Genomic DNA, 72089 nt, shown 5'->3' with positions numbered 1-72089 from the left:
ATGAACAATCTGGAGGGCTGGCGGGCCAGGAGGGTAAGGACGGAATTTTGAACGCACAAGTGCCCATTCCATTCAGTGCAGAGCACATGGCATTTCCAATGTGCAGCATATGACTCGAGATATCCAGCACCTGAGTCAGGGCACGTGCCAGATGGTCGCTCACACTGGAGTTTGTGTCTATGATGGCCGGCAAGTGGAGTGGTGGACTCATGAGGACATGGAAGTCTTCCCCGGCTGGGGTTTGTGAGCTGCACCAAACAGCAAGCTTTCCTTCTGTGGGACAGGGGGAGTCGATTTTGATGGCATCAGGGTCCCCCATATGGAAAGACGTGTAGCAGAAGTAACTGCATGGATGCCTGAAAAGCCCAGCTTCGCTTACCATTCCAGCCCAGGAACAAGGCCGTATTAATCTGGTGGCTCTGGGGCAAAATGCCCATGGGGCTGAGATGACAGGGATTCTCATTCTGATGGGTCACAATGCTGGCTTGTGTCCAGGGAGACCTTAGAATGTGGCAGGGGCTCAGGCGCCATGCAGGATTCTCTTCTCCTGAGGTTTGGATGAAGCTCCCAAGAGCCAGGTTGCCTTCTGGGACACGAGGTGTTCTGTTTTATGGATCAGGGATCAAGTCTTGGACCATATGTAGGTATTCCAGAATTTGCATCTGTAGGCAGATGCCTACAAACCTAAGTGAGGGTTCCGTTCAGGCCATAGGGGTATGTCCGGTTCCATCTTCTGACTCAGGGCCATTAACCTGGGTCTCTGCCTGTGGATAGGTGTCTGGCATATATCCGAATGCACCTTTTTTCCAAGTCGGCCAACGAATTTGGGGTGGGCTCAGGGGCATTGCCGTAGTCTCCCAATCTGAAGGGATTGTGCAAATGTGACGGGCAGAGTTTCCTTCAGATGGGCCACGGAGTCCTGCGCTGCAGCTCCAGAGGCAACATCCTGGTGTGCCTGTCGGCCAGGGCTTCCGGGACAAAAGTCTGAAAACACAAACTCGGGATAGGGCTAGTGGCAAGGTGATGGTAGGCCCAATCTGCGGACAGTGAGGGCAGTGCCATGGGATCTGAAATGAGGGTGATGGGGTGGTGTTAGCACAGACTTTGCTGTCTGGGTTGTTTGTCTCGGTTGGCTACAGAATATTGTGGTAGCCTCATGGGCCATGGGAGATTCTGCCTCTGTGAAGATTCTGCATGGCTCCCAAGGGTTTGTTGTCTTTCACGGAGAAGGGAAGAGGGCTGTTTTCCTTCTCAGAGGTTAAGCCATTTCAGGGATTCCGAGTTAGCACATGGGTCCCGGCTCCAGGAGAACCTGCCCGAGGGTGAGGATTTGTGCCTAGTGGCATGTCACACCCAATATGCAGGCTCCTGGTCCAGCTACTGAGGGGGCTGTTTTGAAAGCCTGGTCAGAATGAGGCTCACAATGCCTGTTTTTGTCCAGGGCCGCCGTCTGTGGTGGGCTTGCTGTCATGGTCATGCAGGTGGCTCCCACTCTGAGGGCTAGACACCCATCCCCACAGCAAGCTTTTCCCGTCATGGGGAAGGAGGAATGCTCTTTGATGCTTAAGGTTCCCCCATAGGCCAGGATTTGTGCTATGGTCTGGGCACAGACGCCTGAGTACCCAGATGGAGTAGAGATGACAGTCTCTGGCCTTGGCATGTCTCACCTGCAGGATATGGGGCCTGCTACCTTCTGGGCTGATAGGAGGTCTTGTCCCAGGCTGTGTCAGACAGAGCACTAGTGATTAAGGCATCCTAGAACATTGTGGGACCGTCGAGGTCTGTGCAGTTTGATCCTCACGTGGGGATTCTGAGCAGACCCCTAGGGCCCTTCTTCTTTCTGGAGGGCAGCTAGAAGACTGCAGTGTGGCTCCCGAATGAACAATCTAGAGGACTGGCGGGCCAAGTGAGTGAGGATGGAATTCTGAACGCACAAGCGATGGTTCATTTCAGTGCCGAGCAGATGTCATTTCCAACGTGCAGCGTCTGAGTTGAGATCTCCAGCATCTGAGTCAGGGCACGTGTCAGATCATTGCTCACGCTGGAGTTTGTGTCCATGATGGCCGATGGGTGGAGGGGTGGTCTCATGATGCCATGGAGGTCTTCCCAGCCTGGGGCTTGTGATCTGCTCTAAACAGCAAGCTTACCTTCTGCGGGACAGGGGGAGTCACTTTGGATGGCACCAGGGTCCCCCATATGGAAAGATGTCCTAGCAGAAGTCACCACATGGATGCCTGGAAAGCACAGCTTCATTTAGATTCTTGGCCAGTAAAAAAGGCAGTTTTGATCTGGTGGCTCTGAGGCAAAGTGCCCAGGGGGCAGTGGTGACCGGGAGCCTCATTCTGATGGGTCAAATGCTGGCTTTTGTCTAGGGAGACGTTAGAATATGGTGGGGCTCAGGCTCATTGCAGGATTCTCCTCCCCTGAGTATTGGACGCAGATCTCAAGAGCCAGGTTGCCTTCTGGGGACAGGAGATGTTCCATTTTGTGGCTCAGGGATCAAGTGTTGGACCATATGTAGGTATCCCCGAGTTTGCCTCTGGAGGCAGATGCCTGCAAACTGAAGTGAGGGTTCCGTTCAGGTTCTAGGGGTATGTCAGCTTCCATCTTCTGACTCAGGGCCATTGACCTGGGTGTCTGCCTGCAGGTAGGTGTCTGGCATGGGTCCGGATGTGCCTTTTTTCTAAGGTCTCCAACAAATTTGGGGTGGGATCAGGGGCATTGCACTTGTCTCCCAATCTGGAGGGTTTGTGCAAATGTGACGGGCAGAGTTTCCTTTGTGTAGGCAGGCAGAATCCTGTGCTGTGGCTCCAGAGGCCCCATCCTGGAAGGCCTGTCAGCCAGGGCTTTGGGGACAAAATCTGCAAACATAAACTTGGGATAGGGTTCTGGGAGAGGAGATGGCTGGCCTGATCACTGGACCAAAAGGGCAGTGCTCTGCGATCTGAAATTAGGGTGACGGGGAGGCGGGAGTGCAGGCTTTTCTGTCTGGGTTGTGTGTCTCGGTTGGCCACGGAGTGTAGTGGTAACCTCATGGGGCCGTGGGAGATTCTGCCTTGTAAGAATTCTGCATGACTCCCAAAGTTTTGTTGTCTTTTGAGGGGAATGGAAGAGTGCTGTTTTCCGTCTCTGGGGTCCCACCATAGCAGGGATTCCAGAGTTGGCTTCCGGGTCCGGACTCCTGGAGAACCCGACCGAGGGTGAGGATTTAGGCCTAGGGGCATTTCAGGCCCGATATGTGGGCTCCTGTTCCAGCTGGTGAGGGTGATGGCTTGAAAGCAGGCTCAGGCTGAGGGTCACAATACCTTTCTGTGGCAGAGCAGCCCTCCTGAGTGGGCATGGTCTCATGGGCCTTGCAGGTGGCTCCCACTCTGAGCTTTAGAGTCCCATCCCCACAGCAAACTTTTCCCGTCACGGTGAAGGAGGAGTGTTGTTTTATGCTTGAGGTTGCCCCCATAGGCCGGGATTTGAGCTATGCTCTGGGCACAGACACTTGAATACACAGGTTGGGTAAAGATGAGGGTCTCTGGCCATGGCAGGTCCCATCTGCAGGATATGGGGCCATTACTTGGGGGGCTGATGGGATGTCAGGGCCCAGGCTGTGTCAGACAGAGCCTTAGTGCACACTGTGACCTAGGTTATTGGGGTGCCATTGAGTTCCAGGCAGGTTGATCCTTGCGTGGGGATTCTGGGCTGTCCCCTAGGGCCCTTCTTCTTTCTGGAAGTCGGGCAAAAGACTGTGTTGTGGCTCCAGAATGAACAATCTGGAGAGGTTGCAGCACAGGGAGGTGAGTACAGAAGTATGGATGCAGAAGCGCTAGTTCAGTTCAGTGCCGAGCACATGACCGTTTCAATGTGCAGCATCTGACTCGAGATCTCCAGCACCTGAGTCAGGGCAGAGTGTCGTATGGTTGTTCACGCTGGAGTGTGTCCATGATGTCCGATGAATGGAGGGGTAGCCTGATGAGGCCATGCAGGTTTTCCCAGGCTGGGGCTTGTGAGCTGGTCTGAACAGCAAACTTTCCTTCTGCAGGACAGGGGGAGTCCATTTTGATGGCTCCAGTGTCCCCCATATGGAAAGACATGGTAGCAGAGCTCACTGCATAGATGTCTGTAAAGCCCAGCTCAGCTTATCCTTCATCCCAGGAACAAGGCTGTTTTGATCTGGTGGCTCTGGGGCAAGTGCCCAGGAGGCTGGTCGACAGGGAGCCTCCTGCAGATGAGTCACAATGCTGCCTTTTGTCCAGGGATACCTTAGAATGTGGCAGGGGCTCAGGCGCCATGCAGGATTCTCCTCCCCTGAGGGTTGGTCACAGCTCCCAAGAGCCAGGAAGCCTTCTGGGGACAGGAGGTGTTCTGTTTTGTGCTCAGGGATCAAGTGTTGGACCATATGTAGGTATTCCAGAAATTTCCTCTGGGAACAGATGCCTGCAAACCTAAGCTAGGGTTCCGTGGAGGTCCTAGGGGCATGTCAGTTTCCTTCTTCTGACTCAGGGCCATTGACCTGGGTGTCTGCCTGGAGGTAGGTGTCTCCCATGTGTCAGACTGCACTTCCATGTCCAGAGTGGCCACATAAATTGGGTGGGCTCAGGGGCCTTGCAAGTGTCTCCCAATCTGGAGGGTTTGTGTAAATGTGACAGGCAGAGAATCCTTCGGGTAGGCAGGCAGAGTCCTGTGTTGTGGCTCCAGAGGCCCCATTCTGGACAGCTTGTTGGCCAGGGCTTTGGGGCCAAAAGTTTGCAAACACATACTGGGTTTAGGGTGAGGGTTGATGTGATGGCAGGCCCGATCTGCAGACCATGGGGGCAGTGCCTTGGGATCTGAAATTAGGGTGATGGGGAGCGGGAGCACAGGCATTTCTGTCTGGTTTGTGTCTCGGTTTGCATGGAATGGATGGGTGACCTCATTGGTCCATGGGAGATTCTGCCTCAGTGGGAATTTTGCACAGCTCCCAAGGTTTTGGTGTCTTTCTGGATGAAGGGAAGAGAGCTGTTTTCCTTCTCAGGGGTCCCGCCATAGCAGGGATTCCAGAGACAGATTCTGGGTATGGGTGCCTGGAGAACCTGACCAAGGGTGAGGATTTGAGCCTATGGGCATGGCAGGACCGATGCGGGCTCCTGGTCCGGCTACTGAGGGGTCTTCCTTGAAAGCAGCTCAGACTGATAGTCACAATGCATGTATTTTTGCCCACGGTGGACCTCCTGGTTGGGTGTGGTCTCAAGGGCCATGCAACTGGCTGCCCCTCAGAGGGTTTGACACCCATCTCCACAGCGAACATTTCTGGCAATGGGGAAGAAGGAGTGCTCTTTTGTGCTTGAGGTTTCCCAAGAGGACGTGATTTGAGCTATGGTCAGGGCACAGATGCCTGAACACCCAGGTTGGATAGAGATGACAGCCTGGGGCCATGGCGGGTCACACCTGCAGGTGATGGCTCCTGCTACCTGGAGGACTGACTGCAGGTCGTGCCTCAGACTGTGTCACACAGAGCATTAGTGCACAGTGCTGCCTGGATATTGTGGTTCTGACTAGGGCCGTGCAGGTTGATACTCACATGGGGATTCTCGGCCGACCCTTATGGCCCTCCTTCTTTCTGAAGGCTGGGCAGTAGGATGTGTTTTGGCTCCAGAATTCCCAATCTGGTGGACTTTCGGGCCAGACAGGTGAGGATGGAAATCTGAACACAGAAGCACTGGTTCAGTTCAGATCCGAGCACATGGCAGTTCCAATGTACAGCGTCTGACTCAAGATCTCCAGCACCTGAGTCAGGGTGAGTGCTGGATCATTGCTCATGCTGGAGTTTGTGTCCATGATGCCAAATGAATTGAGGGGGGGGCCTCATGAAGCCATGAAGATTTTCCCAGGCTGGGGCTTTTGAGCTGCTCTGAACAGCAAGCTTTTGTTCTGTGGGACAGGGTGAATCCATTTTAATGGATCCAGTGTGCTCCATATGGAAAAACATACTAGCAGAGCTCATCGCATAGATTCTGGAAAGCCAAGCTCAGCTTATCCATTTAGCCCAGGAACAAGACAGATTCGATCTGGTGGCTCTGGGGCAAGTGCCCAGGAGGATGAGTTGACAGGGAGCCGCATGCTATAGGGTCAAAATCCTGGCTTGTGTCCAGGGAGACCTTAGAATGTGGAGGGGGCTCAGTCAACATGCATGATTCTCCGCCCCTGAGGGTTGGACGCAGCTCGCAAGAGCTAGGTTGACTTTTGGGGACAGGAGGTGTTCTGCTTTGTGGCTCAGGGAACAAGCATTGGATCATATGTAGGTACTCCGGAGCCTGCCTCTGGTGACAGTTGCCTGCAAACCTAAGCTTGGGTTCCGTTGAGGTCCTAGGGGCATGTCAGTTTAAATCTTATGACTCAGGGCCATTGACCTGGGTGTCTTCCTGGATGTCAGATCTGGCATGTATCAGACTGTGCATTTCTGTCCAGAGTGGCCAACGAATTTGGGGTGGGCTCAGGGGCATTGCAGTTGTCTCCAAATCTGGAGGGTTTGTGCTAATGTGATGGGCAGAGTTTCCTTCGGGTGGGCAGGCAGAGTCCTGTGCTGTGGCTTCAAAGGCCCCATCCTGGAGGGCTGAAGGCCAGGGCTTTGGGGACAAAAGTCTGTGCAAGGTGATGTCAGGCCAGAACTGCAGACCGTGAGGGCATTGCCTCAGGATCTGAAATTCGGGCAATTTCGAGGCCAGAGCGCAGGCTTTTCTCTCTGGGTTGTCTGTCTCTGTTTGCCACGGAATGCCTCATGTGTCAATGGAGATTCTGCCTCTGGGAGGATTTGGCACAGCTCCCAAGGCTTTGTAGTCTTTCTGGATGAAGGAAAGAGAGCTGTTTTCCGTCTCAGGGGACTCGCCATAGCAGCGATTCCAGAGTCGGCTTCTGGGTCCAGGCGCTTGGAGAACCAGACCGAGGGTTAGGATTTGGGCCAAGGGGCATGTCAGGCCCGATATGTGGGCTCCTGGTACAGCTGTGAGGGGTCTTGTCTGAAAGAAGGCTCAGCTTAATGGTCACAATACCTGTTTGTGTCCAGGGCGAAGCTCCTGGGTGGACGTGGTATCATGGGCCATGCACCTGTCTCCCACTCTGAAGGTTTGATTTCCATCCCCACAGCAAGCTTTTCAGGCCATGGGGAAGGAGGAGTGCTCTATTGTGCTTCAGGTTCCACCTTAGGCTGTGATTTAAGCTATGATCTGGGCACAGATGGCTGAACACCCACGTTGGGTAGACATGACAGACTAAGGCCCTGGCCGGTCCCACCTGATGGAGATGGGACCCGGTACCTGAGGGGCTGACTGGAGCTTGGGGCTCAGGCTGTGTCACACAGAGCATTAGTGCACAGTGCGGCCTGGATACTGGGGTTCCGTCTAGGGCCGTGCAGGTTGATCCTCACCTGGGGATTCTGGGCAGACCCATAGGACTCTTCATCTTTCCGGAGGGCAGTCAGAAGGCTGCGTTTTGTGACACTAGAATTCCCAATCTGGAGGGCTAGCGGGCGAGATGGGTGAGGACATAAGTGTAAACGAACAAGCGCCTGTTCAGTTCATCGCCGAGCACATGGCAGTTACAATGTGCAGCGTCTAATTGGAGATCCCCAGCACCTCAGGCAGGGAGAGTGTCGGATGTTTGCTCACGCTGGAGTTTTGTCCATGATGCCCAATGAATGGAGGGGTGGCCACATGAGGCCATGGAAGTTTCCCAGGCTAGGGCTTGTGAGATGCTCTGAACAGCAAGCTTTCCTTCTGTGGGACAGGTGGAGTCCGTTTGGATGGCACAATGGTCCCCCATATGGAAATCGTCATAGCAGAAGTCACTGCATGGATCCCTATAAAGCTCAGCTCTACTTAGTCTTCCAGCCCAGGAACAATTCCGTTTTGATCTGGTGTCTCTGTGGCAAAGGGCCCAGGTTGCTGAGGTGACAGGGATCCTCATTCTGATGGGTCACAAGGCTGGCTTTTGTCCAGGGAGACCTTAGAACGTGGCGGTGACTTGGGCACCATGCAGGATTCTCCTTCCCTGAGGGTTGGACGCAGCTCCTAAAAGCCAGGTTGCCTTCTGGGGACAGGAGGTGTTCTGTTTTGTGGCTCAGGATTCAAGTGTTGGAACATACGTAGTTATTCCAGAGTTTGCCTCTGGTGGCAGATGCGTGAAAACTTATGCTAGGGTTCCGTTGAGGTCCTAGGAGTAATTTAGGTTCCATCTCTGACTCAGGGCCATGGACTTGGGTGTCTTCCTGGACATAGGTGTCTGGCCTGTGTCCAAAGGCGTCTTTTTTCCAAGGCAGCCAACGAATTTGGGGTTGGCTCACGGGCATTGTAGGGGTCTCCCAATCTAGAGGGTTTTTACAAATGTGATGGGCAGAGCTTCCTTCGAGTGTGCAGGCAGAGTCCTGCATGTGGCTCCAGAAGCCCCATCATGGAGGGCCTGTCAGCCAGGGCTTTGGGGACAAAAGTCTGCAAATACCAACTAGGCTAAGGATTAGGGGTGAGGTGATGGCAGGGATGATATGCGGACCATGAGGGCAGTAACCCAGTACCTAAAATGGGGGCGACGGGGAGGCGGGAGTGCAGGCTTTTCTGTCTTGTTTGTGTGTCTTGGTTGGCCACGGAAGAATTGGTAGCCTCATGGGGCCATGGGAGATTCTGTTTCTGTGAGGATTCTGCCCTGCTCCCAAGGGTTTGGTGTCTTTCAGTTGAAGGGAAGAATGCTTTTTCTGTCTCAGGGTTCCCTCCATTGCAGGGATTCCAGAGTCAGCTTCTGGGTACAGGCACCTGGAGAACCTGACCGAGGGTGAGGATTTGGGGCTAGGGGCATGTCAGGCCCGATATGTGGGCTCCTGGTCCAGCTAGCTAGGAGACTGGTTCGAAAGAGGGCTCAGGATGTGGGTTGCAATGCCTGTTTGTGGCCAGGGCGGGCCCCCTGAGTGGTCATGGTCTAATGGGCCATGCAGCTGACTCCCACTCTGAGGGTTAGAACCCATCCCCACAGCAAGCTTTTACCATCGTGGGGAAAGAGGAGTGCTCTTTGATGTTTGAGGTTCCCCATAGGCTGGGATTTGAGCTATGGTCTGGGCATAGAGCCCTGAAAATCCAAGTTGGTTAGAGATGAAAGTCTCTGGACTTGGAATATCCCATGTGCTGTATATAGTGCCCACTATCTAGGAGCCTGATGGGAGGTCGGGGATCACACTGTGTCAGACAGAGCATTATTGCACAGGGTGACATGGATATTAGGGTGCCGTCGAGGTCCGTGCAGGTTGATCCTCACGTGGGGATTCTGTGAAGACACCTAGGGCCCTTCTTCTTTCTGAAGGGCAGGAAGATGCCTGCGTTGGAGGCATGAACAATCTGGAGGGCTGGCGGGCCAGGAGGGTGAGGACCGAATTCTGAATGCACAAGCACCGGCTCCGTTCAGTGCCGAGCACATGACATTTCAAATGTGCAGCGTCTGAAGTGAGATCTCCCGCACGTGAGTCAGGGCATGTGTCAGATGGTAACTACCCTGGAGTTTTTGTCCATGATGGCCGTCGAATGGAGGGGAGGCCTCATGAGGCCATGGAGGTCTTCCTGGGCTGTAGCTTGTGAGCTGATCCGAACAGCAAGATTTCCTTCTGTGGGACAGGGGGAGGTCGTTTTGATGGCACCAGGGTTCCCCATAGGGAAAGACGTGGTAGTATAAGTCACCACATGGATGCATGGAAAGCCCAGTTCTGCTTCACTTTCCAGCCCAGGAACAAGTCCGTTTCAATCTGGTGATTCTGGGGTATAGTGCCCAGGGAGCTGAGGTGACAGGGAGCCTCATTCTGATGGGTCACAGTGGTGGCTTGTGTCCAGGGAGAACTTAGAATGTGGTGGGGGCTCAGGAGCCATGCAGTATTCTCCACCCCTGAGGGTTGGACGCATCTCCCAAGAGCCAGGTTGCCTTATGGGGACATTAGGTGTTCTGTTTTGTTCCTCAGGGAACAAGTGTTAGACCATATGTAGGTATTCGAGAGATTGCCTCTGCAGACAGATGCCGGGAAACCTCAGCTAGGGTTCCCTTGTGGTCCCAGGGGTATGTCCGGTTCCATCTTCTGACTGAAGGCCATTGTCTGAGTGTCTGCCTGGATTTAGGTGTCTGCATGTGTCCGAATGAGCCTTTTTTTCCAAGGAGGCCAACGAATTTGCGGTGGGCTCAGGGGCATTGCAGGTGTCTCGCAATCTGGAGGGTTTGTGCAATGTGACAGGCAGAGCTTCCTATGTGTGGGCAGACAGAGTACTGCACTGTGGCTCCAGAGGCACCATCCTGGAGGCCCTTTCGGCCAGGGCTTTGGGGACAAAGTCTGCAAATACAAACTCAGGATATGTTTGAGGGTGAGGTGATGGCAGGCCCAATCTGCAGATCATGAGGGCAGTGCCTCTGTATCTGAACTTAGGGCAACAGGTAGGCGGTAGCACAGGCTATTCTGTCTGGGTTGTTTGTCCTGGTTTGCCATGGAATGGAGGGTTGGCCTGATGGGTCCATGGGAGATTCTGCCTCTGTGGGGATTTTGCATGGCTCCCAAGGTTTTGATGTATTTCTGGATGAAGGGAAGAGAACTGTTTTCTGTCTCAGGGTTCCCACCATAGCAGGGATTCCAGAGTCGGCTTCTGTGTCTGGCCTCCTGGAGAACCTGCCTGAGGGTGTGATTTTGGGCCTAGGGGCATGGCAGGCCCGATATGTGGGCTCCTGGCCCAGCTCTGGAGGGGGCTTGTTTGAAAGCAGCCTCAGGCTGATGGTCACAATGCCTGGTTGTGCCCAGAGCGGAGCTCCTGGTTAGACGTGTTCTCATGGACCATGCAGCTGGCTCCCACTCTGAGGATTTGACCCCCATACTCACAGCAAGCTTTTCTAGCCATGGGAAAGAGGAGTGATATATTGTGTTTGAGGTTCCCCCATAGACCGGGATTTGAGCTATGGTCGAGGCACAGATGCCTGAACACCCAGACTGGGTAGAGATGACAGCATCAGGCCATGGCTGGTGCCACCTGCAGGAGATGGCATCCGCTACCGGGGGGCTGACTGGAGGTGAGAGCTCAGGCTGTGTCAGAGATAGCATTTCTGCACAGTGCATCCTGGATATTTGTGTTCCGTGTAGGGCTGTGCAAGTTGATCCTCACATGGGGATTCTGGGCAGACGCAAAGGGCACCTCGTCTTTCTGGACGGAAGGCAGAAGGCTGTGTTTATGGCTCCAGAATTTCCAATTTGGAGGGCTTGCAGCCCAAGAGGTTGAGGACGGAAGTCTGAACGCCCAAGCTCTGGTTCACTACAGTGTTGAGCACATGGCATTTCCAATATGAAGCGTCTGACTCGAGATCTCCAACACCTGAGTCAGGGCAAGTGTTGGATGATCATTCATGCTGGAGTTTGTGTCCATGATGCCCGAAGAAGGGAGGATTGGGCTCATGAGGCCATGGAGTTTCTCCCAGGCTGGGGCTTCTGAGATGCTCTGAACGGCAAGCTTTCCTTCTCTGGGACAGGGTGTGTCTGATTGGATTGCTCCAGGGTCCCCCATATTGATAGATATGGTAGCAGAGCTCACCACATGATGTCTGGAAAGCCCAACTCAGCTTCTCTTTCAGCCCAGGAACAAGGCAGTTTCGATCTGGTGTCTCTGGGGCAAGTGCCCAGGGGCCTGAGTTGACAGGGAGCCTCATGCTGTTGGGTCACAATACTGGATTGTGTCCAGGAAGACCTTAGAATGTGGTTGGGGCCCAGGATCCATGCAGGATTCTCCTCCCCTGAGGGTTAGACCACCTCCCAAGAGGCAGGTTACCTTCTGGGGACAGGAAATATTCTATTTTTTGCCTCAGGGACCTAGTGTTGGTCCATATGTAGGTATTCCAGAACCTGCCTCTGGGGACAGATGCCTGCCAACCTCAGCTAGGTTTCCGTTGACTTCCTAGGGACATGTAAGTTTCCATCTTCTGACTCAGGGCCCTTGATCTGGGTGTCTGCCTGGAGGTAGGTGTCTGGCATGTGTCAGACTGTGCATATCTGTCCAGAGTGGCTAATGAAATTGGGTGGGCTCAGGGGCATTGCACGTGTCTCCCAATCTGGAGGCGTTGTGCAACTGTGTCGGGCAGAGTTTCCTTTGGGAGTCCAGGCAGAATCCTGCACTGTTGCACCAGATGCCACATCTTGGAGGGCCTGTGGGCCAGGGCTTTGGGGACAAAAGTCTGCAAACACAAACTCAGGATAGGGTGAGGGACGATGTGATGGAAGGCCCCATATCAGGCTGTGATGGCAGTGTCTCAGGTTCTAAAATTAGGGTGACGGGGAGGCTGGAGTGCAGGCTTTTCTGTCTGGGTTGTGTGTCTCAGTACACCACGGAATCGAGTGGTGGCCTCATGGTCCATGGGAGATTCTGCCTCTGTGGGGATTTTGCATGGCTCCCAAGGTTTTGGTGTCTTACTGGATGAAGGGAAGAGAGGTGTTTTCCTTCTCAGGCGTCCCACCATAGCAGGGATTCCAGAGTCAGCTTCTGGGTTCAGGCGCCTGGTGAAACCGACCGAGGGTGAGGATTTGGGCCTAGGGGCATGGAAGGCCTGAAATGCGGGCCCTGGTCCAGCTATCAAGGGGACTTCTTTGAAAGCAGGTTCAGGCTGATGGTCACAATGCCTGTTTGTACCCAGGGGGGACATCCAGGGTGGGCATGTTCTCATGGGCCATGCAACTGGCTCCCACTATGCGGGTGTGACCCTCATCTCCACAGAAAGCTTTTCCATCCATTGGGGTGGATGAGTGCTCCTTTGTGCTTGAGCTTTCCCATAGGCTGGGATTTGAGATATGGTCTGGGCACAGATGACTGAACACCCAGGTTGGGTAGACATGACAGACTAGGGCCATGGCCTGTTCCACCTGCAGGAGATGGCACCCGCTACCTGGGGGGCTGAATGGAGGTCAGGGCTCAGGCTGTGTCACACAGAACATAAGTGCACAGTCGGCCTGGATATTGGGGTTCCGTCTAAGGACATGCAGGTAGATCCTCACATGGGGATTCTGGGCTGACCCATAGGATACTTCTTCTTTTTGGAGGGCAGGCCGAAGGCTGAATTGTGACTCTAGAATTCCCAATCTGGAGGACTTGTTGGCCAGGAGGGTGAGGACGGAAATCTGCACGCACAAGCACTGTTTCTGTTCAGTGCAGAACACATGGTATTCCCAATGTGCAGCGTATGACACGAGATCTCCAGCACCTGAGTCAGGGCGAGTGTCAGATTATCACTCATGCTGGAGTTTGTTTGCATGATGCTAGATGAATGGAAAGGTGGCATCATGAGGCCATGTATGTTTTCCCAGGCTGGGGCTTGTCCGCAGCTCCGAACAGAAAGCTTTTCGTCTGCGGGATGGGGGAGTCCATTTTGATGGCTCCATTGTCCCCCATATGGAAAGACATGGTAGCAGAGCTCACCACATAGATGTCTAGAAAGCCCAGCTCAGCTTATCCTCTCAGCTCAGGAACAAGGCAGTTTCGATCTGATGGCTCTTGGGCAAGTGCCCAGGGGGCAGAGTTGACAGGAAGCCTCATGCTGATGGGTAACCATGCTGGCTTGTGTCCAGGGATACCTTAGAATGTGGCGGGAGCTCAGGTGCCATGCAGGATTCTCCTCCACTGAGGGTTGGATGCAGCTCTCAAGAGACAGGTTGCCTTCTGGGGACAGGAGCTGTTCTGTTTTTAGATCAGGTACCCAGCATTGGAAGATATGTAGGTACTAATATAGGGGCCTGGTCAGCCAGAGGAACTTACTTGTAAACCCTGGATATTGGTGCAGGCCTGGCCAGATTGCCTTATCCAATCAGTGGGGCGTGCATATATTAAATGTGGTTAATTGAAATCTCATTGGTCATCTGTGTGTGGGCCGGGCTCAACCACCTCTTAAAGCTTAGTCTGTGAGGCTTGGGGGGTGGGGGGAGGATAAGTAGGAGGAGTTAGAATAGCCATTAGAGAATAGGACCAGTTAGAATTGCCATTAGAGAAGTAGAAGGAATTAGAATAGCCATTAGAGTAGTAGAAGGAGTTAGAGTAGCCATTAGAATAGCCATTGGGAGCTTTTAGGGTAGTTGTAGGAGTGATAGCTTTGGGTTCGTCGGGAGCATCAGAGCTTCAGGATCATAGGGAGCATTGAGAGTGGTATTGCTGGGAGCTGGACTACCACGAGCCGCCTCGCCTCCCCGAGCAGAAGTGCCGCCCGCGACTGGCCTCGCCGCGACCCGGTTCCCTTCCCAGAGCTGTGGCCTCGCCAGAGTGGTGTCATTCGGGGGAGTGGCCTAGTCGGTGTGTGACCTCGTTGGAGAGCGGCCTGGTCCGGAGTGGCCCCTTCATCATCAGTTGCAGCCTTCGTTCAGCGTGTGGCCTCATCCACAGTGGCCTCGTCTGGGGACATGCCTTGTTGGAGTGGAGTCATGGGGAGCAGAGTCTGTGTCTCAGGGTTGTCGTCCTAGTCATCCTCGTCTCTTTGTCTTCGGGAGCAGCGTCCTCAAGGTCGTCGCCTTTACACAAGAAATGGTCCTGAAATGTCGGTTTCATTTTCGATGCTTGGGCTGAAATTAAGCTTTGCTTAATTTTAGCTTTGTCAGTCTCGTTCCTTTGATCATGGACCCTAACACCGGGGGCTCGCCCGGGATCAAACAACAAGAACGGAGCCAGCATCAGAATTTATGGGTTTTGGGATCTTGTTCGTCTGTCTGGTTGGAGCTCCTGGGTATGGCCCACCGGGGAGAAGATGGACACAGCTATGCTGTGTCTATTAAGGGCTATAACTGGAGCCAACGTGGTTGAGCCAACTTGGGAGAGAGACGTTAAGGAATATTCCCAAGAAGCTGCCGAAACTCCCTTTGTTTCGAGGAATTCCTTGCCTTCTCTGGCCCAACGTGGACTGCCTAGCCCCTCCCCCCTGGCTGGCGGGAAAGCATGGCGTCTGAACTGGAATGGGCCCAGGTGGAACATGAAATCTGTTAGCAAAGAGATGACTGAACTGATGGTTAATTGTCTGTCTCAGGGTTTTAATGGGTAATTGTGAAAGTAGCTTTCACAGTCTTTGGTAACCTAAAGCTTTAAAGTTTTGCTTGGATGACAAATGGATGAAGTGCTAGGGCGCTAGTTGCTGGAACTAGGTTTGTGCTTTTGAAATCTGTTGGTAAACATGTATTGTGCTTAACTGCTATGGCAACAGTTCACAATTGGTTAATATTTAGTCTTCACTTGAGATTTAGATGTTTCTAAGAAAATGTAAATGGTTTTCTTTGCCCACCCAGAATTGTAAATGAGATCTCTTTGACTCATAGGGCTCTTCACTGATATGGTAAATTACTCAGGTAGTACTGCTAAATCAATGATAAACCTTGGGTTACATTTGGGTAAATGCTGTAACTACTCCAGAGGTTCTATACATTTTCTAAAGTTTTAATGTTTTGATAAGGGTCATCATTTAATATTTAACCATATCTATTCTGAGTTTTTTGTCATTTGTAATTGTTTTAATTCTATTATAAGATGAATTCTGCCTTAAGGAAATTCATATAGGAGACTTCCAGAAAAAAATAGGGTTCTTTGATATGTTGAAATCCTGGAACTGCATTTCCAGAAGTAAAAATTGCAATTACACTAAAGCAGAATTAGTACGGAGACTCAAGGTAAGAATGAGTGTCCAGGAACTTTCCTAGAAAGGCTCATTGAAACCTATAAAATGTATAACCCAATCAACCCTGAGGCACCCAAAAATCATGGGGTATTGAATCTTGCTTTTGCCAGTCAGTCAGCCCCGGATATAAGGATGAAACTTCAGGAAATTGAAGGATTTGAAGGGAAGAATCTGATTGAGCTTTTGGGAATAGCAGAAAAAGTGTTTAAGAACAGGGATGCACAGGAGGATGAAAAACAGACAAAAAGCTGGTTAATGTTTTGGCATGACATGAGATAGGTAGGGGATAGTAAATGGAAGGAAAAGCCTAAGCACAGAGAAGGCAGGTGGAAAGACATAGATTCAGATCAGTGTGCTTACTGTAAGCAAAAAGGACACTGGGCCAGGCAGTGTCCCAAAAGGAAGACGGCAATCCTGGCCACCAGAGCAAAAATTGAAGTGGAGGGGAAATTGATTGATTTTTTTGGTGGACACGGGAGCCCAATTTTCATCATTACTTAAACCTATGGAAAAACTATTGAGAGGAAGCTTGGGTACAAGGAGCAAATGGCACAGCGAGACATAAATGGACAACAGAGAGGACTTTAAATTTGGCCTCAGGAGTAGTGAAACATAGATTTTTGGTCCTCCCTAATGCCCCATATAACTTGATGGGAAGAGATCTCCTACACAAGTTAGGACCTGGCATTCAGTTCTTGAAGTAGACATGACTGTAACCTTGAGACAAACAACTGTACAGGTGCTTATGGCAGCAATAGATGAATACCTCCTTTATGAGCCAGTCTCAAAACCTGAGGAGACAAAGGCTTGGAGCCTCCTCCAAATCCTACAGGTCGAGTTTCCCGAGATCTGGGCAGAAGGGAAACCCCCTGGCTTGGCCAGGAGACAAACTCCAGTGGTGGTACAATTAAAGGTAATGGCTACGGCTGTTCACATTTGGCAGCAGCCCCTTCCCTGGGAAGCAAAGGAAGAGATCAGAAAACACATAAACCACCTCTGAGGAGACGTGATCCTAGTTCCTTGCAAATCTCCATGGAACACACCTTTGCTGCCCATCAAAAAGGCTGAGACTGGGGAGTACCAAACTGTTCAGGATTTGCGGGAAGTTAATAAACCGGTTGAAATATCCACCTGACGGTGCCTAACCCCTATACCCTACTCTCCCTCCTGGGCCCCAGAAAACTGTGTATACCATCTTAGATCTCAAGGATGCATTTTTCTGCATATCTTTAGCAAGGGAATCTCAACCCCTTTTTGCCTTTGAGTGGTCCAACCCACAGGAAGGATTCCAAGGCCAGCTCACCTGTACAAGACTTCCCCAAGGATTCAATAATTAACCCACTGTTATTTTTTGACAAGGCACTACATGAAGATTTGCTTGAGTACAGTACCTCCAACCTAGTAGTGACTCTGCTACAGTATGTTGATGACTTGCTAGTATTCGCTGAGGACTATAAGTCATGGATGTGGCGGATGAGAGCTCTCTAACAGACTCTGCAGAAAAAAGGGTATAGGGTGTCAGCAAAGAAAGCATGGCTCTGCAGAGCCATGCCACATATCTAAGTTTGATCTCCACAAGGGAGTGCATTCACTGGTCCAGAAAACAGGTGATCACCCAATACCCCCACCCCACCACATCCCGATAAGTCAGGGAGTTTCTAGGATGGTGGACTTCTTGAGGCTGTGGATACTGCCGTTTGAGGAGATTGCCCAACCTTCTTACTAATTAGCAAAAGGCGGGGCTCACAATGATAGAGTGGACAGCTGAGGAAGAAGGAGCATTTTGGAAATTACAAACAGCTGTACTGAGTGCATTGACCATCCCAGATGTTATCAAGCCCTTCCACTTGTATGTGGATAAAAAATGCAGTGGTAGCCAAAGGTGTTTTGACTCAGAATCTGGTGCCTTGGCAAAGGCCAATAGCCTACCTTAGCAAGAAACTAGATACAGTAGTGGCTGGATTCCCCTCTTACATCTGCATAATTGCTGCCACGGCCCTCCTGGTCAAGGATGCAAGTAAATTGAATTTGGGTCAAAATCTCATCTAGACCACCACCCATGCTATTAAGGGCCTTCTCTGGACTCCACCAGACCGATTGATGGCAATAACATGAGTGACCAGGTATCAGGTAATCCTCCTCAATGAACCAAGAGTGACCTTCCGGTTCCTGGCAGTGCCACATCCATCCACGCCCTGCCAGAGGAGCTAGCTGACCACCCACATGACTGGGGGAGCTCCTATCCCAAGTTGCAGGAACAAGACCATATCTGAGACATTCCCCTCCCAGATTCTGAGATGACTCTGTTCACAGATGGGAGTTGCCACATGGTCAATGGATAGAGGTATGCGGGGGCTGCAGTAGTTTCTCCTGAGCAGAATCTCTGGACAGAAGCCCTGCCATATGGACCTTTGGCACAAAAAGCGGAACTGATTGCACTCACTAAGGCACTGCAGATGGCCAAAGGTAAAACCACCAATACCTATACGGGCAGCAGGTATGCCTTTGTAACATTCCATATACATGGGGCTATTTATAAAGAAAGGGGTCTATTAACAGCAGAAGGAAAAGGAATTAAAATCAGAGGAGAAATATTGGCTCTCCTCCTGGCTATTTGGGACCCAAAATAGGTGGCTCTTATGCATTGCCTGGGACACCAAATGGGGACTGCTCTGATTTCAAAAGGAAACCTATCAGCAGATCAAGCTGCAAAGCAAGCAGCCCAAGAAACAGTGCAAGAACTGGTTACAGTCCCGACTCCACCCCTACCAGAAAAACTGAACACTTCAGAAGAAGATTTAAAGTATTTACAGAAAAGGATTAAATTGAACTATGAAGGGGACTGGGCTAAGACTGAAGCAGGACAGACAATTCTTCCTCTAAGACTAGGCAAAAAGTTAGTAGACCAGATACTTCAGGGTACTCATTTGGGGATACACAAACGCAAGGAGCTTATAGGAAAGCAGTTCCAGGGTTCTAAATTAGGGTGTATGGTTCAGGATGTAGTTGATAGATGTGCTCAATGCCAGGCAGTTAATGTGGGAAGAATGAAAATCGGAAGAGGGAAAAGAGAAACAGGTAAGGAACCAGGAATTTATTGAGAAATAGATTTTACAGGAATGAAACCTGGAAAATATGGGCACAAGTACATGTTCGTTTTTCTAGATACATTTTCAGGCTGGGTATATGCTTTTCCTGCCAAACATGAGACGGCAGGAGTGGTAGCCCAAAAGCTACTAGAAGAAATAATTCCTAGGTTTGGGCTGCCTCTTGCAATTGGGTCAGACAGTGGACCTGCATTTGTGAGTTCAGTCTCACAGGCATTGGCCAAGGCCGTGGAAACTAATTGGAAACTACATTGTGCTTACCGGCCCAGGGTTCTGGGCGAGGAGTGAGAATGAACCTGACTCTTAAAGAGACCTTGACAAAACTAATTCTGGAGACTGGTGGTGGATGGGTGGATCTCCTTTCTTTCTCCCTCCTCATGGCACGATGTACACCCTATTTAAGCAAGGTGAACCTTTTTGAAATAATGTTTGGGTGACCCCCTTCTCTGTCCTCAACTACAAGAGGTTGCCCTAGCAGAAATGACTGATCAGTCTGTACTCCAGTCACTGCAGGCATTACAGTCTGTCCTAAAAAAAGCCCACTCAGGGATCTGGACTGCCCACTCTTGGATGGAGATGGTGGTGGAACCACATCCTTACCAACCTAGGGGACTTGGTTTGTATACATCGCTATGAAGGGGGAAATTGGAGCCTCGCTGGAAGGGACCATTTACTGTAAAAGTAGAGGGCATTAGAGGCTGGATTCATGCTGGTCGCGTCAAACGAGCCAAGGATGAGGACGCCCCCCAAAGATGGAATCTGTAGTTGACAGACCCCGCTGACCATGGACTAAAGCTAAAACTAAAAAAACTGTGAGTTTATTGTTGCTCCTATTGTTACCTGTTCATGTAAAGTATAGGTGGGAAATTAGATGAACGGAATTAGGAAAAAAATGGAAAAGGTTATACAAAGCGTTTAATGGCTAACTCATCAGCCAACTGTGCACTACTGTTACTTGTTGGCCCCTGTATTATAAACTCCCTAATGTCATTTGTACCAAAGAAGATTGGAGTGATAAAAAAGTTAGTGTTACATGCTCAATATAACCCCTTTACAACAGGAGAACATAGAACTGGCTGAAAAGTCAAGGAGTAGACTAATTTCCTAAGAAAGGGGGGCAATGTAGGGGCCTGGATAGCCAGAGGAACTTGCTTGTAAACCCCAGATAAAGGGGTGGGACAGGCCAGATAGCCATATCCAATCAGTGGGGTGCGCATATATTAACTGTAGTGAGTTGAAATCTCATTGGCCACATGTGTGTGGGCTAGGCTCAACCACCTCTATAAAGGTTAATCTGTGAGGCTGTGGGGTGTGGAAGTAGGAGGATTTAGAATAGCCATTTGAGAGGTAGGAGGAGTTATAATAACCGTTAGAGATGTAGGAGGAGTTATAATAGCCATTAAGAGAATTAGGAGGAGTTAGAATAGCCATTAGAGAAGTAGGAGGAGTTAGAATAACCCTTCGAGTAGTAGGAGGAGTTAGAGTAGCCATTAGAGTAGCCTTTGGGGGCTGTTAGCGTAGTTGTAGAGTGTTAGCATCGGGGTCGTCGGGAGCGTCAAAGCTTCAGGATCATTGGGACCATCAGGAGCGACATTGCTGGAAGCTGCCCTGCCCTGAGCAGCAGAGCCACCATGAATGGACTCGCCTCCCCGAGCAGCAGCGCACCCCGTGACCCACCTTACCATGGCCCCATAGTGATTGGCCTCGCTGCCCCAAAGCACAGTCTCACCAGAGTGGCGTCATTCCTGGGAGCCGCATCATTGGGTGCAGCCTCGTCGGAGAGTGTCCTGCTCCAGAGCAGCCTCTTTATCATCGGGTGTGGACTTCGTCCAGCGTGTAGCCTTGTCCACAGTGGCCTTGTCTGGGGAGTGGCCTTGTCAGAGTGGTGTCATGGAGAGGAGAGTCTGTGACGTCAGTGTTGTCGTCCTCGTCTTCCACACTTCTTTGTCATCGGGAGCAGGGTCCTCGTTGTCGTCGGTCGACGTAAGAAAAGGCCCCAAACTGTTGGTTTGATTTTCGATGCTTGGCATGAAACAAAGCTTTGCTTGATTTTTGCTTTGTGTAGTCTTGTAACATTAATCATGGACCCTTACACTCCAACACCTTCCTCTAGGAACAGATGCCTGCAAACCTCAGCTAGGGCTCCGTTGAGGTCCTAGGGGCATGCCATTTTCCATCTTCTGACTCAGGACCGTTGACTTGGGTGTCTGTCTGGAGGTAGGTGTCTGGCATGCGTCAGAATGTGCATTTTTGTCCAGAGAGGCCAAGGAAATTGTGTGGGCTCAGGGGCCTTGCAGGTGTCTCCCAATCTGGAGGGTTTATGGAAATGTGACGGGCTGAGTTTCATTTTGGAGGGCAGGCAGAATCCTGTCCTGTGGCTGAGAGGCCCCATACTGGAGGGCCTGTTGGCCAGGGCTTTAGGATCAAAAGTCTGCAAATACAAACTGGGGTTAGGGTGAGGGGGGAGGTGATGGCAGGTCCAATCTGCAGACCATGAGGGCAGAGCCTCGGAATCTTAAATTAGAGTGATGGGGAGGCAGGAGCGCAGGCTTTTCTTTCTGGGCTGTGTGTCTCGCTAGGCCATGGAATGGAGGCGTGGCCTCATGGGTCCATGGGAGATACTGCCTCTGAGGGGATTTTGCATGGCTCCCAAGGTTTCGTTATCTCTCTGGATGAAGGGAAGAGAGATGTTTTCCATCTCAGGGGTCCCTCCATAACAGATTCCAGAGTGGGCTTCTGGGTCCAGGCTTCTGGAGAACCTGACCAAGGGTGAGCATTGGGCTTAGGGGCATGGCAGGCCCGATAAGCGGGCTCCTGGTCCAGCTAGCAAGGGGCCTTTTTTGCAAGCAGGCTCGGGCTGATGGCCAGAATGACTATTTTTTCCTAGGGCGGCACTCCTGGGTGGGCCTGGTCTCATGGGTCATGAAGCTGGCTCCCAAACAGAGGTTTGGATCCCCATGCCCACAGCAAGCTTTTCTGGCCATGGGGATGGAGGAGTGCTCTTTTCTGCTTGAAGTTCCCCCATAGGCATGATTTGAGCTATGGTCGGGGCACAGATGCCTGAACACCCAGGTTGGGTTGAGATGACAGCCTGGGGCTATGACCGGTCCCACCTATAGGTGGTGGCGCCCACTACCTGGGGGGCTGACTGCAGGTAGGGGCTCAGGCTGTGTCACACAGAGCATTAGTTTACAGTGCGGCCTGGATATTGTGGTTCCAGCTAGGGCCGTGCAGTTTGATACTCACATGCGGATTCTCAGCAGACATGTAGGGTACTCCTTCTTTCTGAAGGGCAGGCAGTAGGATGCGTTGTGGCTCCAGAATTCCCAGTCGGTTGGGCTTTCAGGCCAAACGGGTTAGGATGGAAGTCTGAACACAGAAGCGCTGGTTCAGTTCAGTGCCAAGCACATGGCAGTTCCAATATATAGCCTCTGACTCGAGATCTCCAGCACCTGATTCAGGGCGAGTGTCAGATCATCACTAATGCTGGAGTTTGTGTCCATGATGCCAGATAAATAGAGGGGTGGCCTCATGAGGCCATGGAGGTTTTCCCAGGCTGGCGCTTTTGAGCTGCTCCGAACAGCAAGCTTTCTTTCTGTGGGACAGGGGGCTCTGTTTTAATGGCTCCAGGGTCCCCCATATGGAGAGACATTGTAGCAGAGCTCACCGCATAGATTTCTGGAAAGCCAAGCTCAGCTTATCCATTCAACCCAGCAACAAGACAGTTTCGATCTGGTGGCTCTGAGGAACGTGCCCGGGGGCTGAGTTGACAGGGAGCCTCATGCTATAGGGTCAAAATCCTGGCTTGTATCCAGGGAGACCATAGAATGTGGCGGGGCTCAGGCGCCATGCAGGATTCTCCTCCCGTGAGGGCAGGATGCAGCTCCCAGGAGCCAGGTGGCCTTCTAGGGAAAGGAGGTGTTCTATTTTGTGGCTCAGGGACCAAGGGTTGGACCATATATAGGTATTCCAGAACCTGCCTCTGGGGAAAGATGCCTGCAAATCTCAGTTAGGGATCCATTGAGGTCCTAGGGGCATGTCAGATTGCATCTTCTCACTCAGGGCCATTGACCTGGGTGTCTGCCTGGATGTAGGTGTCTGGCATTTGTCAGACTGTGCATTTCTGTCCAGAGGGGCCAATGAAATTGGATGGGCTCAGATGTCTTGCAGGTGTCTCCCAATCTGGAGGGTTTGTGCAACTGTGACAGGCAGAGTTTCCTATAGGAGGGCAGGCAGAGTCCTGCACTGAGGCTCCAGATGCCTCATTCTGGAGACACTGTTGACCAGGGCGTTGGGGAAAAAGTCTGCAAACACAAACTCGGGTTAGAATAGGGGCGAGGTGATCGCAGGCCCTTCCTGCAGACCATGATGACAGTGCCTCAGGATCAGAAATTAGGGCAACATGGAGGCGGGAGCACAGGCTTTTCTGTCTGGGTTGTGTGTCTGGGTTGGCCATGGAGAGATTCTGTGGCCATGAGAGATTCTGCCTCTGTGAGGATTCTGCCTGGTGCCCAAGGGTTTGTTGTCTTTTTGGGGGAATGGAAGAGTGCAGTTTTCCGTCTCAGGGGTCCCCCCATAGCTGGAATTCCAGAGTCAGCTTCTGGATCCATGCGCCCAGAGAATGAGACCCAGGGTGAGGATTGGGGCCTAGGGAACATGTCAGGCCTGATATGAGGGCTTCTGGCCCAGATATCGAGGGGTCTGTTTTGAAAGCAGGCTCAGGTTAAGGGTTACAATTTCTGTTTGTGGCCAGGGTAGCCCTCCTGTGTGGGCGTGGTCTCATGGGACATGCAACTAGCTCCCACTCTGAGAGTTAGACCCCCATCCGCACAGCAAGCATTTCCCTTTGTGGGGTAGGAGGAGTGCTCATTGATGCTTGATGTTAACCCATAGGCCAGGATTTGAGCTATGGTCTGGACGCAGCCACCTGAATACCAGGTTGGGTAGAGTCTCTGGCCTTGGCATGTCCCACATGCAGGATATGGGGCCCACTACCTGGGGGGCTGTTGGGAAGTCGGGGATTAAGCTGTGTCAGACAGAGCATTAGTGCACAGGGCTGCCTAGGACACTGGGGTGCCTTCGAGTTCTGAGCAGTTGATCCTCATGTGGGGATTCTGGCAGACCCCTAGGGCCCTTCTTCTTTCTGGAGGGCAGGCAGAAGACTGCATTGGGATTCCGGAATGAACAATCTGGAAGGCTGCATGGCCAGGAGGCTGAGAACGGAATTCTGAATGCACAAGTGCCGGTTCTGTTCACTGCCGAGCCCATGGCATTTCCAATGTGCAGTGTATGAGTCGTGGCTCCAGAACCTGAGTCAGGGCATGTGTCAGATGGTCGATCACACTGGAGTTTGTGTCCATGATGGACAATGAATGGAGGGGTGGCCTTATGAGGCCATGGAGGTTATGAGGCCATGGCGATTGTGAGCTTCTCTGATCAGCAAGCTTTCCTTCTGTGGGACAAGGGAGTCAGTTTTGATGGAACCCACGTTCCCCATATGGAAAGACGTCATAGCAGACGTCACCGCATGTATGCCTGGTAAGCCCAGTTCCTCATACCATTCCAACCCAGGAACAATTCCATTTTGATCTGGTGGTTCTGGGGCAAAATGTCTAGGGTGCTCTGGTGACAGGGAGCCTCATTCTGATGGGTCACAATGCTGGCTTGAGTCCAGGGAGACCTTAGAATGTGGCAGGGGCTCTGGCGCCATGCAGGTATCTCCTCCCCTGAGGGTTGGACGCAGCTCCCAAGAGCCAGGATGCCTTCTGGGTTAGAGGTGTTCTGTTTTGTGGTTCAGGAATCAAGTGTTGGACCATATGTAGGTATTCCGGAGTTTGTCTCTGGTGGCAGATGGCTGCAAACCTAAGCTAGGTTTCTGTTGAGGTCCTAGGGGTATATCAGGTTCCATTTTCTGACTCAGAGCCCTTGGTCTGGGTGTCTGCCTGGAGGTAGGTGTCTGGCATGTGTCCGAATGTGCCTTTTTTCCATGGCAGAAAATGAATTTGGGGTGGGCTCAGTGGCATTTCAGTGGTCTCCCAATCTGGAGGGTTTGTGCAAATGTGATGGGCAGAGTTTCCTTCGGGTGGGCAGGCAGAGTCCTGCGCTGTGGCTCCAGAGGCCCCATCTGTTGGGGAAGGCCAGGCCAGCTAGATGGAGATGTCCAATCAGTGGGGCATTCATATATTTACTGAGTTGAGTTGCAATCCCATTGGAAACCTGTATCTTGGCTGGGCTCAACCACCTGAATAAAGGGTGGTCCTAGAGGCTGGGGGGGAGGGGTAGCAGGAGTTGTTAGAGTAGGGGGTAGCAGGAACCATTGAAGTATCCATTAGGGGAGCCATTGGGAGGCATTAGGATAGTGGTAGGAGTGGTAGTATCGGGGTTGTGGAGAGTGACAGCGCCCTTTTTGTCATCAGGAGCGTCGGGAGTGGCATTGCTGGGAGCCTTGGTGCCCGGAGCAGTGATGCCACCACGAGTGGCCTTTTCAGGGGTGGCATTGCTGGGAACCTCGTTGACCCGAGTAGCGGCACCGCCGGGAGCAGCCTTGTCGGGAGTGGCATTGCTGGGAGCCTCGTCCGGGGGAGCGGCCTCATCTGCAGCGGCCTCGCCCTAAGCAGCAGCACTGCCCGAGCAGCGGCACTGTCACTAGACTGTCGGTTATAGGCCTCATCTGCAGCGGCCTCGTCTGGGTTAGCGGCCTCGTCTGGGGAGCAGCCTTGTTGGCAGTGGCCTCATCATGAGCTGCCTCACCAGGAGCGGACTCATCAGGAACGGACTTGTCCCAGGAAGAGGCCTGTGGTACGGTGAAGGTGAGGTAGGGAGCCTCCAGGAGGGACCCCAGGGCAAGGAGACAGTGGCCCCCAACAAGGCTTGGGCTCCTACTGGTAAGCTTGATGTCCACATCTTGTGACATCTTAGGCACATCATATCTGATTTCTATCAAAATATCATGATATTTTCTTCCAAATCTCATGAAATGCCTGTCCAAACCTTGAGAGATCTCAGTACAAAACTTGTGAGAACTCGGGCACTTCTCAGGAGAATGTTATCAAAATCTCATGAGAACTCCTTCCAAATATCATGAGAACTCAGGGAAATCTCATGAGATCTCTGTCCAAATATCATGAGATCTCTGTCTATTTCTCATGAGAGGAAAGAAGGGCAAGATGGTGGAGAAGTGGGAGACCTTGTTTCAACTGGTCCCCTGAGTTGAGCTAAGTATCTACCAAAACACTCAGAACACCCATGAAAACAGCCTGAGATGTAAGATTATATACTTCTGGATATCATGGGGGCAGGAGATTATCAATGGAGAGGTACAGTGGAGTGGGAGTGCACAGACTGATACTGGAGAATAAACAGAAGGGGGAGGGAGTCACGGGATGTGACTCATTGGAAAGTAATACCCCAATATGAGAGTGCCCTGTGGTTGAGGACCAGCATTACATGGAGTCTAGTTAAAAGCACTCAAAAAGAACAAAGGGTCTTAAGGGGCAGTTGGAGAAATCAGGCACCAACAGGTATGGACACAAATTCACAGTCCCAGAGCAGTCACAGCTGATGCCATCCATGTCTGAGAGAGCTCATCAGGGGCTCCAGTTGTCCCTGAACGTTTGGCTTTCTGCTGCTTCCAGCACCACTGGGACTGTGTGCACCCCTGCCTGTACCTGAGAGCCTGGCTCAGGTTCCTTCCAGAGTTCTGTGGGCCCACAACCTTCTGCAACCTGTGCTATGACTAGGTCTGAGTGCACCGGTATGACTGTGGACTCTAGACAGTGGTCCCAGCAATGTAGCCACCAGGATTGGGGTCACCTGGACAAATATCACTCATGTTTTTAGTTCTGTGGGGATGTAGAGACAAGCAGGGACCTCCGACGACCACTGAGATAGTGGCTGGGCATGCACAATGTCTGTGGGAGGTTTTGATATTCAGCAGAGTTTGCAGAGGAGGAGTCTTTGTTTTCTGGACCACCCAGAAGGGAGCAGATGGAGGCCTCTCTCTGAGGTGGAGTTTGGGTACAAATAGATTCTTTCTTTGATATGACCCTCTGAAAAGCCTCAAAAGGTGCCAAAGAACAAAAACCTCCAGGGAACAAAAGCCCAAGAACCCAGTTTCCACAGAGTCCAGCTCTTTGATAGGGGGCAGGGCAGCCCAAGCAGGATTGACGGAAAAACAATGCACCAGGCCCCTCTCCCAGAAGACAAGTCATAAGAACAAGAGGGCAATAATCACAGGGTCCCCATTAAAGTGTAAAACCCCAAAATCAGGGGAAAACAATATCTTATGCTCCCAGTGTAGACCCAAAACTTATATATTTCAGAAGCTACAAATTTTTTTAAATTATTTCACATGATTCTTATTTTCTTTTTTAAACCTACTTAGCATTACAACCAGATGTTTAATACAACAAAATAAATAATAATTTTTAAGTTGGACTTTTTCCATACATATACATTTGTTTATTATTTTTCTTTTATATCTATATATAGATATATGTATAAGTTTCAAGGTAATCCTTTTTTCCCTATTCAATAATACCCCTATATATAAACCAATTTTAATTTTCCTGTATCTTTAGAAAGTTGAGCCCTTTAACAAAGAAAACAAGATTTACCCATGAAGAACCAAAATAAGTTTTCTTGCCCACAATGAGGGTTTATAACCATTTTCTTATCTTATTCTTCTTTTTTTTTTCTTTTCAGTGTTTCAGAATTCATTGTTTATGCACCACACCCAGTGCTACATGCAATCCATGCTCCCTTAATACCCACCACCAGGCTCAGGAAACACTACACTCCCTTCCCTGTAAAATCCTCAGGTTGTTTCTCAGAGTCCATAGTCTCCTATGGTTCATCTCCCTGTCCAATATCCCCCAGCTCACTTCTCATTTCCATCTCCCCATGTCCTCTGTATTCTTTCTTATGCTCCACAAGTGAATGAAACCATATGATAATTGACTCTCTCTTATTGAATCATTATAAGCATTATAAGCATAATTTCCTTAGAAACATAATTTCCTCCAGTCCCGTTCATGTTGACATAAAATTTGGGTATTCCCTTTCTGATTGAGGCACAGTACTCCATAGAGTATATGGACCACATCTTCCTTATCCATTCATCCATTGAAGGTCATCTTGGTTCTCTCCACAATTTGGCGAATGTGACCATTGCTGCTAAGAACATTGGGGTACAGATGGTCCTTCGTTTAACTACATCTGTATCTTTGGGGTAAATACCCAGTAATGCAATTGTGGGGTCATAAGGAAGCTCTATTTTTAATTTCTTAAGGAATATCCACTCTGTTTTCCAAAGTGGCTGCACCAACTTGCATTCCCACCAACACTGTAAGAGGGTTCCCCTTTCTACACATCCTCTACAACACACGTTGTTTACTGTTTTGTTAATTTTGGACATTATAACTAGTGTAAGTTGGTATCTCCTGTGGTTTTGATTTAAATCTCCTTGATGGCTTGTGATGATGAACATTTTTTCATGTGTCTGATAGCCATTTGTATGTCTTCTTTGCAGAAGTATCTGTTCATATCTTCTGCCCATTTATTGACATGATGATCTGTTTTGTGCTTCTTGAGTTTTATATCCAAGATCAGATCTTGGATATAAGCCTTTGTCTGTAGTGTCATTTGTGAATATCTTCTCCCATTCCATGGGTTTACTCATTGTTTCTTTACTGTTTTCTTTGCTGTGCCAAAGCTTTTGATCTTGATGAAGTCCCAAAAGTTCATTTTCACTTTTGTTTCCTTTGCCTTTGGAGACATGTCTTGAAAGCAGTTGCTGGGGCCAATGTCAAAAAAGTTACTGTCTATGTTCTCCTCTAGGGTTCTGGTGGATTCCTGTCTCATGTTGAGGTCTTTTCTCCATTTCGAGTTTATCATTGTGTATGGTGTAAGAGAAAGGTAGAGTTACATTCTTTGACACACAGTTGTCCAATTTTTCCAGCACCATTAGTTGAAGAGATTGTCTCTTTTTCACTGTATATTTTTTCCTACTTTCTCAAAGATTATTTGACCATAAAGGTGAGCGTCCATAACTGTGCTCTCTACTCTGTTCCACTGGTCTATGTGTCTGTTGTTGTGCCAGTACCATGCTCTCTTGGTGATCATAGCTTTGTAGTAAAGCTTAGATTCAGGCATTTATTCAGCATTTCGTAAGCAATTCGGGGTCTCTTCTAATTCCATACATACTTTAGGATTGTTTGTTCCAGCTCTTTGAAAAATTCCAGTGGAATTTTGATCAGAATAGCATTGAAAATATAGATTACTCTCTGCAGGATAGACATTTAAAAATGTTTATTCTTCCAGTCCACGAGCGTGGAATGGTCTTCCATCTTTTTGTGCCTTCAATTTCTTTCATGAGTGTTCTGTAGTTCTCAAGTACAGAACTTTTACCTCGTTGGTTAGGTTTATTCCCAGGTATCTTATGGTTCTTGGTGCTATAGTAAATGGAATCAATTCTTTAATTTCCCTTTCTGTATTTTCATTGTTAGTGTATAAGAAAGCAACTGATTTCTGTACATTGACTTTGGATCCTGCCACATTACTGAATTGCTGAATAAGTTCTAGTAGTTTGGAGCCTTTGGGGTTTTCCATATAAAGAATCACGTCATCTGAGAAGAGAGAGAGTTTGACTTCTTTATTGCCAATTTGGATACCTTTTATTTCTCTTTGTTGTCTGATTGCTGTTGTTAGGACTCCTATGTTGAACATGAGTGGTGTGAGTGGTCATCCTTGTGTTCCTGATATCAACCGTGAGCTTTTTCCCATTGAGGATGACATTTGCTGTGGGTTTTTCATAGATAGATTTTATGAAGTGGCAGAATGTTCCCTTTATTCCTATACTTTGAAGAATTGTAATCAGGATGAATGTTGGATTTTGTCAAATGCTTTTTCTGCATCACTTGAGAGGACCATGTGGTTCTTCTCTCTTCTCTTATTGAATTTTTTTTTACATTGATTGATTAGCGAATGTTGAACCATCCTTGCAACCCAGGGATGAATCCCACCTGTTCATGGTGGATCACCTTTTTAATTTACTGTTGGATCCTATTTGCTAGAATCTTGTTGAGAATCTTAGCATCCATATTCACCATGGATATTGGTCTGAAATTATCCTTTTTGGAGGGGTCTTTGCCTGGTTTGGGGACAAGGGTAATGCTGGCTTCATAAAAAGAGTCTGGAAGTTTTCCTTCTGCTTCAATTTTTTGAAACAGCACCAGGTAAATAGGTGTTATTTCTTCCTTGATAGTTTGGTAGAATTCCCCAGGGAATCTGTCAGGTCCTGGGCTCTTGTTTTTTGGGAGGTTTCTGATCACTGCTTCAATCTCATTTCTAGAAAGTGGTCTATTCAGGATGTTAGTTTATTCCTGGTTCAATTTTGGAAGTTTGTAGTTTTCCAGGAATGCATCCATTTCATCTAGTTTGCTTAACTTATTGGCATAAATTTGTTGATAATAATTTCTGATGATTGTTTTTATTTCCTTGGTGTTAGTTGTGATTTCTCCCTTTTCATTCATAATTTTATTAATTTGGGCTTTCTCTCTTTTCTTTTGGATTAGTTTGGCCAATTCTTTTTCGATATTATTGATTCTCTCAAAAAAACACCTTCTAGTTTCTTTGATGTGTTCTACTGTATTTCTAGTTTGTATCTCATTGATCTCTGCCCTTATCCTGATTGATTCACTTCTCGTTTGTAGGGTTGGCTTAATTTTTTGTTGATTCTTCAGTTTTTAAGGTGTAAATACAGCTGATGTATTCTGGATTTTTCAGTTGTTTTTTTTTTTCCTTGACGGAGGCTTGGATGGCTATGCATTAGGATTGGGATCACCTTTGCTGTTTCCATAGGTATTGGAACAAATCTGTCTTCATTCTGATTAGTTTCCATGAATCGTTTAAGTTCTTCTTTGACTTCCTTGTTGATCTGGATCATTCTTTTTTTCCCATTTTATTTATTTTCTTCAGCATAACAGTATTCATTGTTTTTGCACAAAACCCAGTGCTCCATGCAAAACGTGCCCTCCCAATAACCCACCACCTGTTCCCCCAACCTCCCACCCCCGACTCCTCAAAACCCTCAGGTCCATAACCCTCAGAGTCCATAGTCTCTTATGGTTCGCCTCCCCTCCCCAATGTCCATAGCCCCCTCCCCCTCTCCCAATCCCACCACCCCAGCAGCCCCCAGTTTGTTTTGTGAGATTAAGAGTCATTTATGGTTTGTCTCCCTCCCAATCCCATCTTGTTTCATTTATTCTTCTCCTATCCCCCTAACCCCCCATGTTGCTTCTCCATGTCCTCATATCAGGGAGATCATATGATAGTTGTCTTTCTCCGATTGACTTATTTCACTAAGTATGATACGCTCTAGTTCCATCCACGTTGTTGCAAATGGCAAGATTTAATTTCTTTTGATGGCTGCATAGTATTCCATTGTGTATATATACCACATCTTCTGTATCCATTCATCTCTTGATGGACATCTAGGTTCTTTCCATAGTTTGGCTATTGTAGACATTGCTGCTATAAACATTCGGGTACACGGGCCCCTTAGGTTCACTACGTCTGTATCTTTAGGGTAAATACACAGTATTGCAATTGCTGGGTCATAGGGTAGTTCTATTTTCAACATTTTGAGGAACCTCCATGCTGTTTTCCAGAGTGGTTGCACCAGCTTGCATTCCCACCAACAGTGAAGGAGGGTTCCCCTTTCTCCACATCCTCGCCAGCATCTGTCATTTCCTGACTTGTTCATTTTGGCCATTCTGATTGGTGTGAGGTGATATCTCATTGTGGTTTTGATTTGTATTTCCCTGATGCTGAGTGACGTGGAGCACTTTTTCATGTGTCTGTTGGCCATCTGGATGTCTTCTTTGCAGAAATGTCTGTTCATGTCCTCTGCCCATTTCTTGATTGGATTGTTTGTTCTTTGGGTGTTGCGTTCGCTAAGTTCCTTATAGATTTTGGATACTAGCCCTTTATCTGATATGTCGTTTGCAAATATCTTCTCCCATTCTCTCAGTTGTCTTTTGGTTTTGTTAACTGTTTCCTTTGCTGTGCAAAAGCTTTTGATCTTGATGAAATCCCAAGAGTTCATTTTTGCCCTTGCTTCCCTTGCCTTTGCCATTGTTCCTAGGAAGATGTTGCTACGGCTGAGGTCGAAGAGGTTGCTGCCTGCATTCTCCTCAAGGATTTGGATGGATTCCATTCTCACATTGAGGTCCTTCATCCATTTGGAGTCTATTTTCGTGTGTGGTGTAAGGAAGTGGTCCAATTTCATTTTTCTGCATGTGGCTGTCCAATTTTCCCAGCACCATTTATTGAAGAGGCTGTCTTTTTTCCATTGGACATTCTTTCCTGCTTTGTCGAAGATGAGTTGACCATAGAGTTGAGGGTCGATTTCGGGGCTCTCTATTCTGTTCCACTGATCTATGTGTCTGTTTTTGTGCCAGTACCATGCTGTCTTGATGATGACTGCTTTGTAATAGAGCTTGAAGTCCGGAATTGTGATGCCACCAACTTTGGCTTTCTTTGTCAATAATCCTTTGGCTATTTGAGGTCTTTTCTGGTTCCATATAAATTTGAGGATTATTTGTTCCATTTCTTTGAAAAAAAATGGATGGTATTTTGATAGGGATTGCATTAAATGTGTAGATTGCTTTAGGTAGCATGGACATTTTCACAATATTTATTCTTCCAATCCAGGAGCATGGAACATTTTTCCATTTCTTTGTGTCTTCCTCAATTTCTTTCATGAGTACTTTATAATTTTCTGTGTATAGATTCTTAGCCTCTTTGGTTAGGTTTACTCCTAGGTATCTTATAGTTTTGGGTACAATTGTAAATGGGATTGACACCTTAATTTCTCTTTCTTCTGTCTTGTTGTTGGTGTACAGAAATGCAACTGATTTCTGTGCATTGCTTTTATATCCTGACACTTTACTGAATTCCTGGACAAGTTCTAGCAGTTTTGGAGTGGAGTCTTTTGGGTTTTCCACATATAGTATCATATCATCTGCGAAGAGTGATAGTTTGAATTCTTATATGCCAATTTGGATGCCTTTAATTTCTTTTTGTTGTCTGATTGCTGAGACTAGGACTTCTAGTACTATGTTGAATAGCAGTGGTGATAATGGACATCCCTGCCATGTTCCTGACCTTAACGGAAAAGGTTTCAGTTTTTCTTCATTGAGAATGATATTTGCGGTGGGTTTTTCATAGATGGCTTTAATAATATAGAGGTATGTGCCATCTATCCCTACACTTTGAAGAGTTTTGATCAGGTAGGGATGCTGTACTTTGTCAAATGTTTTCTCAGCATCTATTGAGGGTATTATAAGGTTCTTGTTCTTTCTTTTATTAATGTGTTGTATCACATTGATTGATTTGCGGATGGTGAACCAACCCTGCAGCCCTGGAATAAATCCCACTTGATCGTGGTGAATAATCCTTTTATTGAATTTTATTCAATAAAATTAATTAATTAATTAATATATAATATATATAAATATACATATATTATATTATATATTATATTATTATATATATTATATATATAATATATATTATATATATTATATTATATTATATTATAATTATAATTATAATTATATAATTATATAATTATATATTATATTATTATATTATTATAATATATAATATTATAATATTTATAATATAATAATTATATTAATTATAATTATATAATTATAATATATATAAATTATATATTTATATAATTATAATTATAATTATATTATAATATATAATATATATATAAATAAATATATATATAAATAAATAATAAAATGATTTATTTTATTCAATCCTATTGGCTAGTATTTTGGCGAGAATTTTTGCGTCTGTGTTCATCAAGGATATTGGTCTGTAGTTCTCTTTTTTGGTGGGATCCTTGTCTGGTTTTGGGATCAAGGTGATGCTGGCCTCATAGAATGAGTTTGGAAGTTTTCCTTCCATTTCTATTTTTTGGAACAGTTTCAGGAGAATAGGAATGAGTTTTTCTTTAAATGTTGGGTAGAATTCCCCTGGGAAGCCGTCTGGCCCTGGGCTTTTGTTTGTTTGGAGATTTTTGATGACTGTTTCAATCTACTTACTGGTTATGGGCCTGTTTCAGGTTTTCTATTTCTTCCTGGTTCAGTTGTGGTAGTTTATATGTCTCTAGGAATGCATCCATTTCTTCCAGATTGTCAAACTTGTTGGCGTAGAGTTGCTCATAGTATGTTCTTATAATTGTCTGTATTTCTTTGGTGTTAGTTGTGATCTCTCCTCTTTCTTTCATGATTTTATTGATTTGGGTCCTTTCTCTTTTCTTTTTGATGAGTCTGGCCAGGGGTTTATCAATCTTATTGATTCTTTCAAAGAACCAGCTCCTAGTTTCATTGATTTTTTCTATTTTTTTTTTTTTTTTTGGTTTCTATTTCATTGATTTCTGCTCTGCTCTTTATGATTTCTCTTCTCCTGCTGGGTTTAGGGTTTCTTTCTTGTTCTTTCTCCAGCTCCCTTAGGTGTAAGTTTAGGTTGTGTACTTGAGACCTTTCTTGTTTCTTGAGAAAGGCTTGTACCGCTATATATTTTCCTCTCAGGACTGCCTTTGCTGTGTCCCATAGATTTTGAAGTGTTGTGTTTTCATTATCATTTGTTTCCGTGATTTTTTTCAGTTCATCTTTAATTTCCTGGTTGACCCATTCATTCTTTAGAAGGATGCTGTTTAGTCTCCATGTATTTGGGTTCTTTCCAGCTTTCCTCTTGTGATTGAGTTCTAGCTTCAGAGCATTGTGGTCTGAAAATATGCAGGGAATGATCCTAATCTTTTGATACCTGTTGAGACCTGATTTGTGACCCAGGATGTGATCTATTCTGGAGAAGGTTCCATGTGCACTAGAGAAGAATGTGTATTCTGTTCCTTTGTGATGAAATGTTCTGAATATATCTGTGATGTCCATCTGGTCCAGTGTGTCATTTAAGGCCTTTATTTCCTTGTTGATCTTTTGCTTGGATGATCTGTCCATTTCAGTGAGGGGAGTGTTCAAGTCCCCTACTATTATTGTATTATTATTGATGTGTTTCTTTGATTTTGTTATTAATTGGTTGATATAGTTGGCTGCTCCCACGTTAGGGGCATAGATATTTAAAACTGTTAGATCTTCTGGTTGGACAGACCCTTTGAGTAGGATATATTGTCCTTCCTCATCTCTTATTATAGTCTTTGGCTTGAAATCTAATTGATTTGATATAAGGATTGCCACCCCAGCTTTCTTCTGATGTCCATTAGCATGGTAAATTGTTTTCCACCCCCTCACTTTAAATCTGGAGGTGTCTTCGCGTCTAAAATGAGTTTCTTGTAGGCAACATACTGATGGGCTTTGTCTTTTTATCCATTCTGATACCCTGTGTCTTTTGATTGGGGCATTTAGCCCATTAACATTCAGGGTAACTATTGAGAGATATGAATTTAGTGCCATTATTAGTCTGTAAGGTGACTGTTACTGTATATTGTCTCTGTACCCTTCTGATCTACTACTTTTAGGCTCTCTCTTTGCTTAGAGGACCCCTTACAATATTTTCTGTAGAGCTGGTTTGGTGTTTGCAAATTCTTTCAGATTTTGTTTGTCCTGGAAGCTTTTGATCTCTCCTTCTATTTTCAATGATAGCCTAGCTGGATAGAGTATTCTTGGCTGCATGTTTTTCTCGTTGAGTGCTCTGAATATATCATGCCAGCTCTTTCTGGCCTGCCAGGTCTCTGTGGATAAGTCTGCTGCCACTCTAATATTTTTACCATTGTATGTTACAGACTTCTTTTCTCGGGCTGCTTTCAGGATTTTCTCTTTGTTACTAAGACTTATAAATTTTACTATTAGGTGACGGGGTGTGGACCTATTCTTGTTGACTTTGAGGGGGGTTCTCTGCATCTCCTGGATTTTAATGCTTGTTCCCTTTGCCATATTAGGGAAATTCTCTCCAATGCTTCTCTCCAATAGACCTTCTGCTCTCCTCTCTGTTTCTTCTTCTTCTGGAATCTCAATTATTCTAATGTTGTTTCATCTTATGGTGTCACTTATCTCTCGAATTCTCCCCTCATGTTCCAGCAGCTGTTTGTCCCTCTTTTGCTCGGCTTCCTTATTCTCTGTCATTTGGTCTCCTATATCACTAATTCTTTCTTCTGCCTCATTGATCCTAGCAGTGAGAGCCTCCATTTTTGATTGCACCTCATTAATAGCTTTTTTTATTTCAACTTGGTTAGATTTTAGTTCTTTAATTTCTCCAGAAAGGGCTTTTATCTCTCCAGAGAGGGTTTCTCTAATATCTTCCATGCCTTTTTTGAGCCCGGCTAGAATGTTCAGAATCGTCATTCTGAAGTCTTGATCTGACATATTACCAATGTCTGTGTTGATTAGGTCCCTAGCCTTTGGTACTGTCTCTTGTTCTTTTGTTTGTGGTGATTTTTTCCGCCTTGTCATTTTGTCCAGATAAGAGGATATGAAGGAGCAAATAAACTACTAGAAGGGTGGCAAAGACCCCAGAAAAATGTGCTGTAACCAAATCAGAAGAGACCCCTAATTGTGGGGGGGGGAGAAAGGGGATAAAAACAGGTTCTGAAAAAAAAAAGAAAAAAAAAGAAAATAATTTAAAAAATAAAACAAATAAAAAAATATAAAAAAGAAAGAAAAAAATATATATATTTAGATGAACTAGTCAAAAAATGTTAAAAAAGAAAAGGGTAAAAGTTTTAAAAAATTTAGCAGAAGAAGAAAAAAGAAAAAAGAAAAAAAAATTGAAAAATGAAAAAAAAATTGAAGTAGCCGCAGGACTAAAGAATCATGGGGAGAAAGCCATGAGTTCCGTGCTTTGCTTTCTCCTCCTCTGGAATTGCTCTGCTGTCTTAGGAATGAACCTGCTTTCTCCTTGATAGATGAACTTCGTCCTGGCTGGATATTTTGTTGATCTTCTGGGGGAGGGGCCTGTTGTCGTGACTCTCAAGTGTCTTTGCCTGAGGCGGGATTGCACCACCCTTACTGGCGGCCGGACTAAGTAATCGGCTAGGATTCACTTTTGGGAGCTTCTGTTCCCTGAACGCTTTCCGTAGAGTTCCGGAGGACGGGAATGAAAATGGCCGCCTACTAGTCTCCGGCCCGGAGGAGCCGAGAGCCTGGGGCCCCACTCCTCAGTGCGCCCCCAGAGGACAGCACCCAATCACTCCTATATCCCCAGCCTCCAGCCGCGCTCCGAGCTCACCCAGCCCGCGACCAGTTCAAGGTAACCCCGAGCTGAGAGTTCAGTCCTTGGCTCTGTCTCTGCAGCCAGCTTCTCCGTTCTAATACCTGCGAGCTCTCCGACACTCTGACACCCCCGATCCTTCTGTGACCCTGCGGGGCCTGGGGCCACGCTGACCCCGCGTGGGCTTCACCCTGGTTTAGCCTCTGGAGCAATGTCCCTCAGTGGAACAGACTTTTAAAAGTCCTGATTTTGTGCTCTGTTTCTCCGCCGCTTGCCGGGAGCATGCCCCTTCCCCCACGGTCTATCTTCCCGTCATTTTAGATTCACTTCTCCGCCAGTCCTACCTTTCAGAAAGTGGTTGATTTTCTGTTTCTAGAGTTGCTGTTCTTCTTCTCTTCGCTCTCCCGTTGGATTTGTAGGTGTTTGCAATGTTTAGATAAGCTATCGAGCTGATCTCCTGCACCTGATGTAGTCTCAGGCTGCTACTTCTCTGCCATCTTGACTCCTCCCCCTAGAGATACATTTTTATTGACATCATGTTTCCAGTGAAGTCCTTGTTTTTGTGTATTGTCTCCATGAATCTCTGTTCAATGACACTCTTGTGTTCTGTCTTCTTTTATAGAATCCCCCTTAATGTTTCTTTTAGTGTGAGCTTGGTGGTCATATACTCTTAAACCTTGCCAGTCTTGGAAGATTTTTATCTCTCTATCCATTTTGAATGTCAGTCTTTCTGGATAAAGTATTTTTTTTTTTTTTTGCTCCATGTTCTTTTCATTTAGTGCCCTGAATACATCTTGCCAGCGCTTTCTGACTTGCCAGTTTTCCGTGGACAAGTCTGATGTTATTCTGATGGGTCTTCCTCTGTAAGTATGGAATCTCTTCCCCATGGCTGCTTCCAAGAGTTTCTGTCTAAAAGTATTATTCATCAGTTTCACAAACAGATGTCCTGAGGCCTTTCTAGATTCATCAATCTTGGGGGAACCTTTCTATCTCTAGCACATGATCCCTGGTTCCATTCATCAGATTGGGAAAATTTTCATGGAGAATTTCTTCAACTATATCTTCTAGTCTTCTTTCTTTCTCCTCCCCCTCAGGATTACAATAATTTTGACATTGGAATTTCTCATGGCATCATTTATTTCCCTAATTCTGTTTTCATGGCTTCTAGGCTATTTGTTCCAGACCTCCTCCTGATAATTTATCTCTATCATTTTGTCCTCTAGATCACTCATTCTATCTTCTGCCTCAGGTAACCTATCTTCAGAGAATTTAGATTAGATTGATACTCATTGATAGCATTGTTAACATCTTCCCAGGTGGCTTTCACTTCTGCCCTAATCAATTCCATTTTGTCATTAATGGTTTTCTCCAACCTAGCATTTGCCTGGATAATTGTTAGCCTGAATTCCCTTTCTCACATACTGTTTTATCCATATCCAATAGTTCTGATAGAGAGGGCACTGTCTCTCAATTTCTCCTTTATCAGGCATTTCTCCTCTTAGTCATTTTAGTGATAGATGGCTGAAGGGTTGTGTAGATGAATGTATCAACTGTGGTGCAGGCAAGGTACACCTTGGAATGCTTCTGAGCCATATGGGAATCCCCACCAAAAAGAAAGGAAAAGGAAAATAATGAGCTAGAGAGATAGAGAGAGAGAGAGAAAGAAAGAAAAAAATAAAAGAAATCCCAGCCCCAATGAGCCCCAAAGGTAAGATTTATAAGGTATATAAACAAAAACAGACAAAGAAAAAGACCAACAAAAGTAAATGACAAGAGAAAAAAATAGAAAAAGAGAACCCAGCCAAAATGAAACCCAATTATAAGATTTATATACTACAAAAAAAAAAAAAAACAAAAACAAATACACAGAAACACTGACAGATGAAAAAGATGGGAGGGTGTTTATAAATACTCATTGTGGGTGAGGAAGGTTATTTTGATTCTTCCTGAGTGTATCTTGACATCTTTGTGAAAGGACTCAACTTTCCTGAGATAAAGGGGGATTAAAACTAGTTTATATACAGTAGTAGTATTGACCGGGGAAAGAGAATTACCTTGAAGCTTATCTCTATATGAATATTAAAAGAAATAGAAAAACAAAAGAAAAACACCAGGATATGTATCAAAAAAGTTCAAGTGAAAAGTTTATTATGGGGCTCCTGGGTGGCTCAGTAGGTTAAAGCCCCTGCCTTCGGCTCAGGTTATGATCCCAGGGTCCTGGGATCGAGTCCTGCATGGGGCTCACTGCTCAGCGGGGAGCCTTCTTCCTCCTCTCTCTGCCTGCTTCTCTGCCCACTTGTAATCTCTGTGTGTCAAATAAATAAACTAAAAAGAAAGGTTATTATGGAATTTGTTGTATTGAACATCTCATTGTGATGGTAAATAGGTTAAAATCATTTAAAAAATTGAAAAGAATGAGAATGGTGTGAACAAACTAAAAATAAAAGTTGTATCTATGAGGTAGTGGTGGTTGTCCTCTTGGGTTTTTGTTATTGTTTTTTTTTTTGTTGTTTTGTTGTTTGTTTGTTTTATGGCTAGCTCTTTGGGGGAGGGGTCTATCCTGTGGTTTCTCAGGCAGTCTTACTAGAGTTGAGTCCTCCTGCCCTCTATCAAGGTGCTAGGCTCTGAGGAAACCCTTTTGTCAGGCTTTTGTTCTCTGGAGGATTTTTGTGTGTTTGTTTTGTTTTTCCTTCCATTGGTGGCTTTTGGTGGTTTTTGGAGGTTTAGAAGGAAGCAAACTGCACCTACACCTCCATCTCAGAGAGAAATATCAGTCTGCCCCTTGTTGCTCCATAGCACATACACTCCCCCTCTGCCTCTGGCAGAGCAGTTCCCCAGTCACTCTCAGGGGTTTCAGGAGCTCCCACTTGTACCCCAGTGTTACCAAAGCCTTGAGAAGTACTATTCCAGAGAGCTGGCTTCCAGCAGCTGCTTCCACTGTGGCTGTCTGGGCAGGTCCAGACCGCCAAAGAGGTCCCAACCATAGATAGCACAATGGGATTTTCACACTGGCCCAGTCTGAGTATTCAGACTCTCACTGGTCCTATAGAGCACTGGCTAGTGCCTGCATGGACCTTTCACAGGGAGGGTGTGGAGCGCAACTCAGACTGTGATAGTGCAGCATGCGTGCAGAGTGCAAAAGTCTGTGGTTCTAGAGAGCACTGACTGGTATCCACGTAGAATCTCTCATGTGCCGTGCCACCCAGAGGCTCTCATGAATGTTGGCAGCTCAGGGACTAATGCCTGACTTCTTTGCTGCACTTTCTCTGTCTCAGCATTAGAGGTGGCCTTTCTGGGACTATAGGCTTAAGCCCCTGCCCCTAACCGCCCAATTCTACCAATTTCCTGTTAAGATATTTTGCTCTTTTTGAGTGTTATCAACCAGACTCCAAGTTAATGCTGGTCCCCAATCACAGGGTACTCTTATATTGGGATATTACATTCCAAGGGGTTGCTTCTGGTGGCTCCCTCCCCCTTTTGTTTATCTTCCAATATCAGTCCAACATTTCCACTCTGCTTTACCTGTACACTGGCATCTTCTGCCCCTGTAGAAATCCAAATGTGTACAATTCTAATCTCAGGCTGATTTCATGGGTGATCAGAGTTCTATAGTAGATAGTCAGCTTACTTTAGGGGACTGTTTGAAACAGCACTACTTCTCTGCCATCTTGTCTCACTCCTGGCAGTATGGGCTTTTTAACAATTTCTATTCTTCTGATCCATGAACAGGAAATGTTTTTCCATATTTTTGTGTTTTCTTCAATTTATTTCAGGAGTGTTCTGTAGTTGCTCAAGTACAGACCCATTACCACTTTGGTTAGGATTATTCAAGGTATCATATGGTTCTTGGTGCTATAGTAAAGGAAATTGATTCTCTAATTTCCGTTTCTATAGTTTCATTATTTGTGTATAAGAAAGCATCTGATTTGTGTGCACTAATTTTGTAAGCTGCCACATTACTGAATTGTTGTATGAGTTCTAGTAGTTTGAAGGTGGAGTCTTTTGCTTTTCCATATAAAGTATCGTGTCGTCTATGAGGAGAGATAGTTTGACTTCTTTGCCAATTTTAATACCTTTTATTTCTTTTTGTTGTCTGATTGCTGTCGCTAAGACTTCTAGTACTATGTTGAACAAGAGTGGTGAGAGTGGGCATCCTTGTCATGTTCCTGATCTCAAAGGGAACGCTGTCAGCTTTTCCCCAGAGAGAATGATATTACCTGTTGGCTTTTCATAGATACATTTTATGAAGTTGAGGAATGTTCCCTCTATCAGTATCATTTGAAGGGTTTTAATCAGGAACCAATGCTGTATTTTGTCAAATGCATTTTCTGCATCATCTAAGGGGACCATGCGGTTCACGTCTCTTCTTCTATTGATGTGTTCAATCACACTGATTGATTAGTGAGTTTTGAACCACCTTGCATCCCAGGGATAAATCCCACCTGGTCATGGTGATTAATCTTTCTAATGTACTGTTGAATCTTATTAGCAAGGATCTTGTTGAACAACTTGGCATCTGTATTCATCAGGCATATCGGTCTAAAATTCTCCTTTTTGTAGGGTCTTTTCATTGTTTGGAAATCATGGTAATGCTGGGTTCATAGAAAGTGTCTGGAAGTTTTCCTTAGGTTTCTAAATTTTGAAACAGGTTCAGGAGACTATGCATTATTTATTCTTTGAATATTTGGTGGAATTCCCCGGGGAACCTGTCAGGTTCTGGGCGCTTGTTTTTTGGGAGGTTTTGATTACTGCTTCAATCTCCTCACTAGATACTGTTCTGTTCAGGTTGTCAATTTATTCCTGATTCAGTCTTAGAAGTTTATAGGTTTTCAGGAATGCATCCATTTCTTCTAGGTTGCTTAACTTGATGACATATAACTGTTGATAATAATTTCTGATAATTGTTTCTATCTTCTGGATGTTAAAAGCAATTTCTCCCCTTTCATTCATATCTTTATTAATTTGGGTGCTCTCTCTTTTCTTTTGGATTAGTTTGGCCAGTGGCTTATTGATCTTACTGTTTCTTTCAAAGAATCACCTTCTAGTTGTGTGGATGTGTTCATTTTATCTCTATTTTCTGATGCATTGATCTCTGCTTTAATCTTGACTATTTCCCTTCGTGTATGTGGGATTGGCTTAATTTGTTGTTGATTTTCCAGTTCAATAAGGTATAAAGAGAGTTGGTGTATTTGGGAATTTTCATTTTTTTTTGAGTGTGGCTTGGATGGTTATGTATTTCCCCCTTTGCCATATCCGATAGGTTTTGAACTAATGTGTCTTCATTCTCATTAAGTTCCATGAATTGCTTAAGTTCTTCCTTGACTTCCTGGTTGATCCAAACATTCTTGAGCATGATGGTCTTTAGCTTCCAAGAGTTTTAATTCCTTCCAAACACTTTTCTTGTGGTTGAGTTTGAGTTTCAAAGCACTGTGGTATGAGAATATGAGGGAATATATTGTCTTTTGGTGCCAGTTGAGCCTTGATTTGTGATGCAGTATGTGGTCTACTGTGAAGAAAGTTTCATGTGCACTTGAGAAGAATGAGTATTCTTTTGTTTTAGGGTGGACTGTTCTGTATATATCTATGATCTCATCCACTGTGTCATTGAAAGCTCTTGTTTCTTTTTTTTTAAGATTTTATTTTGACAGAGAGAGATCACAAGTAGGCATAGAGGCAGGCAGAGAGAGAGGGGGAAGCAGGCTTCCTGCTGAGCAGAGAGCCCGGTGTGGGGCTCGATACCAGGACCCTGGGACCATGACCTGATCCAAAGGCAGAGGCTTTAACCCACTGAGCCACCCAGGCGCCCTGAAAGCTCTTGTTTCTTTGTTGATTTTCTGCTTCAGATTATCTGCCTATTTCTGAGATGGGATTGTTAATATTCCCTGCAATTAATGTATTCTTATCAGTATAACTCTTTTTAAATTTTAACTTTTGGATTATGTAGTTGGGTGCTCTCATTTATAGGGCACAAATATTTACAATTATTAGATCTTCTTGGTGGATAGAACCTTTAACAATGATGTACTGTCCTTCTATATCTCTAATTACAGTCTTTTGCTGTATATCTGATATCTAATTTACGTGGTATGGGATTTGCTACCCCAGCTTTCTTTTGAGGCCTGTTGGCAAGAAAGATGGCTCTCCATCCCTTCACTTTCAGTCTTGATGTATCTTTAGGCTCAAAACGTGTCTCTTGTGGAAAGCATATGGCTGGGTCCTGTTGTTTTATCAAGTCTGCAACCTTGTACTCTTTTATGGGGGCATTTAGGCCTTTCACATTGTGAGTGATTATTGAAAGATACATTTTTATTGATGTAATGATGCCTTTGAAGTCCTTGTTTCTATAGATTGCCTATGTAAATTTCTGTTCTATGTCACTCTTGGGTTATTTCTTCTTTTGCAGAACCCCCATTAATATTTCTTGATGGTCCCTCTTGGGAAGGGACCTTCTTGCCCATCTTGGAAGCTCTTTATCTCTCTATCCATTTTGAATGTCTTCCTTGCTGGATAAAGTATTCTTGGCTGCATGTTCTTCTCCTTTAGTGCTCTGACTATATCTTGTCAGCCCTTTCTGGCATTCCAGGTTTCTAAGGACCAGCCTGAAGTTATTCTGATGGTCCTTCCTCTGTAAGCAAGAAATCTATTTTCCACAGCTGCCCTGAAGACCTCTTGTCTGATATTATGATTCATGATTTTCACAATTAAGTGTCTCAAGGTGTTTCTAGACTCATGGATCCTAGGATTGTCCTTTTTGCCTCTAGGACGGGAGCACTTGCTCCAATACTCAGAGTGGGGAAATTTTCATCCAGAATTTGTTCAACTATATCTTCTAGTCTTATATCTTTCTCCACCCCTCAGGAATCCCAGTAATTCTGATGTAGGAATTATTGGCATGGCATGATGCAATCATGGCATTATGTATTTCCCTTTTAGTGGCATGGCATGATGTAATCATGGCATCATGTATTTCCCTAATTCTATTTTCATGGCTTCTAAGCGTTTGTTCCAGGCCCCCCCCCGCCCCCCGATCCTTCTTCTCTATCATTCTTTGTCTTCTAGATCACTAATTTTATCTTCTGCCTCAGGTACCCTGGCTTTTAGAATATTTATATGAAATTGGATCAGATTGATAGCATTTTTCACTTCTGCAAGATCATCTCTCACTTCCCTCTTTAGAGTTTCTATGTTGTCACTAAGGGCCTTCTCCAGCCTAGCCATTGCCTGGATAATTGTTATCCCAAATTCCCTTTCTGACATAGTGTTTATATCCATATCTAGTAGTTCTGTGGCATTGGCCATGGTCTCTGAATTTTAACTCTGTTGGGGGTTCCTCCTCTTAGTCATTTTTTGTGAGATGTGGTTGAGGGGATGTATAGCTGAATATATCAACCATGATCCAGGTAAGGAGTGCCCTGGAAAATTTTGGAGCTATTGGAAGTCACCCCAAAAAGAAAGAAAAAGAAAAGAGAGAGAGAAAAGGAAAAAAATATAGAAAACCCAGCCAAAATGAGCCCTCAAAGTAAGATCTATAAGGTATAAAAACAAAAATGAACAAACAGACCGACAAAAGTAAAAGACAAGAAAAAAAGAAAAACTCAGCAGAAATGAACTCCAAGAATAATATTTATATAGTATCAGAATAAAAACAAATACACAGAAACACTGACAGAAGAATAAGATGGGTGGGTGGTTATAAACCCTCGATGTGAGTGAAGGTCATTTCAGCTCTTCCTGGTTGTATCTTGTTATCTTTTTTAAAGGACTAAACTTTATATAAGGAAATTAAAACTGGTTTATGTATAGGGGTAGTGTTGAATAGGGAAATAAGATTACTGTGAAGCTTATATCTATATGTATATTTAAATGAAAAAGAAAAGAAAAATGAAACACAGGTATATGTATGAAAAAAGTTCTAGTTAAAAAGTTATCATGGAATATGTTCTATTAAATCTCTAGTTGTAATGGTAAGTAGTCTGAAGAAATTAAAAGAATGAGAATATTGAGAATGAATTTAAAAAAAAAAGTTCTATATATGAAATAAACAGGTTTCAGGGCAATACCAGGAGCTCAATGTATTGTATTCCCCTGATGTTGTGATTTTTACAGATTTGTGGGGATCTTGTGGTGGTTGTCCTCTTGTTCTTTTAGCTTGTCTTCTGGAGGAAGTCCCTGACACATAGTTTTTTCAGTCAGTCTTGCTTGGGCTGATGCATCCTGCCCCTATCAAGGGGCATGGCTTTGTGGAAACCAGTTTTTCAGGCTTTTGTTCTCTGCAAGTTTTTGTTCTTTGGTGGCTTTTTGTTTGTTTGTTTGTTTTCTGAGGTTCACTGTAAAGTAAACTGTCTGCACCCATAGATCTGCCTCGGACAGAAGCCTCAGTCGGCTCCCCTCTGCTTGGTCCAGAACACACAGACTCCCCTTTGCAAACTCCACTGAACACCGCAACCTCCCACAGGCAATGGATACTCCCAGCCACTGTCTCAGTGGTTGCTTGAGGCCCCCACTTGTCTCTGCGCCCCTGTGTCACTAAAACCTTGAATGATATTGGTCCAGGGACCTTGATTCTAGTGACTGCCATTGCTGGGACTTCTGTCTGGAGTCCAGACCCATGCCAGGTGCACTGACACCCCGCGACCCCACAGGGCCCAAAAGGCTGCAGGCCGAGAGATCCCAACTGGTGTCTGCACCAGGTTCCCTTAGGTGTAGTCTGGGTACATTCAGACCCCATGACTGTACAGGTCTCAGATGGATGTGGTCCTAGAGACCGCCACCTGGTACCCAAACCGGGATCTTTCAGGTGTGGGTGGGAGTGCCCCCAGCCTGAGTGGTGGTGCAAGTAGTGTAAAGGCACAGGCCCAGGGACCATTGACTGGAGACACTGCCAGATTATTTCTGGCATGGGTGGTCTGGCATGGGTGTCAGTGGTGACTGTCCTGGGACCATGGGCTTAGGCTCTTTCCAATGACTGCCTGATTCCATCAGTTGCCCCTTAAGATCTTTTGCTCTTTTTGAGTGCTTTTAACCAGGTTCCAAGTTAATGCTGGTCCCCAATCACAGGGCACTTTTGTATTGGGATATTTCCAGTGGGTTGCTTCTGATGGTTCCCTTCCCTTTCTGTTTATTCTCCAATATCAATCTGAGGTTTCCCACTCGCTTTACCTCTCCACTGATATCTTCTGTCCCATAGAGATCCAGAAGTGTATAATCTTACATCTCAGGCTGATTACATGGGTGTTCAGAGTGTTCTGCTAGATAATGAGCTCACATTAGGGGACTGGTTGACACGGGGTCTCCTACTTCTCTGCCATCTTGCCCCTCCTTCAGCTTAAAATTATTTTAAACATCTTTTAGAATATCTTTTGTAGGATGTCCTTGGACTACTTAGAGAACAAAATCATGTTAGAAAGCTGGAAAAAAACATAAATCAACTCTTATTAATTCATTAATATGTGTGGTGCACTATGATGTGGGTTTACACACATTATTTCATGTAATATTTACAATAACTTTGAGACCTTAAATGTTACAAAGTAAGGAAATGTAGTGTAAATTCCTGACATAAACTTTCCATTGGCAAAGCAACTATTTAAAAGTCATCGATCTTGAATAAACATATTGCCAGCTTTCTGATATAACCACTAGCTAAACAAATATGAAAGGAACAAAACTGTACCTTGAGGTCCCCAATTTAGAAAGCCCTGAGTAACTTAAACAACTGGACTGAACCACATTTCACTTATCCTTATTTACACCCATGTTATAAATTTTCTAGTAAGTAGTAAACCCAGACTACCCTAGGTACTTTACCCTTTACTCCAAAAAATCCAAGACTTACCCCACGCACTCCTCATTGCATGTATGTATTAGGGGTAGTGGATTCTGAAATCGGGAATATGTTCTGGGTCTGGCGTATTAAGGAATTAGTATTATACTGGGTAGTGCCATGGACATGACTAGAGAACACCGAATTTACATTTATAGGGACTTCCAAAAATGACCTTGCCTCAGGCCATGCAACAAGGATGTTTGGATCACAAACACATACTGAAATACTATGTAAAGTTGAATTATTATATATTATAAGGAATATGTGTTACATATACACTGTTGTATAATATTTTATATTAACAATTCAACAAATTAAGGTGGAGTTCCACAAATACAAAATATAGAATTGATTAAGGCAGTGATTTACAAAGATTTTGGTTTATGAGGATACCTGTAGCTGTGGTAATTAGAGGAAATACTATGATGGAAGGTATGATCTTGGCTTAGAAGAGTTAATCAGAGCATTGGCAGAAGGGAAGAGAAGCAATGGAAGACAAGACATTAATCAAAAGAAGACACAGCATGGAGTAAAAAACAATGAGAGAGAACTTGTTGAACAAAATATTTTAATATAAAGTAATAATGTAGATTTGGGGGGCAATACATGGTATAATTCTGTAATTGGTAATATTAAATAATATCAAACTAAAATACTCTCAAAATTAATTTGAATTTTAAAAACTGTGAAATTGTTCATGGAAACAAATGATAATGAAAACACAACAGTTCAAAATCTGTGAGACACAGCAAAGGCAGTCCTGAGAGGAAAATATATAGCGGTACAACCCTTTCTCAAGAAACAAGAAAGGTCTCAAGTACACAACCTAACCCTACACGTAAAGGAGCTGGAGAAAGAACAAGAAAGGAACCCTAAACCTAGCAGGAGAAGAGAAATCATAAAGAGCAGAGCAGAAATCAATGAAATAGAAACCAAAAAAAAAAAAAAGAAAAAAAATCAATGAAACTAGGAGGTGGTTCTTTGAAAGAATCAATAAGATTGATGAACCCCTGGCCAGAGTCATCAAAAAGAAAAGAGAAAGGACCCAAATAAATCAAATCATGAATGAAAGAGGAGAGATCACAACACCAAAGAAATACAGACAATTTTAAGAACATACTATGAGCAACCCTACGCCAACAAATTCGAAAATCTGGAAGAAATGGATGCATTCCTAGAGACATATAAACTACCACAACTGAACCAGGAAGAAATAGAAAACCTGAACAGGCCCATAACCAGTAAGGAGATTGAAACAGTCATCAAAAATCTCCAAACAAACAAAAGCACAGGGCCAGACGGCTTCCCAGGGGAGTTCTACCAAACATTTAAAGAAGAAATAATTCCTCTTCTCCTGAAACTGTTCCAAAAAATACAAATGGAAAGAAAACTTCCAAACGCATTTTATGAGGCCAGCATCACCTTGATCCCAAAACCAGACAAGGATCCCACCAAAAAAGAGAACTACAGACCAATATCCTTGATGAACACAGATGCAAAAATTATCGCCAAAATACTAGCCAATAGGATTCAACAGTACATTAAAAGGATTATTCACCACGATCAAGTGGGATTTGTTCCAGGGCTCTCCATAGATGCTGAAAAAGCATTTGACAAAATACAGCATCCCTTCCTGATCAAAACTCTTCAAAGTGTAGGGATAGAGGGCACATACCTCAATATTATCAAAGCCATCTATGAAAAACCCACCACAAAAATCATTCTCAATGGAGAAAAACTGAAAGCTTTTCCGCTAAGGTCAGGAACACAGCAGGGATGTCCATTATCACCACTGCTATTCAACATAGTACTAGAAGTCCTAGCCTCAGCAATCAGACAACAAAAAGTAATTAAAGGCATCCAAATCGGCAAAGAAGAAGTCAAACTATCACTCTTTGCAGATGATATGATAATATATGTGGAAAACCCAAAAGACTCCACTCCAAAACTGCTAGACCTTGTACAGGAATTCAGTAAAATGTCAGGATATAAAATCAATGCACAGAAATCAGTTGTATTTCTGTACACCAACAACAAGACAGAAGAAAGAGAATTTAAGGAGTCAATCCCATTTACAATTGCACCCAAAACTATAAGATACCTAGGAATAAACCTAACCAGAGGCTAAGAATCTATATGCAGAAAATTATAAAGTACTCGTGAAAGAAATTGAGGAAGACACAAAGAAATGGAAAAATGTTCCATGCTCCTGGATTGGAAGAATAAATATTGTGAAAATGTCCATGCTACCTAAAGCAATCTACACATTTAATGCAATCCCTATCAAAATACCATCCATTTTTTTTCAAAGAAATGGAACAAATAATCCTAAAATTTATATGGAACCAGAAAAGACCTCAAATAGCCAAAGGATTATTGACAAAGAAAGCCAAAGTTGGTGGCATCACAATTCCGGACTTCAAGCTCTATTACAAAGCTGTCATCATCAAGACAGCATGGTACTGGCACAAAAACAGACCACATAGATCAGTGGAACAGAATAGAGAGCCCAGAAATCGACCCTGAACCCTATGGTCAACTAATCTTCGACAAAGCAGGAAAGAATGTCCAATGTAAAAAAGACAGCCTCTTCAATAAATGGTGCTGGGAAAATTGGACAGCCACAGGCAGAAAAATGAAATTGGACCACTTCCTTACACCACACATGAAAATAGACTCCACATGGATGAAGGACCTCAATGTGAGAATGGAATCCATCAAAATCCTTGAGGAGAATGCAGGCAACAACCTCTTCGACCTCAGCCACAGCAACATCTTCCTAGGAACAACGGCAAAGGCAAGGGAAGCAAGGGCAAAAATGAACTATTGGGATTTCATCAAGATCAAAAGCTTTTGCACAGCAAAGGAAACAGTTAACAAAACCAAAAGACAACTGACAGAATGGGAGAAGATATTTGCAAACGGCACATCATATAAAGGGCTAGTATCCAAAATATATAAGGAACTTAGCAAACTCAACACCCAAAGAACAAACAATCCAATCAAGAAATGGGCAGAGGACATGAACAGACATTTCTGTAAAGAAGACATCCAGATGGCCAATAGACACATGAAAAAGTGCTCCACGTCACTCAGCATCAGGGAAATACAAATCAAAACCACAATGAGATATCACCTCACACCAGTCAGAATGGCTAAAATGAACAAGTCAGGAAATGACAGATGCTGGCGATGATGTGGAGAAAGGGGAACCCTCCTTCACTGTTGGTGGGAATGCAAGCTGGTGCAACCACTCTGGAAAACAGCATGGAGGTTCCTCAAAATGTTGAAAATAGAACTACCCTATGACCCAGCAATTGCACTACTGGGTATTTACCCTAAAGATACAAACATAGTGATCCGAAGGGGCCCGTGTACCCGAATGTTTATAGCAGCAATGTCTACAATAGCCAAACTATGGTAAGAACCTAGATGTCCATCAACAGATGAATGGATAAAGAAGATGTGGTATATATACACAATGGAATACTATGCAGCCATCAAAAGAAATGAAATCTTGCCATTTGCGACGACATGGATGGAACTAGAGGGTATCATGCTTAGTGAAATAAGTCAATCAGAGAAAGACAACTATCATATGATCTCTCTGATATGAGGACTTGGAGATGCAACATGGGGGTTAGGGGGATAGGAGAAGAATAAATGAACCAAGATGGGATTGGGAGGGAGACAAACCATAAATGACTCTTAATCTCACAAAACAAACTGGGGGTTGCTGGGGGGAGTTGGGGTTGGGAGAGGGGGAGGGGGTTATGGACATTGGGAGGGTATGTGCTGTCGTGAGTGCTGTGAAGTGTGCAAACCTGGCGATTCACAGACCTGTACCCCTGGGGATAAAAATACATTACATGTTTATAAAAAAAAAAATTGGAAGGGGAGGCTAACCATAAGAGACTATGGACTCTGAAAAACAACCTGAGGGTTTTGAAGGGTCAGGGGTGGGAGGCTGGGGGAACAGTTGGTGAGTAATAGGGAGGGCACGTTTTGGATGGAGCACTGGGTGTTGTGCAAAAACAATGAATACTGTTATGCTGAAAAAATAAACTAAATTGTATATCATTACAAAGAAATTTTGAAATTGTTCAAACTAAAAACTTTTCACTATCAAGGTTTGTTTTTTCCAGTTGTAAATCAAGATCTACTTTATAGTAAGATTTTACATTGCCCTATAAGAAGCATATTGCAATAGTGTCTTATACCAACCTCCAATCCCCCTCCATGATTATTTTTCTACAAAATATAATATCATTTATGGATCCTAGAGAATACAAAATATAAGCAGGAAATGCTAGATCATTTAGTAGGAACATATGAACCCTAATATTTTAATTTAATTATTCTGTTCAATTCATTAAGATTTCTGAAACATCCTATAACATGGTGATACTTCCAGCATAATATGACCTCTAGTGCTGTTTTATTATTTTTACTTAATTTTGTTTTGCTTGCCTGTGTTTTTTGTTGGTACATCCCACACATGTTTTGAGAGCCATTTATAAAGCCAAATTCCTCTTCAAGTATACTGGATCACCTCCTATTCATGAATGAATTTTCCCTACCTCTATGTTCTTTAATTTTAAAGCACTTTAAAAAATCATATATAATAGGGGCGCCTGGGTGGCTCAGTGGGTTGAAGCCTCTGGATTCAGCTCAGGTCATGATCCCAGGGTCCTGGGATCGAGCCCCACATCAGGCTCTCTGCTCCACAGGGAGTCTGCTTCCTCCTCTCTCTCTGCCTGCCTCTCTGCCTAGTTTTGATTTCTCTCTGTCAAATAAAAAAAATTAAATAAAAAAATCATATATAATATATCACAATACTGAATGGATCAAAAACTATTACATGACATTATAGACTTAATTTTATGAATATTCCTTTTATAAATTATCACCTGAATGAATAATATTCTTTGTTGTTGCATTTCAGACATGGTATTTCATAATCTTATCCATGGTGTGTATTTCCAATAATTAAAAAAAAAGTAAGCAACATGGCTCAATTTTATAGAAAACTGGCTTGCAGAGACTGAGAGGAATTACATAACCTGACTGAAAACTTACAGGAGAAACTTTTAAGCCCAAGTCTGTTTGAATCAAGTACTGTTATGAATAACAATATCCCAGGAGGTGACCCTTAACAATATTGGTCACTGGTGGACCAGAATGATGAGACCTATAACCCATCCCAAATCACCATGGACATATAACCTGAAAAACATACTTATGACATAATGTCACACTGATTGGGGTTTAGCAACCAGGCGATTCTGATACACTCCCTCACAGAGCTTTAATGAAAACTACATTATATGTTCCATGGAAAGTGCTTTGAATCCCTGCTACAATAGTCAGAACGATATAAATCTGTCACTCATTTTTTAAATGAGGTTATCTTTTTTTATTTATTATTATTTTTTATTATCAATATAGGGATTCAGGGACTGTAGTGTCAATGTTTGGTCACATAAAGGTGATTAAGAGGAAGGTTTGTTATACATTCTTAGAGCCCATGGCAAAATGAAAGGATAGAGTCACTTGTTCTAAAAATAGTTAAAGCAAGTGACATTTAAAGTACTAATACATAAAGACATTTCCCATTACTTTCTGATTTCTCAGAAATTATTTCTGAGAATTATTTCTCAAAAATATATATTTAATATATTTATTGTTTAATGTACTTCAAGATAAAAATAAATTTAAATTTAAATTTTGACATAAATCTCACTGTTTGTCTTAATATTGTGCAGAACTATTTTTTCAGTTACTGTAAATCTGTTTCTATTTTTTAAATTTTTATTTTAATTTCAGTTAGCAAATATACAGTGTTACATTATTTCAGGTGTACAATATCATGATTCAAAAAGTCCATACATCACCTGGTGTTCTTTACAAATGCATTCTTAATTCCCATGAGCTATTTCACCCATCAACTCCACCAATCTCCCCTCTAGTAGCCATCAGTTTGTTTTCAATCATTAAGAATCTTCTCTTGGTTTGTTTCTCTATCTTTCTCTTCTTTTTTCTTAAATTCCTCATAAGTGTGAAGTCATAGGCTATTTGTCTTTCTCTGGCTGACTTATTTTGCTTAGCATAAAAGTCTCCAGCTTGCTAAATGAAAACATTGTAGTTTTAATTTGCATTTCCTTGTGGATGAGTGATGTTGAACATCCTTTCATATATCTGTTGGCTATCTTGATGTTTTCTGTTGACAAATGTCTATTCATGTCTTTTTCCCATTTTTAAATTGGATTACTTGTTTTTTTAAGTTCTTTATATCTATCTATCTATCATTTATCTATATATATTTAAAGATTTTATTTATTTATTTCACAGACAGAGACCACAAGTAGGCAGAGAGGCAGGCAGAGAGAGAGGAAGGGAAGCAGGCTCCCTGCCAAGCAGAGAGCCCGACATGGGGCTCGATCCCAGGACTCTGGGATCATAACATGAGCCGAAGGCAGAGGCTTAACCCAATGAGCCACCCAGGCACCCCAATGTTCTTTATATATTTTTTGACATTAACCTTTCATCACATCATTTGTAAATATCTTCTCACATTCCAGAATTTGCATTTTAATTTTGTTGGTTGTTTCCTTCACTGTGCAAAAGTTTTTATTTTGATGTAGTTACAATAGTTTTGTCTTGTCTTGTTATTTTATAAAAATTTAATCAATGTATTTTCTCATTTTATTTTATTTTTCTTTCATCCAAATTTGAATTTACAATCCAGTTAGTTAACATACAGTGTAACATTAGTTTCAGGTAGAGAATTTAGTGATTTCTCACTTACATAAAACACCCAGTGCTCAACGCAACAACTGTCTTCCTTAATATACATCACCTATTAAACCCACCCCCAGCCCACCTTCCCTCTGGTAATCATCATTTTGTTTTCTGTAGTTAAAAGTCTGTTTCTTGGTTTGCTTCTCTTTTCTCCCCCATAGTCATTTGTTTTCTTTCTTTATTTCCACACATGAGTGAAATCATATGGTATTTGTCTTTTCCTGATTGACTGATTTTGTTTAGCATAATGCTTTCTAGCTTCATCCAGGATGTTCCAAATAGCAAGATTTCATTATTTTTATGTCTGAGTAATATTCCATTGCATTCCAATATATATACACACACCATATCTTCCTTATCCATTCATCAGTTGATTGACACATGGACTCTTGCCATAGTTTAGCTCTAGTTGATAGTGCTCATATAAATACCAGGATGCATGTGTCCCTTTGTATCAGTATTTTTGTATCTTTGGGTAAATACCTAGTAGTGTAATTGTTGGATCACAGAGTAGTTCTATTGTTAATGTTCTGAGGAACTTCCATATGGCTTTGCAAAGTGCATTCACAGTTTGCACTACCACTAACAGTTAAGAGGATTCTCTTTTCCCCACATGATTTCCAACACAAGTTATTTCCTGTGTTGTTACTATACCTATTATGTCGAGAGAAGTGATATTTCATTGTATTTTCGATTTGTATTTCCCTGATAATCAGTGATACTGAGCATCTTTTACATCTCTAGGTCTTCTTTGGAAAAAAGTCTATTCATGTCTTCTGCCCATTTTTAACTGCACTGTTTGTTTTGGGGACATTGATATTGAAAGTTTCTTTACATAGTTAAGTTATTAATGCTTTCTCAGACATGTCATCTGCAAATATCTTCTCCCATTCTAAAGGCTGCCTTCTAGTTTTATTGATTATTCCTTTTGCTGTGCAGAATATTTTCATTTTGATGATATTCAAATAATTTATTTTTGTTTTTTTTTCTTTTCCATAAGGGGACCTATCTAGTTAGGATTTGCTAGAGTTGATATCTAAGAGGTTACTGACTGTGCTTTTCTCCAGGATTTTGATGGTTTCTTGTCTCACATATAGGTCTGTTCTCCACTGTTTTTTCTCACTTTTTAAATTTAAATTCAATTAGCCATGTTATAATACATCATTAGTTTTTGATATAGTGTTCAGTAATTCATTGTTTCAGTATAACACTCAGTGCTCATCACATCACATGCCCTCTCTAATGCCCAACATCTAGTTTCCCCATCCCTCCAACCACCTCTGTTTCAAAATGCTTACTTTATTTCCTGGAGTCAAGAGTTTAATATGGTTTGTATCACTATCTGATTTCTTAACATCCAGTTTCTGGCCCCACCCCTATTGTCCTCTGCACTATCCCTTATGTTCCACATATGAGTGAAACCATATGACAATTGTTTTTCTGATTGACTTCTTTCATTTTCACTATCCCCTCCAGTTTCATCCATGTTGATGTAAATGTTAGATATTCATCGTTTCTATGACTGTGTAATATTTCATTGTATAAATGGACCGCATATTCTTTATCCATTCACCCACTGAAGGAAATCTTGGCTCCTTCCACAGTTTGGCTATTGTGGAGATTGTTGCTATGAACACTGGGGCACATGTGCCCCTTCTTTTAACTATATCTGTATCTTTGGGGTAAATACCCAGTAATGCAATTTCTTGGTCATAGGGTAGTTCTATTTTTAACATCCTGAGTAACCTTCATAATATTTTCCAGAGTAGTTGTACCAGCTTGCATTCCCACCAACAGCATAAGAGTGTTCTCCTTTCTCCACATCCTCACCAACATTTTTTGTTCCCTGACTTGTTAAATTTTGTCATTCTAACTGGTGCAAGTTGGTGTCTCATTGTGGTTTTGAGTTGTATTTCCCTGAGGTCAAATGATATGGAGTATTTTTTCATGTGTTTATTGGCCATTTGTATGTCTTCTTTGGAGAAAAATCTCTTCATGTCTTTTGGCCATTTTTTGAATGGATTATTTGTCTATTGAGTGTTGAATTTGAGAAGTTCATTATAGATCTTGGATATCAGCTCTTTATCTGATATATCATTTTCAAATATCTTCTTCCATTTTATGGGTTGCTTTTTGTTCTATTCATTGTTTCCTTTGTGTACAGAAGCTTTTTATCTTGATGAAATTCCAATAGTTCATATTGCTTTTGTTTCCCTTGCCTTTAGAGACATATCTTGCAAGAAATTGCTTTGTTCAAGTTTGAAGAGGATACTGCCTGTGTTCTCCTTTAGAATTTTGTTGGATTGCTGTCTCACATTGAGGTTTTTCATCCATTTCTAATTTATATTTGTGTATGGTGTAAGTGAATTTTCCAGTTTCATTCTTCTGCATGTCACTGTCCAATTTACCCAGCAACATTTATTGAAGAGGCTGTTTTTTGTTTATTTGTTTGGTTTTGTTTACATTGGATAGTCTTTCCTGCTTTGTCAAAGATTAGTTGGCCATAGAGTTGATGGTCCATTTCCGGGCACTCTTCTCTGTTTCATAGATCTGTGTGTCTGTTTCTGTGCCAGTACCATACTGTCTTGGTCAGTACAGCTTTGTAATATAAAGTGATGTCTGGAATAGTGATGCTTCCAGCTTTGCTATTTCAAGATTGCTTGGACTATTTGGAGTCTTTTTCTGTGCCATACAAATTTTCGTATTGTTTGTTCTGCTTCTGTGAAAAATGCTGGTGATATTTTGATAGTCATTACATTAAATGTATATTTTGCTTTGTGTAGAATAGATTAAATAATATTTTTCTTCTAATCCATGAATAGGGAATATTTTCCCAATTATTTCTGTCACTTTCTATTTATTTTGTAAGTGTTTTATAGTTATCAGATTACAGATATTTTACCTTTGGGTGAGGTTTATTCCTAGGTATCTTACAGTTTGGGGTGCAATATTTTTAATTATAATTTTAAAAATTATTTTAATTATTTATTTGTCAGAGAGAGAGAGAGAGATAGAGCACATGCAAGCAGGAAGAGTGGCAGACAGAGGCAGAGAGAGAAGCAGGCTCCCTGCTGAGCAAGGACCTAATGCAGGACTTGATCCCAGGGCTCTGGGATCATGACCTGAGCCAAAAGCAGTGGCTTAACCAACTGAGTCACCAAGGAGTCCCTTAATTATAATTTTTATGTGCTTATAACAGTGAGATATTGTCAAGCAAGTGAAATTTGTGGAGAAAGTTCTCCAACAGCTGATGCATGTACTTACAGCTCCTAAGGATTCCTAAGCTGGATTAATAGGGCCATATTATGAACCCCATACTGCAAAGTGACTTGAGTCCAGTGAAATCTCTTTAGGGTTAAGATTATTTCAGGTATCCTTAAAAATTTCATTTTCTTTCTTTCTTTATTTCTTTCTTTCCTTTTTTTCTTTCTCTCTTGCTTTTTTAGTTAGCCAACATATATTACATCATTTTTCTGACGTAGTGTTCAATGATTCCCTAGTTGTGTATAATACCCAGTGCTCATCACAACATGTGCCCTCCTTAATACCCATCACCCAGCTATCCCATCCCCTATGCTCTTCCCTTCTGTAACCCTCAGTTTGTTTCCTGGAGTCCAGAGTATCTCATGGTTTGTCTCCCTCTCTGATTTCCTCCCATTCAGTTTTACCTCTTTTCTCCTATGGTCCTCAGTGTTATTCCTTATGTTCCACATATGAATGAAACCATATGATAACTGTCTTTCTCTGCTTGACTAATTTAATTAGCATAATACCCTCCATTTCATCCATGTCAGTGCAATAGGTAAATATTCTCACTTTCTGTTGGCTGAGTAATATTGCATTGTATATTTGAACCACATCTTTATCCATTCATCTATTGAAGGACATCTATGCTTTGGATGCAATCTTAAAGCAGATTGATTCTCTGATTTTTCTTTCTACCACTTAATTATTGTTGTATAAAAATGAAAAAGATTTCTTGATGTTGATTTTGTGTCCTGTAACTTTACTCAATAGTTTACTTCTGTTAATGGGCAGAAGACATGAATAGACATTTTCCAAAGAAGAGATAGAGATGCATAAAAGACAAATGGAAAGATGTTCAACATCACTCATCATCAGTGAAATGCAAATCAAAACTGCATAGAGATATCATCCCATACCTGTCAAAATGGCGAAAAACAACAGGAAAAAACAGATGTTGACAACGATGTGGAGGGAGAGGAATGCATAGTTGTTCTGCAAATATGAGAAACAGTACAGAATTTCCTCAGAGACTTAAGAAATGGAACTATGGAAGTGAAAGAAATTTAAAAAACAAATAAAAAATTTAAAAAATGGAAGTATTCTATTTATGACCCAACAATTGCACCACTAGATATTTACCCAGAATATTAAATATATATATATTAAAATAAAAAATATTAAATATTTTTTATATTTTATATAAAATATTAAATATTGGGGAGGAGTCAAGATGGCGGAGAAGTAGCAGCCTGAGACTACATCAGGTAGCAGGAGATCAGCTCGATAGCTTATCTAAACATTGCAAACACCTACAACTCCAACGGGAGAGCGAAGAGAAGAAGAACAGCAACTCTAGAAACAGAAAATCAACCACTTTCTGAAAGGAAGGACTGGCGGAGAAGTGAATCTAAAACGACGGGAAGATAGACCGTGGGGGGAGGGGCCGGCTCCCGGCAAGCTGCGGAGCAATGGAGCACAAAATCAGGACTTTTAAAAGTCTGTTCCACTGAGGGACATTGCTCCAGAGGCTAAACCAGGGTGAAGCCCATGCGGGGTCAGTGTGGCCCGAGGCCCCGCAGGGTCACAGAAGGATCGGGGGTGTCAGAGTGTCGGAGAGCTCGCAGGTATTAGAACGGAGAAGCCGGCTGCAGAGACAGAGCCGAGGACTGAACTCTCAGCTCAGGGTTACCTTGAACTGGTCACGGGCTGGGTGAGCTCGGAGCGCGGCTAGAGGCTGGGGATACGGGAGTGATTGGGTGCTGTCCTCTGGGGGCGCACTGAGGAGTGGGGCCCCAGGCTCTCGGCTCCTCCGGGCCGGAGACTGGGAGGCTGCCATTTTCATTCCAGTCCTCCGGAACTCTATGGAAAGCGTTCAGGGAACAGAAGCTCCCAAAAGCGAACCCGAGCCAATTACTTAGTCTGCTTGACGGTAAGGGTGGTGCAATCCCGCCTCGGGCAAAGACACTTGAGAGTCACTACAACAGGCCCCTCCCCCAGAAGATCAACAAAATATCCAGCCAGGACGAAGTTCATCTATCAAGGACAGTAGGTCCAACTCCTAAGAAAGCAGCACAATTCCAGAGGAGGAGAAAGCAAAGCACGGAACTCATGGCTTTCTCCCCATGATTCTTAAGTCTTGTGGCTACTTCAATTTTTTTTTCTTTTTTCAATTTTTTTTCTTTTTTCTTCTTCTGCTAAATGTTTTAAAACTTTTACCCTTTTCTTTTTTAACCTTTTTGACTAGTTGATCTAAATATATATATTTTTTCTTTCTTTTTATATTTTTTCTTTATTTGTTTTATTTTTTAAATTTTTTTTTTCGGAACCACTTTTCATCCCCTTTCTCCCCCCCACAATTTGGGGTCTCTCCTGATTTGGTTACAGCGCATTTTTCTGGGGTCTTTGCCACCCTTTTAGTAGTTTATTTGCTCCTTCATATCCTATTATCTGGACAAAATGACAAGGCGGAAAAAATCACCACAAACAAAAGAACAAGAGACAGTACCAAAGGCTAGGGACCTAATCAAAACAGACATTGGTAATATGTCAGATCAAGACTTCAGAATGACGATTCTGAACATTCTAGCCGGGCTCAAAAAAGGCATGGAAGATATTAGAGAAACCCTCCCTGGATATATTAAAGCCCTTTCTGGAGAAATTAAAGAACTAAAATCTAACCAAGTTGAAATAAAAAATGCTATTAATGAGGTGCAATAAAAATTGGAGGCTCTCACTGCTAGGATCAATGAGGCAGAAGAAAGAATTAGTGATATAGAAGACCAAATGACAGAGAATAAGGAAGCCGAGCAAAAGAGGGACAAACAGCTACTGGACCATGAGGGGAGAATGCGAGAGATAAGTGACACCATAAGACGAAACAACATTAGAATAATTGGGATTCCAGAAGAAGAAGAAACAGAGAGGGGAGCAGAAGGTCTATTGGAGAGAATCATTGGAGAGAATTTCCCTAATATGGCAAAGGGAACAAGCATCAAAATCCAGGAGATGCAGAGAACCCCCCTCAAAGTCAACAAGAATAGGTCCACACCCCGTCACCTAATAGTAAAATTGACAAGTCTTAGTGACAAAGAGAAAATCCTGAAAGCAGCACGAGAAAAGAAGTCTGTAACATACAATGGTAAAAATATTAGATTGGCGGCAGACTTATCCACAGAGACCTGGCAGGCCAGAAAGAGCTGGCATGATATATTCAAAGCACTAAACGAGAAAAACATGCAGCCAAGAATACTCTATCCAGCTAGGCTATCATTGAAAATAGAAGGAGAGATCAAAAGCTTCCAGGACAAACAAAAACTGAAAGAATTTGCAAACACCAAACCAGCTCTACAGGAAATATTGAAAGGGGTCCTCTAAGCAAAGAGAGAGCCTAAAAGTAGTAGATCAGAAAGGTACAGAGACAATATACAGTAACAGTCACCTTACAGGCTAATAATGGCACTAAATTCATATCTCTCAATAGTTACCCTGAATGTTAATGGGCTAAATGCCCCAATCAAAAGACACAGGGTATCAGAATGGATAAAAAGACAAAACCCATCAGTATGTTGCCTACAAGAAACTCATTTTAGACGCGAAGACACCTCCAGATTTAAAGTGAGGGGGTGGAAAACAATTTACCATGCTAATGGGCATCAGAAGAAAGCTGGGTTGGCAATCCTTATATCAGATCAATTAGATTTCAAGCCAAAGACTATAATAAGAGATGAGGAACGACACTATATCCTACTCAAAGGGTCTGTCCAACAAGAAGATCTAACCATTTTAAATATCTATGCCCCTAACGTGGGAGCAGCCAACTATATCAACCAATTAATAACAAAATCAAAGAAACACATCAACAATAATACAATAATAGTAGGGGACTTTAACAAACCCCTCACTGAAATGGACAGATCATCCAAGCAAAACATCAACAAGGAAATAAAGGCCTTAAATGACACACTGGACCAGATGGACATCACAGATATATTCAGAACATATCATCCCAAAGCAACAGAATACACATTCTTCTCTAGTGCACATGGAACCTTCTCCAGAATAGATCACATCCTGGGTCACAAATCAGGTCTCAACCGGTATCAAAAGATTGGGATCATTCCCTGCATATTTTCAGACCACAATGCTCTGAAGCTAGAACTCAATCACAAGAAGAAAGCTGGAAAGAACCCAAATACATGGAGACTAAACAGCATCCTTCTAAAGAATGAATGGGTCAACCAGGAAATTAAAGAAGAATTGAAAAAATTCATGGAAACAAATGATAATGAAAACACAACAGTTCAAAATCTGTGGGACACAGCAAAGGCAGTCCTGAGAGGAAAATATATAGCGGTACAAGCCTTTCTCAAGAAACAAGAAAGGTCTCAAGTACACAACCTAACCCTACACGTAAAGGAGCTGGAGAAAGAACAAGAAAGAAACCCTAAACCCAGCAGGAGAAGAGAAATCATAAAGATCAGAGCAGAAATCAATGAAATAGAAACCAAAAAAAAAAAAATAGAAAAAATCAATGAAACTAGGAGCTGGTTCTTTGAAAGAATCAATAAGATTGATAAACCCGGGCCAGACTCATCAAAAAGAAAAGAGAAAGGACCCAAATAAATCAAATCATGAATGAAAGAGGAGAGATCACAATTAACACCAAAGAAATACAGACAACTATAAGAACATACTATGAGCAACTCTATGGCAACAAGTTTGACAATCTGGAAGAAATGGATGCATTCCTAGAGACATATAAACTACCACAACTGAACCAGGAAGAAATAGAAAACCTGAAACAGGCCCATACCAGTAAGGAGATTGAAAGAGTCATCAAAAATCTCCAAACAAACAAAAGCCCAGGGCCAGATGGCTTCCTAGGAATATTCTACCAAACATTTAAAGAAGAATTAATTCCTATTCTCCTGAAACTCTTCCAAAAAATAGAAATGGAAGGAAAACTTCCAAACTCATTTTATGAGGCCAGCATCACCTTGATCCCAAAACCAGACAAGGATCCCACCAAAAAAGAGAACTACAGACCAATATCCTTGATGAACACAGACGCAAAAATTCTCAACAAAATTCTAGCCTATAGGATTCAACAGTACATTAAAAGGATTATTCACCACGATCAAGTGGGATTTATTCCAGGGCTGCAGGGTTGGTTCACCATCCGCAAATCAATCAATGTGATAGAACACATTAATAAAAGAAAGAACAAGAACCATATGATACTCTCCATAGATGCTGAAAAAGCATTTGACAAAGTACAGCATCCCTTCCTGATCAAAACTCTCCAAAGTGTAGGGATAGAGGGCACATACCTCAATATTATCAAAGCCATCTATGAAAAACCCACCGCAAATATCATTCTCAATGGAGAAAAACTGAAAGTTTTTCCGCTACGGTCAGGAACACAGCAGGGATGTCCATTATCACCACTGCTATTCTACATAGTACTAGAAGTCCTAGCCTCAGCAATCAGACAACAAAAAGAAATTAAAGGCATCCAAACTGGTAAAGAAGAAGTCAAACTATCACTCTTCGCAGATGATATGATACTTTATGTGGCAAACCCAAAAGACTCCACTCCAAAACTGCTAGAACTTGTCCAGGAATTCAGTAAAGTGTCAGGATATAAAATCAATGCACAGAAATCAGTTGTATTTCTGTACACAAACAACAAGACAGAAGAAAGAGAAATTAAGGAGTCAATCCCATTTACAATTGTACCCAAAACTATAAGATACCTAGGAGTAAACCTAACCAAAGAGGCTAAGAATCTATACACAGAAAATTATAAAGTATTCATGAAAGAAATTGAGGAAGACACAAAGAAATGGAAAAATGTTCCATGCTCCTGGATTGGAAAAATATATATTGTGGAAATGTCTATGCTACGTAAAGCAATCTACACATTTAATGCAATCCCTATCAAAATACCATCCATTTTTTTCAAAGAAATGGAACATATCATCTTAAAATTTATATGGAACCAGAAAAGACCTTGAATAGCCAAAGGAATATTGAAAAAGAAAGCCAAAGTTGGTGGCATCACAATTCCGGACTTCAAGCTCTGTTACAAAGCCGTCATCATCAAGACAGCATGGTACTGGCACAAAAACAGACATATATAGATCAGTGGAACAGAATAGAGAGCCCAGAAATCGACCCTCAACTCTATGGTCAACTCATCTTCGACAAAGCAGGAAAGAATGTCCAATGGAAAAAAGACAGCCTCTTCAATAAATGGTGCTGGGAAAATTGGACAGCCACATGCAGAAAAATGAAATTGGACCACTTCCTTACACCACACACGAGAATAGACTCCAAATGGATGAAGGACCTCAATGTGAGAAAGGAATCCATCAACATCCTTGAGGAGAATGCAGGCAGCAACCTGTTCGACCTCAGCCATAGCAACATCTTCCTAGGAACAACGGCAAAGGCAAGGGAAGAAAGGGCAAAAATGAATTATTGGGATTTCATCAAGATCAAAAACTTTTGCACAGCAAAGGAAACAGTTAACAACACCAAAAGACAACTGACAGAAGGGAGAAGATATTTGCAAACGGCACATCATATAAAGGGCTAGTATCCAAAATCTATAAGGAACTTAGCAAACTCAACACCCAAAGAACAAACAATCCAATCAAGAAATGGGCAGAGGACATGAACAGACATTTCTGCAAAGAAGACATCCAGATGGCCAACAGACACATGAAAAAGTGCTCCACGTCACTCGGCATCAGGGAAATACAAATCAAAACCACAATGAGATATCACCTCACACCAGTCAGAATGGCTGAAATTAACAAGTCAGGAAATGACAGATGCTGGTGAGGATGTGGAGAAAGGGGTACCCTCCTCCACTGTTGGTGGGAATGCAAGCTGAGAGTGCAACCACTCTGGAAAACAGCATGAAGGTTCCTCAAAATGTTGAAAATAGAACTACCCTATGACCCAGCAATTGCACTACTGGGTATTTACCCTAAAGATACAAACATAGTGATCCGAAGGGGCATGTGTACCCAAATGTTTATAGCAGCAATGTCTACAATAGCCAGACTATCGTAAGAACCTAGATGTCCATCAACAGATGAATGGATACAGAAGATGTGGTATATATACACAATGGAATACTATGCAGCCATCAAAAGAAATGAAATCTTGCCATTTGCGACGGCGTGGATGGAACTAGAGCGTATCATGCTTAGTGAAATAAGTCAATCGGAGAAAGTCAACTATCATATGATCTCCCTGATATGAGGAAATGGAGAAGCAACATGGGGAGTTAGGGGGATAGGAGAAGAATAAATGAAACAAGATGGGATTGGGAGGGAGACAAACCATAAATGACTCTTAATCTCACAAAACAAACTGGGGGTTGCTGGGGAGAGGTGGGATTGGGAGAGGGGGAGGGGGTTATGGACATTGGTTAGGGTATGTGCTATCGTGAGTGCTGTGATGTGTGTAAACCTGGCGATTCACAGACCTGTACCCCTGGGGATAAAAATACATTATATGTTTATTTCAAAAAAAATTGGAAGGGGAGGCGAACCATAAGAGACTATGGACTCTGATAAACAACCTGAGGGTTTTGAAGGGTCAGGGGTGGGATGTTGGGGGAACAGGTGGTGGTTAATTGGGAGGGCACGTATTGCATGGAGCACTGGGTGTTGTGCAAAAACAATGAATACAGTTACTCTGAAAAAATAAATAAAATGGAAAAAAATCAATAAAATGAAACTGTGTTTCTAGAACTCCAAAAAAAGAAAAAAAGTGAATGTAACTGTGAAACAAAGGAAATAAGAATAATATCTCAAAGCACTGTAAGAAAACTATTTCAGAAAATAAAAATAGGGGGCATTGGAATGATTCTAAGGTGAGAGGCAATGTATGGCTCTTCGCACAAACAGGAAGAACTTCAGTTATGTGAATTAGGTAATTCTATTATCCTAATCACAGTCAAATTTGTCAAAGAGCATGTTGATAAAACATTGAGAACTTAGTTTATTAGAAATACAATTTGATTGAACAGACTCCCTTTTAAATTTAAGGATTAGGGAAATCTTTCAGAATTCTTTTTCTTTTATTTAAATTCAATTAATTAATATATAATGTATTACTAATTTCAGAGGTAGCGTTTAGTAGTTCAGCAGTTGCATATAATACCAAGTGCTCAATCCATCAGATGCCCTTCATAATGCCCATCACCCAGTTATCTCATTCCCCCAGCCTCCTCTCCTCCAGCAATCCTCGGTTTGTCTTGTATGGTTAGGAGTCCCTTATGGTTTGTCTTCTCTGATTTTGTCTTATTTTATTCTTCACTCACTTCCCATATGATCTTCTGTCTTATTTCTTAAATTCCACATATGAGTGAAACTATATAATTGTCTTTTTTGACTGACATATTTCACTTAGCATAATGCCCTCTAGTTTCATCCAAACCTTTCAAATGGTACAATTTCATTTTTGATGGCTGAGTAATAATCCATTGTATAATAATACCACATCTTCTTTATTCATTATTCTGACAGTGGACATCTGGGCTGTTTTCATAGTTTGGCTATTGTGGACATTGCTCCTATAAACATTGATATACACATTTCTTGTTCATTGTCATTGTCTTGTCATTGATGTTGAATACTATGTAATTCCTGAAGTATACACTTCAATGTAAAATGTCCAAGAACACTTCCTTGAGGATCTCCTTCTTGATCTTATGTCTGTTTGATACTTCGACTTTACTGTGGAATTTTAAAGAAAAACTTTATTATGTATTTGACACTGTTATTTATTAATCAGAATTTTTGATTTAACCTTTCATTTATTTATCTATAAAAATGAAAAAAATAAGTTAATCTGTGTCATTTGTATTTTAAGTCTTTTACACAACAAAAAAAAGAAAAAAGAAAAAAAGAAATACACACTTCACACCTGACAGAATGACTACAATTAACAAGTCAAAAAACAACAAATATTGGCAAGGATGTGGAAGAACAGGGGACTTCTTACACTGTTGTTGGGAACGTGAGCTGGTACAGCCGGTCTGGAAAACAATATGAAGGTTCTTCAAGAAGTTGAAAATAAAGCTACCCTATGACCCAGCAATTGCATTACTAGGTATTTATGCCAAAGATACAGATGTAGCAAAACTAAGAGGTACCTGCACCTTAGTGTTCATAGCAGCATTGTCCACAGTAGCCAGCTTGTAGAAGGAGCTGAGATGTCCTTCTATAGAAGAATGGATAAAGACGATGTGGTTCATATACAAAATGGAATATTACTCAGGCATCGGAAATAATGAATACTTACCCTTTATATCAACATGGATAGAACTCGAGGGTACTATGCTAACTGAAATAAAGTCCAAAAAAAAAAAAGACAATTGTATGGTTTAACTCATATTAGGAATATAAGAAACAGTGCAGACTATCATAGGGGAAGGAAGTGGAAAACTGAATGGAAAGAAATAAAAGAGGGAGACAAGCCATGTGTATGGGAAAGAAACTGAGGATTTCTGGAGGTGAGGTGGGTGGGGAAATGGGGTAACAGTGTGATGGGCATTAAGGAGGTCATGTGATGTGATGAACACTGGGTGTTATATGCAGCTGATGAATTACTGAACCCCACATCTGATCTAATTATATTATATATGTTGGCTAATTGAATTTAAATAAAAAATAAGATGTAGGAAATTTGGGGATATGATGGATAATCAATGAATTTTACTGTGATAATTGTTTCACACAGGTGTATTGAATCCATAAGTTTTGTATATTAAAGAGCTACAGCATTTTCTGATGTCAATTATACCACAATATACTCTACTTTAAGATAATCTATTTTTTAAAATGTATCTATTTGACTGACACTTATTATATGATCAATAAAATCATTTAAAATTACTATGAAAACCTTAATCCCTTTACCAAAGTAAGTCCATGTGCCTTTACCTGGAGTCTATGTATCGCAACCCTTTAAATTAGGTTTGGTCGTAAGTAAACTCTTGGACAAGAAAAAAAAAATCTTTATACAACTTTTATTATACATATATATATATAATAAAATTATATATATATATAAATATATGTGTATGTATGTGCATATATATATATATGTATGTATGTGTGTGTGTATGTGTATATAAATATATATATTTCCATGTTATGTTAGTCACCATATGGTACATCACTAGTTTTTGATGTAGTGTTCCATGATTCATTGTTTGCATATAACACCCAGTGCTCCATGCAGTCCATGCCCTCCTTAATACCCATCACCAGGCTCAACCATTCCCCCAACCCCTCTTCTCTTCTAAAACTCTCTATTTGTTTCCTGGAGTCCATAGTCTCTCATGCTTTGTCTCCCTCTCCAATTTCTCACCTTTCATTTTTCCCTTCTCTTAATGTCCCACATGCTATTCTGTATGTTCCACAAGTAAGTGAAACCATGTAATAATTGACTTTCTCTGTTTGACTTATTTCACGTAACATAATCTCCTCCAGTCCCATCCAAGTTAATGAAAAGATGGGTATTCAACCTTTCTGGTGGCAGAATATTATTTTTTAAAGAATGGTCTGTATTTAAAGCTTATGTACAAGATAATTTCCTAAATCTTTGAGATGCATGACACCTCATCATTTAGAAGTCATTTTATTTTATGTCTCCCCACATCCAATTATTCTTAAATAACTTTTTAACAATTTCCAGAATTGTTTCAATTTATTTCACCCTTATTATTATTGGCTTAGTTCATGTCCTTCATTAATTCTTTTATTTAGTTTTAAGTAATGTCTCCCCAAACATGGGGCTTGAACTCATAACCTGAAGATCAAGAATTGCAGCCTCTATGGACTAAGCCAGCCAGGGACCCTGTCATCCATAATTTCTTAATTATCAAAATTTTATTATGTATTAATTCGTTAAAATATTCAAAACTGGAAATATGATATTGTCACTCCACTGATTATACTTCCTTGGAAGATTTTGCTAGTAGAATTTAGGCCAGTTCCATGAAATTCCTTTAGAAACATTTGGTGTTTGCTCTTAGCGATGACTAATAGATATATTCATTTATTTTTTTCTTTCAGGAAACATTTTATTGCATATAGATAATGTGGCAGTCATTATGCTAGACTATTAGGATAAGACATGAATGATCCCTGCATAAAATACTATTAATTATATTCAAAGCACAAACATATAAATAGATACAAAATCAGGTAGAGATGCAGGGTTAGCATTTATTTATTTTTTTAAGATTTTATTTATTTATTTGACAGACAGAGATCACAAGTAGGCAGAGATGCAGGCAGAGAGAGGAGGAAACAGGCTCCCTACATAGCAGAGAGCCCGACGAGGGGCTCCATCCCAGGACCCTGCGATCACAACCTGAGCCAAAGGCAGAGGCTTTAACCCACTGACCTACCCAGGTGCCCCACAGGGTTAGCATTTATACTGACTATTTTCCACTCCCAAAGAGTGTCACCTAAGACTTTCAGGAAGGTGAAATGTGTCCACAGTGTGTTGATCTCAAATAATGTTTGGAAGAGTGATATGCCCTTAATAGAATCCTCCCCAGACGCTTAATCCCATTCCCCATTCCCTTCCTTGTGTTGTCTTTCAACAGGGTACTTACCACCATCCATACATTGTGTATTTGTATTTCCTTTCTCTCCCATGGGGATATAAAGATAATATAGGAGCAGGAAACTCTGTCAATCTTATTTAATGCTACATCTCTAGTTCTTAGAACATGATTGGATGTTATTAGTAAAGACCACAAAACTTAAAATGATTAACCCTCAAACCTGAAAATAATATAGTCATCGAGTTTCCATTAGCCTTTCTGATAATCCAAACTTCAGGGTCATGGTGCATCATACAGACCACTAACATTTAGCATTATGCTATTGATTATAATAAAAGAATTCTTTAAGAGAAACATTCAGGTATTTCAGGATTCCATACATGTCGGTGTTTCATTCCGCTCAGTGAGTACCATGGATTTATTTATGGTATACACAAATAGATATAGAAGCAGTTAAAAACTTCAAATTTATGAATGCTTCTGTACTGCCTGCAGAGCAGAAGAAGCCATTTTTTTTCTTTTTCTTTTTCTTTTTTCTTTCCAGGAGGCAATGTTGGCAAATTTACTTTAATAACTAAAAATTCATATGGATTATTTCATGTCATTGATGGATCAGGTGGATATTTATGCCAGGAAGGGGATAATCTCAGTCAATATAATTTGTTTTTCCTAAACAGAAAGTAGTGCATATCTTCCTAGTGGGTCTGGAGATGATTGTGCTGAAGATGCCATGCATTTAATATACATTATTAGGCAATTCCTGAAGTTTAGAGAAGAATATCAGATCAACATAGCATTAATCCTACTCAGCACAGAACAAGAAATTGTAAAATGTTTCTCACCAGACAGTAACTACATGTGTGACATTAAAAACTCCCAAGACATTTTTTGATGTTGTGTAAGAATCTCTGCCACTTACAGGTGCATATAAGGTATATAACTCTCTCTTCCCCAGGGTTCCAAAAATAAAATCACAGAGATAGGCCTGGAGGGTAAAAGGAACACATAAATACCTTACTGAGACTAACATCTGTGACCCATAATGATGATTATTTGTGACCATATCACTGGGATAATCACACTAATATATGGGTCTTGTTTGGGGAAAGATCAGACCAAGTGTGAGCACTGCTTAAAGGTGGATTGTAGAAAGACAACTCTGGAGCCATCAATTTCAGAATAAGTTCACAACATTATGTTTAAAAAGTATGGGACACCTGGGTGGCTCAGTCATTAAGCATCTGCCTTCAGCTCAGGTCATGATCCCAGGGGCCTTGGATCAAGGCCTGCATCTGGCTCCCTGCTCAGTGACAAGACTGCTTCTCCCTCTCTCACTCCCCCTGCTTGTGTTCTCTCTCTCACTGTGTCTCTCTGTGTCAAATAAATAAAATCTTAATAAATAAACAAATAAATAAATAAATTGTCTTCAATATCTTCAATATACATTTATTTTAAAAATACAAATATGGGGGCACCTGGGTGGCTCAGCGGGTTAAAGCCTCTGCCTTCAGCTCAGGTCATGATCCCAGGGTCCTGGGATCGAGCCCCGCATCAGGCTCTCTGCTTAGCTGGGAGCCTGTTTCCTCCTCTCTCTCTCTCTCTCTCTCTCTGCCTGCCACTCTGCCTGCTTGTAATCTCTATCTGTCAAATAAATAAATCTTAAAAATACAAATATGGAGTCAAGATGGCGGGGAAGTAGGAGGAGGCACCGTTCAAACTGTACCCTAAAGTGAGCTGATTACCTACCAAATAACTCTGACCACCCATGAAATCAGCCTGAGATCAGAATTATACACGTCTGGATCTCTACAGGAGCAGAAGACGCCAGTGGCAGGTAAAGCAGACTGGGAGCATCGGACTGATATGGGAAGATAAACAAAATGGGGGGGGAGCCACCAGAGGGGACCGATTGGAAAGTAATACCCCAATATGAGAGTGCCCTGCGTCTGGGAACCAGCATTAACTTGGAGTCTGGTTGAAAGCACTCAAAAAAAAAAAAAAGAGCAAAGAATCGAGGGGGGTAATAGTGGGAACCTGGGTGGTTAGGGACCTAAGCCCCAGACCCAGGACAGCCTCCCCTGGCGCTGAGACAGAGAGAGTGTGGTGGAGAAATCAGGTCTCTGTCCCTGAGCCGCCAGTGCGCCTGAATGCAAGCGCGCCTGAGAAGAAGTGGGGTCTGGTTCCCGTGAGGGGCTGGGAGCCTGGCCAGAGGGCAATCCTGAAATGCACGTGTCCCACACTCTCCCTTGGGATAGGAGCTCATAGGCGCTAGCCTGGAGCTCTGGCATCTGGAAAAACCAGACATTCCCAGCCCAGGACAGCGGGAAAATCTCAGTGTGCGATCTCTGCTCGGAACCTCTTTGGCGGTCTGGAGCTGCCCAGACAGCCACCACTGCCCTGGTTTTGGGTACAATGAGGAGCTCCTGCATCCCCAGGGACAGTGACTCAGAACCGACTCTGCCAGCAGCTCTTGCAAAACATTCTGAGGCTTCTCTCTGAGAGGGAGATCGGGGTGCAGTTTGCTCTCCTCTAAACCTCCAAAAACCATCAAAAGCTGTCAAGGCGAGAGAAAGCAGATGAAAGAACATAAAAACCCCCAGAGAACAAAAGCCTGAAAAAAACAGTTTCCTCAGAGCCCACCCCCTTCAGAGGAGCAGGAGGACCTAACTCAGGGAACATCATTGTCTGAAAACCCACGTGGCAGGCCCCTCCCCCAGAAAACCAACCAGGAAGGAAGAAAAAAAAAAAAGACTACAAGAAAACAACCACCACCACTTCATAAATACAACTTTTATTTTCAACACTTTACCAATATTCTGGTTCTTTTTTTTATACTTACAGGCCAACTATATCAACCAATTAATAACAAAATTAAAGAAACACATAAATAATAATACAATAATAGTAGGGGACTTGAACACTCCCCTCACTGAAATGGACAGATCATCCAAGCAAAAGATCAACAAGGAAATAAAGGCCTTAAATGACACACTGGACCAGATGGACATCACAGATATATTCAGAACATTTCATCCCAACGGAACAGAATACACATTCTTCTCTACTGCACATGGAACCTTCTCCAGAATAGATCACATCTGGGTCACAAATCAGGTCTCAACCGGTATCAAAAGATTAGGATTATTCCCTGCATATTTTCAGACCACAATTCTCTGAAGCTAGAACTCAATCACAAGAAGAAAGCTGGAAAGAACCCAAATACATGGAGACTAAACAGCATCCTTCTAAAGAATGAATGGGTTAACCAGGAAATTAAAGAAGAATTGAAAAAATTCATGGAAACAAACGATAATGAAAACACAACAGTTCAAAATCTGTGGGACACAGCAAAGGCAGTCCTGAGAGGAAAATATATAGCGGTACAAGCCTTTCTCAAGAAACAAGAAAGGTCTCAAGTACACAACCTAACCCTACGCGTAAAGGAGCTGGAGAAAGAACAAGAAAGAAACCCTAAACCCAGCAGGAGAAGAGAAATCATAAAGATCAGAGCAGAAATCAACGAAATAGAAACCAAACAAACAATAGAAAAAAATCAATGAAACTAGGAGCTGTTCTTTGAAAGAATCAATAAGATTGATAA

The sequence above is a fragment of the Meles meles genome, chromosome Y (assembly GCF_922984935.1).
Source record: "Meles meles chromosome Y, mMelMel3.1 paternal haplotype, whole genome shotgun sequence".
Taxonomy (NCBI): Eukaryota; Metazoa; Chordata; class Mammalia; order Carnivora; family Mustelidae; genus Meles; species Meles meles.
The sequence above is the reverse complement of the archived record's forward strand: the minus strand, read 5'-3'. Positions refer to the sequence as shown.